Genomic DNA, 56,435 nt, shown 5'->3' with positions numbered 1-56,435 from the left:
TGTGACAGGTAAAGTCCATCTTCTGTACTCCACCTTTACAGAATTTTTTTAGCTATTTATATTCTTTTTAATTTTATTTTTTCAATTATAGTTGCCATTCAATGTTATATTTTACATATTTTTGAGTTTATGATACAATGATTAGATATTTATATAACTTATGAAATGATCCCTCTAATAAATCTAGTACCCACCCGGCACCATACATAGTTATTACAATATCATTGACTACATCCCCTAGGCTGTACTTGACATCCCTGTGAATATTTTGTAACTGCCTGTTTGTGCTTCTTAATACCTTCACCCCCTTCACCCAGCCTCCAAACTCTCTCCCATCTGGCAACCATCATTTTTCTCTCTATATCTGTGAGTCTGTTTCTATTTTGTTTGTTCATTTATTTTGTTTTGTGGATTCAACAAATATATGGTATTTGTCTTTCTCTGTCTGACTTATATCACTTGGCATAATACCCTCTAGGTCTCAAATGGTAAGATTTTATTCTTTCTATGGCTGAGTAATAGTCCACTGTACATATGTACCACATCTTCTTTATCCAGCCTATCGATAAACATTTGGGTTGCTTCAAAATCTTGGTTATTGTAAACAATGCTGCAAAAAACATAGGGATGCATGTAGCTTTTCAAATTAGTGTTTTGGATGTCTTCGGATAAATACCCAGAAGTGGAATTATTAGGTCTTAAGGTAGCTCTACTTTTAATTTTTATCCAGAATCTCCATACTGCTTTCCACAGTGGCTGCACCAATCTGCATTCCCACCAACAGTGCATGAGGGTTCCTTTTCTCCACATCCTCGTCTTGTTATTTGTTGGCTTATTGATGAGTTATTCTGACAGGTGTGACATGATATTTCCCCCTTTGCAGAATTGATTTAGATACTCACAGAGCTTTATTCTTTAATATAGATATTTCTTTATAGAGATATAATTGACATGCTATAAAGTTTACCATATTTTTAAAAGATTTTAATTCTTTTTGGGGGGGGCGGAGAAAGAGAGGGTGAGAAACATCGATGTGAGAGAAAAACATAGATTGGTTGCCTTTTACGTGCTCCCAACCAGGTACCAGGCCCTCAACCCAGGCATGTGCCCTGACCAGGAATCAAAAGGGCAGCCCGCCTGCCCTTTCGCATTGCAGAAGGACACTCAACTAACTGAGCTATGCTGGTCAGACCTAAAGCTCACCATTTTAAGGTGAACAACTCAATGGTTTCTAGTATGTTTGCTAAGTTGTGCAACCGTCCCCACTATCTGATACCAGAGCATTTTCACTACCTCAAAGAGAAATCCTGTACCCATTATTAGTTTCTCCCTCATGTCCCTGGCAACCACTAATCAGCTTTCTATTACTATGGGTTTGCCTATTCTGGACATTTCACATACAGTATGTGGCTTTTGTGTCTGGCTTCTTGCAGTTAGCATATTTTCAAGTTTCATTCATATTGCAGCATGTATCAGTACCACATTTCTTTTATGGGTGAGTAACATTCTGTTGAATGGATATACACCTCATTTTGTCTATCCATTCATCAGTTGATGCACATTTGGGTTGTTTCTACTTAATGGTTACTATGAAAAATGTTGCTTTTAACATTCGTGTACAAGTTTTTGTGTAAACTCTTTATATATGTTTAAAAAATAAGTTTTATTGATTTTCCTTAACATATTCAGCTGAGATTTAAATTGGGGTTATATTGAAATTATATATTAATTTGGATGTCATTGAAATCTTTAGAATATGAAATTGTCTCATCCAAGAGTATCAAATGTGTGTTCATTTATTCAGATCATCTTTTGTACCTTTCAATGGAGTTTTAACATTTGCTCTATAGAGGTCTAATATATCCCACTTATACTAGTTTTCTATTGTAGTGTAACAATATCACCACAAACTTCTCGGCTTAAAACAATATACAACAACATTGTCTTACAGTTTTGCAGGTCAAGAGTCAGGGTGTTGCTTGACTGGGTTCTCTGGGTCTCGCAAAGCTCAAATGAAGGTGTTATCTGGTTTCATCAGAGATCTGTATGGGGAAGGATCTGCTTCCAAGCTCAGGTTGTGGGAGGAATTTAGTTTTTGTGGTTGTTGGACTGAGGGCTTTTATTTCTTGCTGGCTGTCTCCTGGAGGCCACCCCTTGTTCCTTGCTGCATGAGGTTCCACGAAGTGGCCATTTGCTTCATCAAAGCCAGCAAAGGAGTGAAAGCCTCTTCCTTTGAAATGACAGGATGTTTGTCTCAAATTCATTTTTAACATAATTACATACATGTATTCATGTCTATCTGGTCCCCTTTAGTCATTCATACACTCAAGGATGTGAATGCCAGGAGGCAAGGACTGTGGAAGCCACCTTACGCGTGTGTCCATCACACTCTCCTTGGTTATATAATCTTCAGGTTCGTAAGTATATAAGGATTTTCATTGTAAAGTTGTTTGTAATACCGAGGAGATAGAGGCAGGTAGAATCAGTGTATTAGATATACTCACAGCAAAATAAATGGGTCTTTCTTTTCTTTATTTTAATTTATGGCATGTTACCATACTTTATTTTAACTCCAAAATTTAAAAAATCATTATTTTTATCTGATATATAATAGTAATACATACTCAGTGCAACATTTTTTCAGAGAACAAAGAAAGTGTAAAGGAGAAAGTGACAGGTCATTAGTTATCTCCTCACCCATACATAACCACTAACATTTTCTTCCCAACGTTTTTTGCCCCTATGGAGACACAAATTTTAACAAAATTTTCCCTTTGATGTGTCATTTTAAGTAGCTTGAAATCCTTTCTGGAACAATGTATGGGTAAAACCTACCTATCTATGTACCTGTCTATGTAGCTATGGAATAGCAAGTAGATACAGACTGTAAAATAAAGAGAGGGATAGTCAGGCTGTAGAGATAAAGGGAGAGAAAGAGTCAGAGGCAAGGAGAGAGGGATGGGAGAGGAAGACAGATTGAGCTCCTATTGAATGCCATTTTTATTAAGCCTCCAAAGTCACTATGCGAGGCAGGTTATTAGTTACGCAGGTGAGGAGTTGAGCCTTAGAACGGTGAACTGACCTGTCCACCTGTCCACGGTCACATCACCTGTATTGAACTCATGGACCTGTAAAGGGCCTATTCCATAGAGGTGACTGGTAAACTGTTTTATTCAGTGAACAGTCATTTATCTCTTCCTCAAAGCAAAAGAGGTGGGTACCAGATTCCCATTTCACTCAGCTGAATCAATCTGTCCTGTCTGCGAAGGCGACAGCAAGGTCTGTTGCCCGGACAACTGCCCTCCAAGTGCCATGGTAACCGCCACCACAGTCCCCAGCTCTCCACCTTGCCCCTTAGGCATCTCCAGGGCGACCGGCAGAATAGAAAGGCAGCGGGAGCTCCAAGGATGCGCCTGCGTCGAGTGGCGGAAGGGGGTGGGCAAGGGATGGCGAGGGGCCCGGGCGTGCGCAGCCGCAGAGCACCGCAGCCTGTCCCTGTAGCCCAGGCTCTGCGCATTTGCCAGCCAGTCCGCCTGCCCGGAGCCCGGCTCGCGAGGGCAGCATGGCGGGATCGCCACTGCTCGGCGTGCCGCGGGCCGGGGGCGTCGGCGTTTTGCTGCTGCTCCTGTTGGCATTACTTCAGCCGCCAGCGGCTGTCTGCGCTCGGCCGGTAAAGGTGCGACCCCGGTAGGGCAGGGGGTGTGGGGCGGGGGGGGGGCGGGGGGCGGGGAGAATGCTACCACGCTACCTCAGCGTTGCCTGCCCCGGCTCCCCGGAGGTGTGGAGACACTGGCCAGGAAAGCTCGCGGTCCAGCCGTTAGTTCGCGCCCAGGCTATGCCAGCGTCCCCGGGGCCAGGCTTGGTCTCTGAGTGTGCGGGTGGTGGTATCCTGGGTTTGGCCAGCAACTGCGCCCTGCCCATTCCTCCCGCCTGGCGCCGGTGGCGCTGTCCATGCAACTGGTGTGAATTAAGGAAAGGGGATACGCACATCGATTTGTGTGCGGGCATGATGTGATGTGATGACGGGGTGCGGGTGGGGCAGTGAGGGTGTGGTGTCCTTGTAAGTGTGTGTCCTTTGATGTGAGCGCTTCCAAGCAAAAATGTCATTATAGTTCCAGGTGTGCAGTGTGTGATGCTAGGGTTGCTTCTGTGTGTAGTTTCTCAGTAACATCGTGTGCATGTTTGTGAATCCTATAGCGATGACGTGACCTTTGGGTGTGTCTGTGTTTGTGTATGTGTGTGTGTACGCGCGCGCGTGTGATTTCATTTTTGTTTGGGAAGACGTGATCTTTGCATCCCCGTCTGCACATCCCATTTGGTTCTGTTGAACTGAGTGGCTAGGATTGTGTGTGTGTGTTCTGAGGCTATTTCTCCCTGTTTCTTTGTGGAGCTATGTCATTGTGGGAAGAGGAGCCATGATCTCTCTGTGCTGCATTGTGTCTTTAAGGAGGTGGTGCATGTCCTTGCATGTGGATAGTTTGGCGATTGTAACTGCACGAGCAGCCATGGGTGAACGTGTGCACTGTTCGGTTGCCAATGTGACATCCCCAGACCTGTCAGTCCATGTGAGTGTGTGTGAGTCTGTGATTGCTGGTGAGCATGATTCCATGGGGGCTGAGGGGTGGTGGGTGCCAAGGGCACTTTGGAGCACATCCTCCTTTAACTCTTCAGAACTGGACGATTTTAAAAATTATGGAACATTATATATGACACAATATAGTTAAGATATATATGCAATGCAGGGAATAATGATAAAATAACTCCCATGGGTATCTACCACTCCATTTAAGAAATAGAGTGTGACCAATATTTAGGAGCCCATGGTGCCCCTCCCCATATAAGCCCCTCTCCTCCATAATCATCATCATGTATTTTCTGTTCATTGATCCCTTACTTTTCTTTGGACCTTACGACATACACAGTATCTTGCTCAGTTTTTCCTCATAGAAATGTAATCATATTGGTGCCAGGCCTCTGGTCGTCACTAGGGGTCACTAGGAAGTCATCAGGTGACTGTTAGTCGCAGGCAGTCTGCAGTGCAATTTTGCAACCTGCTTTTCTTGTTTTTCTCTCTACACTGGTTGTAAGATACATCAACATTAAAGTGTGTGGCTATAATTCATTATATTGCTGTAAAATATTTTATCCTATGCGTATATCATTAGTATATGAGTATATCATGCTTTATTGATGCACTCTCAATATGTCAGTAGACATTTGGGTTGTTTCTAGGCTTTTCTTTCTTTTTTTCTTCCTTCCTCCACTTTAAAAAATATATATTTTATTTATTTCCAAACAGAGGACAAGAGAAGGAGAAAGAGAGGGAGAGAAACATCAGTGTGTGGTTGCCTCTTGCACACCCCCTTACTGGGGACCTGGCCCGCACCCCAGGCATGTGCCCTGATTGGGAATTGAACTGGCGACCATTTGGTTTGCAGGCCGGTGTTCAGTCCACTGAGCCACACCAGCCAGGGCCCTTCCTCCACTTTTATACTATTACAAACAGTGCTGTTGTAAATGCTAATGAACTTGTGTCCAGTAGCATATGCACAAATGCTACACTGGAATGTAACGCCCCAGGAGTGGATCATAGGAGATGCGCACCTTTTAGACATTGCCAAATTGTTCTTCAAATTTATTTTGGCAGTTGATTGCCAACAGGCAAGTATAAGAGTTTCCATTTTTTCCATATCCATGTCAACACTGGGTATTATTAGAGTTCTTAATTTGTTAGCAATCTTTTGGCTGTATTATGCATAGCATCTCACTGACATTTAATTTGCATTTTTCTGATTACTAATGAAGTTCACTATGTATCATATATTTAGTAACTGCTTTTGTTTCCTTTTGGTGAAATATTTGATCATGAATTTTGCCTGTTTTATTGCTTTTTAGACATTCTTTGAATATTGGATACTGATCTTTTACTGATGGCTTGTATTGTAGACATCTTCCCCTACTCTGATTTACTCTTCATTCTTTTTATGGTGTCTTCAGACAAAAAGAAATTCTTAATTGTAATGTAGTCATTAAAAAAAACAATCCTCACCTAAGGGTGTATTTTTATTGATTTGAGAGAGAGAGACACACACACAGAGAGAGAGAGAGAGAGAGAGACATCAGTGTGATAGAGAAACATTGATCAGTTGCCTCCCATTTATGGCCAGACTGGGGATTGAACCTGCAACCTAGGTATGTGCCCTGACCGGAATCAAACCTACAACCTTCTGGTGTACAGGAGCATGCTCCAACCAACTGAGCTACCTGGGCAGGGATAATGTAGTCAAATTTATTTGTTTTTTCTTTTTCATTTTCTCAAATTTGGATCGGTTGTTCCTGCATGATTTATTGGAGTTCGACCTGTCCCCTTTCCTCTGCGGTGTCACCTCTGTCATGAAGCAAGTGTCAAGTCATGTGTGGATCTGTTTCTAAGCTTTGTTCAAGCCTGTTATTTCCTGTACTGTGTCTAACCTGTACTGTGTTAAACCTTCTGTTTAACTTGCCCTTTTAATTTTTAATTTGATTTAAAATATGTCCCTAGATGTTCTAGATGTTTCTTTTTCAAATCTTCATTCATGGTCAGTTTTATGTCCTGGTTCATACTTTTGATACCCTCTTTTATTTATTTAAACTTATTGAAATTGTTTCAAAGCTGTCTGAACTGCAAATTGGTCAATTTATTCTACAGATAGACTTGCATACATGCCAAATGATATATAACATCGTTATTCATTGTACCATTGTTTATAAGATAGTGAAAGATTGGAAACACCCTAAATGCTCATCAGTTGAAGACTCTGGTTAAATAAACTCTTGTACATCCACACAAAGTGTATTCAATGCAGAAGACTAGGGAAAGAGAGAAAAAAGGGAAAATTGTTTTTAAGGAACTGGTGCAGATATAAATTTCGAAAAGCAAGGTGCAAACAGTCTGGTACCTCTTAGGTAAAACAAGTGGACAATAAGAACCTATAAAATGGAAACATATATTCCTATTGTCCAAAATATTGCCGTAGAAAAATTTATAGCTGACATATCTACCATTGCCGCTCCTGTAAAGAAACCTGGTGTTCGGAAGTCCTGAGGCAAGTTCTCAGTCACTAGGAAATTGTGTGTGTGGTGGGAGGGGCGGGGGGAAGTACTAGGGGTCTTTTGTGGTCTTAAGTGTTTCTGGAGATATTTGGGGGTCTCCTGTGGTCTTAGGGGTACCTGGGTATATTTGAGGGGGCCACGGTGCCTTTGGAGACCCCCATGTTGGAGGTCCCTGGCCTGACGGGCGCCGTCTTTCCCCCTACTTCGTCTTTCCGCAGGAGCCCCGCAATCTGGGCGCAGCCTCGCCTCCCTTGGGCGAGGCTGGCGCTCCCCGTCGTTTTCGGCGGGCAGCGGCCCGGGGCGAGGCAGTGGAGGTCGTGCAGGAGCTGGCGCGGGCGCTGGCGCACCTGCTGGAGGCTGAACGGCAGGAGCGGGCGCGGGCCGAGGCGCAGGAGGCCGAGGATCAGCAGGCACGAGTCCTGGCGCAGCTCTTGCGCGTCTGGGGCGCTTCCCGCACCACTGACCTGGCCCCGGCCCTGGAGGACGATCCCGACGCTCCCGCCGCGCAGCTGGCCCGCGCCCTGCTCCGTGCCCGCCTGGATCCTGCCGCCCTCGCAGCGCAGCTGGTCCCCGCCCCTGCACTCCGACCCAGGCCCCCAATCTATGACGACGGTCCAGTGGGCTCCGAGGCCGAGGACGCCGGTGACGACACACCAGATGTGGACCCCGAACTGCTGAGGTAGCTGGCACGGGGTGGGCTGGTGCCTGCATCCTGGAGTGGAAGTGAGAACGCCTGTGTGTTTTCAGGGAGTTGAGGCCCTGGACCTAGGGTGTGGGGATAGAGATGCCTGGCTGGTGGGTTATTGGGGAACGTGTACTTTGGGCCCAGGGATGGAGACTCCCAAGCCCAGTTTCTGGGGGCAGGATAGGGAGGCGGGGACATTTTCTCAAAGCAATGGGCTGGGAAAGGCGGGTCCCCAGACAATATGGGGTTGCGGGGCCACCTGGGTCCTAGGGCCCGGGCGTTGACACGCCCACATATCCTCACTGCATCGGTTCTGCTCCCCCGCAGGTACTTGTTGGGGCGGATCCTCACAGGAAGCTCGGATTCGGAGTCTGTGGTTGCCCAGCGCCGCCGCCTCCGCCGGGCCACCGACCAGGATCTGGGCCCTGATGTACCCCCTGAGGGTGTGCTGGGGGCTCTGCTGCGCGTGAAACGCCTGGAGACCCCTGCGCCCCCAGCACGCCGCCTCTTGCCTCCCTGAGCACCGGCGGGATCCCGAGCGCCCTTGGGTCCAGAGCCGCCCCTCCCCCCAAACCCCGACTGCTCTTTGCCGGCATGACGGGCCCTCTGTGCCCCCCGCCGGCGAGGGCCCATTGTCGCCCCTCTCCTGACACCCCTCCTGCTCTCGGTCTGCACGTCCCTACCAGCCTCAGTTGCTGCCCTCGGGACTCAAGATCCCAACCCTTGGCCCCACAATAAATGTTCTGAAACAGCTATGCACATGACTGTGAGTGGCAGTTTCTAGCGGCTGGGTTGGGTGGTGATGGCAGTCCTTAGATCTGAAGAGTGGCCCCTGACCTTGGTCCAGCTCTTTAGAGACACTCCCTTAGTCTGTGCCTCAGTGGCAGCACCCTCCCAGATCCTGAACCCCACTTCTAGGCTTTACTCACGTATGGGGAGCCCCTTTCAAGGGCCTGCAGCAGCATCTTCCAGGGTCCATCCTGAGGACCAAGAAGTGGCTGTTAGTGAAGTGTGAGTAGAGCCTGGGCCATACTAGCTGGCGATTCCACCTGCACCAGAGTGCCTTCTTATGTGGGGAGGGGTGACCGGGTGAGATAGTGGACTGCGAAGCCAGGTCTCAGCATTCCCAACCCACTCACATCCTGGCATGAAACTCTGAGTACCAGAAGTTAGAACCTGGGCCTCCAGGTCATTAAGAAAGCTTTGTCAAGGTAGGATAGAACATATATTTCTTTATATTTGTTAGCTTGATTTGCAACATTTAAATATTCATTTCTATTGTATAGAGGCCACTCTAACTGTGTTCCTACATAGTCCTGAAGATATTAGGAGTTTAAGTGTTGGTAGCTGGTTCATGATCATGGCCTTTGCACCTTTGCACTTGCTATTTATTCCCTGTGCCTAGTTATCTGCGTTTTTGCCCAAATGTCACCTACTCAATAAGGCTTCCTATCACCTGCCTTTAATATATAGCTTTACGTAGTATGTACAACTCTAGGGATTTTCTTGTGTCTTGTGTGACTCTACCTCCTTTGCACCCAAAGCAGGACCTGGCACACTGCAGGCTCCCCCACATTTCTTGAATGAAAGAGTTCTCACAATCCAAGTAATATTCTCACCAGTTTCACACCCACCCACATAATGCTAGGCATGGAAGCAGCTTTGAAACCTGAGAACATTTATTTTGTTTTGCACAAAATCTCTCAACCCGACAGAACATAACTAACAGTATGTTCCACATTAACAAAAAGCCCATCACCGAATGAAAACCTCCCTAGAAGAGGGACCCATTGATCCCAAGTACACCCAGTGTCTCACAGCTACTTGCTTGTTGGTGTTCTCAGATCAAGAAAGCATCACCCTGGCCTGGGGGATGGTCCACTTTTCTTGACCAAGACCTTCAGGCCACAGAACAGCCACAGTGGCACATGGTCTTATGGTGCCGGGACTTAGCCCCACCTGACGCTGCCTCAGCTTCCCGGACCCTTCGGATCTCATGGATGAGCAGGGTGAAGGCCTCCTCTACACCCTGCCGTGTTTTAGCCGAGGTCTCTACGAAAGGGGCCCCCCAGCTCTTTGCGAGGGCTATAGCAGCAGCATGAACATCTCCTTTGGTGGTCACGAGGTCGCACTTGTTGCCCACAAGAACAATGGGCCGGGAATAGTGAGGGCCCCAGGTGGCCCGCATCTGCTGCAGCTGGGTTAAAGATGAGGGGTCATCGAGGGCAAAGACACACAGCACACCATCCCCAGCAGCCAAGCACTGGTCACGCAGGGCCTTATGAATGGTCTGCCCAGCTGTATCCAGCACATTCAAAATGCAGCTCCCTTGGTCCAGGGTCACCTCCTTCCAGTAGGAATCCTGGATCGTCGGGTCATAGTCTTCCACAAAGCACTCATGGTTCAGCTGGATGGTCAGTGCGCTCTTGCCCACACCACTTGCACCCACAACCACCGCCTTGTACTCGGGCAGCTTGCCAACAGCCCTGGAAGGTGCCTGAGCACTGTGGTTCTCCTGTTGGGCACTTGCATTCCACGTACCCAGGCCCAGGTCAAACACATTAGACTTCTTTGGTGGCGCCATGCTCAGGGAAGAGATGTGGACAGCAGACCCTGCGAGTAGGAAGAGAAGAAAGGCAATGGTCGAGGGAAGGGAGGCCGTAGGTTTGGCTAGGCGAGGAGACCATGGGGGCCAGGGGGCAGCTGGTGTAACCGAGTCAACTTTTACTGAGTGCCGAGTGTGTGCTAATCACCTTCTAATAAGCTAGATACATGATTTATGCTGTTAGTTCTCTTACTCTCATTCCCTTGTACAACATAAACTCTGTGAAGGCAGAAATTTTAAAAACAACTTCGTTGAGATACTTTAAAAATTAACCTAGTTAAACTGTACAATTCAATGACTTAGTATACTAACGAAGTTGTGCAACCATCACCATAATCTGAGAACATTTTCTTCACCCCCAAAAAGAACCCCCTACCCGTTAGCTGTCCTGCCCCATTCTGGAGGGATGGCAGGGATTTCATCAGTAACCCTGGCCCAGTACAGCGCCTGCCATGCAGTAAGTGCTAAGCAAATTACTGGGCCCAGGGAGTACATGTTCTAAAAGGTGGGGACAAGGAACCAAATAAATAAGTGAATTATGAGGTTTGTGAGCCATTATCTAAAATGCAGTCTTTATTACTTATTCAACATACTGCTGCAGGGAACCTACTGTGTGGCAAGGTGGGGGGAAATAAAAAACCCTGGCCCTCAAAGCATTTGCAGATCTAGTCAGGAAGACAGACAACAACAAAGATATTTCAGCAACGGGTGATAAGCATGCAGAAGGTGCTTGGTTAATGTTAGCATTTTCCTTAGGATTTAGGTCCCATTCAATACTTAGAGAAGCTTCCAGTACGCCGCATTGTGACGAGTGTAGGGGGTAGGGATGTGGCAGTAAACAAAATAAAGTCCCTGTGCTTGGGAGAATTAGATTCTACAAGTGAGAAAGAGACAATAAACAAGATAAGCAAGTAAATCACCAAGCAATTAGAAGAGGATGGACACACAGCAGGCGCTCAATGAGTGTTAAGCTATTAATAACAAGTCACCATTAACTCATTCAATACACATCCTGATCTTAGTTCCATGTGTGGCCTCAGGAAATGCATCTTAATGGCTGCTACCAGTCTCCCCGGAAACCTGGGGGCAATGGCAATTTGGGAGTAGATGTGGGGGTGGGGTTTAAGTGTTTCTGGGGGTTTCTGTTGAGTTTGGGACCTGGAGGTTAGAACGGGAGAGCAAGGTCCCGTTGTGAGGTCCTTAGCCCAGAGAGATTCCTGAAAACACTTGTTGGATGTGCTGGTTCAGGAAGGGGGCCATGATGAGGAAAGAGGTAAACAGGACAGAGTTCTGGGGGTCCTCAACATTGGGGAGACAGAGAGGAGAAGATATAGCTATGGGGACAAACTGAGAAGAGGGGAGTGAGGGTGGAAGCAGTGAGGCCACTGCAGTAGTTCAGGTGGGCCACCGCGGTGGATGTGTAAAGGGGAGGTTGGAATCTGGAATATTCTGAAGGTAGACTCAACTGGCAGGATTTACGGAGAGTTTAGGAGACAGGGGAGAGGGTCAAGGATGACTCTTCAGTTTTGGGCCTGGGCAGACGGGAATCTGAGGGTACCATTATTTGAGGGTGAGAACCTAAGATGGGCTCTCCCCTTTTGGCAGATTGCTATGGCTGTGGCTATGATCCTAAAAGCACTCGGTATTATTTACTGAGAACCTAGCTCGTGCCAGGTGACCCTCCTGCAATGCTCCCGCTCAACAGTCCCCCTAACACGCTGGTGAGGTACGGACTATCCCCACTACGGCCTCTGTATCAATGAGGAACAGCTGGCGAGATTCAGCGAACTGAGGGGATGGTGACTGGCCTGAGGTCCCATGGTCCATCATAGGTCAACAGGTCTCACCCGTCGCAAGTTAATATAGAACCACTTGCTGTGCCAAGTGCTACTGGAGTGTCATTAAGAGGCCCTTGAGACCCTGAGATGGCCCTCTTTGCCCCAAGCCACCGCACCTCACCCCCATCCCTGCTGCCTGGACCACATCACATCCATTGTGTGTCTAACTACCTGAGGGGGGAGGGAGTTGGGGGGTTGAGGGTGGCACAGATTCGGGGACAGTGGGGGTCCAGCCTAATGTGAACCCTTACAACCCCCCTTTCAGGGCTAGCTCAGGACAACCTCAACTACATTTCCCATAACTAAGTCAGGTGCTATGGAAAGTTTGGTGCACAAAGTGACTCCCAAGTTTCACCCTGAAACCGTGACCCTAACAGTCAGTCTGGACCGTCTCGGCCAGTTTTTCTTTAGCAGGGATGGTGTATGGCATGGGAAAGGACTCTCCACCCCAAGGCTGGGTCCGCGGGTCTGCGAGTCCGCAGTCCCGCTTCTGATCCAGCACGGCCAGTGGTCCAGCTCAGCCTCCACAAAGCAGGAGGTGAAGGGGCCGGGATGTGGTGGCTGGCCCTATGGGAAAAAGTGGTGGAAGGAGAAGGGTACCGCAAACCCCACCTTGGTCGCATCCTCAACAGCCCTAGGTGGGGAACCCTCCCAGGCCGGGACTGGTGTGAGGGCCCATCCGTCTGGCTCACCTTGGTCCTGGGAGAGGAGGTTGCGCTGAGACCCGAACTCACCGCAGTTCTGACAGGACGGACAGGGGGAGAGGTGCCCCAGTCCCAGAGGAGGGGGCGGGGTGGGGGCGGGGCATGCATGCGCTAGTAGCCGCCCTAAAGGCCCCTCTGCTGGCACACCCCCTCTCCTCGACCCCCACCCCTTCCAGCCCCAGGGTGAGCGCGGGTCTCTTCCCAGCCTGTTGGTGGCGCCAAGGAAGTCTAATTGGGGCGCTGGCTGGGGCCGGACCTCTCCACATGCCTTCTGTATCCTGATGCACCTCGCCCTTACCTTGCCCCCACCAGGGCTGCGGTTTGGGGATTTTTTAGAGTGTGTGGGGTGTGGTACTTTTGACCGGAGTGGCCAAACTTTGGGAAATGTTTTGAAAGGGCCTCTTCGAAGCCATGCCGTCTATGCTGCGTCAAGCAGGCTTTTTGGTAGCTTGGGAGAGAGGGCTGTGTCTGTTCCTGTAGGGAAAGTGGTGCCAGGGAAGAGGATTTTGTCTCTACTGGAGGAAAAAAGGTGCCAGAAGGCGTTGTGTCAGTTCCTGGAGGGAAAGAGTAGCAGAGGAGTGGTTATTCTGTCAGGGCAAAAAACCTGGGATGAGCTGGACATGTGTCAAGCCTAAAACATTTCCCAGACTCCCTTGCAGCTATGACAATCCTGTGATAATTCTAATCAATGATATGTAAGCAGGGGTGGGGCATCCAGAATGCTCCTGAAAAGGATGGACTGAGCTGGCCACAGCTCTCTTTCCCTTCTTCTTGACTAGATGTAGCTCTAGTGGTCATCTTGGGGTCATAATGTGGTCATGAAGTCCAGGAAACCTCAGCCCTCAACTCCTTTGAGTTGGCAAATTAATTCTCATGTGGGACAAATAAATCTGCCAAATGATCCTCTCCAATTTTCCACCCCTGGTCCGTAGTAAGCACTTCTTTCCCAAAGAAGCTTCCCATGACTACCAAATTAAGTATGTTAAACCTGGACACCCGCCTTCTCCAAATCAGGACAAAAAGACGGACGAGGAGACTGAGGCCTGGTAAGGACAATTCCTGATAGTTTTCTTACCTTCTCAGCCCAGGGTACAGCTGGGACTGGCTGTGAGGTTCCTATTTCTACAGCACTTATTTTCTCACAGATTCCACCATTTAATCTACACTGCAGCCAGTCAAGCTGCTTGCTCTATTTCCAGTTGGATTTTCGGGTAATGGTTGGGCACAGGGTTGACCTGAAAAGACCCATGCCCTCATTTCTTCTATACTCATCAGTCCAGTCAACCAGGAGTGTGGGATTCTCCACCTACTTAAGATTAAAAGGCCTTCTCCAGCTTTTGTAACAGTTTGTACTTTATTACATATGCAGTATTACATATGCAACCCCACCACACCTGCCAGTTGGTTCCTCCCCCCTCCAAAGTGTCATCTTGAGTCCCCTCTTGGGGCCACTGAGCTGTCTCCTTTCTTTTTGGGGCAGAGGAGATAGATTCCCTGGAGCAAGCAGTGGGCAGGGGGAGAGCTACAATTCATCAACATTGTCCTCGGACAGGTATTTAAACTTAAATCAGCACCCTTGGGGAGTTATAAAGAGTTTTCAGGGGGGATGGACTGAAGCTGCCCCTCATCCAAGGAACAGGTGGGAATGAACTAAGGCTGGTCTATCTTGGGCCTCGGAAGGTGAAGAGGAGCATGTTCTAGGAGTTAGTGTGAGTGGGGCATGTCTTCCCCAAACTTGTTCTGGTGGGCGATGTTCTTCACATCCAGGAGAGCCTGAGGAGGAGGAAAGACAAGGTAGGTAAGAGAGCACCTGCCTTCACTTCGGCCCTACCTTTACACACGCCCTTTACTTCGGCCAGGAGACTGCCCCCACTCCAGCCTTCTACCACCCTGTCTCTTGGACTACCCCTCATGCAGTAGGGCCTTCATTCTCCCCTTACCTAGTTTAACAGAAGGTTTGTGGGGGGGGGGTCATTGTGCACACATTAGAGGGTCTGTCCAGCACCTACCTGGTGGTGAACATAGGCCTGACATTCGTAACACCAGGCAGACAGGTCAACATAGCTGAGGACCAGCGGGTGTCCTGACCTTTCATGGTGCTGGAGCATATGGGCATTGACGTAACGGCTGCAGTAGACCTGAGGTCAGGGAGGTAATGTTGGGCAGGGATCAGCACCCACCTGTGGTTTTTTCCTGGGCCAACCCCAGCCCCATCCCCTTCCTCTGTTGCATACCTCGTAGCAAGACAGACATGCCCAGTTCTCCTGGAGTGTTCCACACTCCTGACAAGGTTGGGTCACATCCAGGCCTCCTTCAGGTATGGGGCATACTGCCACCAAATGGGGACACCAGAGCAGTGGTGTCACAGCATAAAATGTAGCCTGCGTGGGTGAAACTGAGTAAGCTAGGGATTTATCTCTCCATTACATGTTCCTGAATTAGATGCTTCTACTTGGAGGCACAAATGGGCAAAAGGACACCACAATTCCAACCAGTCCCTGAGCTCACCTGGTCAGTGTCCCCAACGGCCTGCACTGAATCATCTATGTCCTGACCTCCAGCTGTCTCTCCTAGCGGCCTCTCTTCTTCTGCAGCCTGGGGCTCTGGGGCCTCCTGGACACACAGGGCAAGAGAAGTATCTGAGAGTCCTGATTCTTGTCCCTCCTTCCCTCTACCTGGGAATAGTGATGGGCCTTACCTGAGCCTTGTTGCCTAGTTCCGAGGTCCTGAGATTCCCAACCGGCGGACTGTAGGATATCTGGGGTGTGGCTCCTTGCACAGGTGAGGTTGGAGGAGTCTGGTTGTCAGCACGTGAGGCTTCAGTGGTTTGAATCAGCTCAGCTCCTCCCACAGGCTTCTGTGAGGTGGTCTGGTCCAGCGTGGCTCCCCCTGAGGCTGCCTCTGAGGTAGTCTGGTCTGGTGTGGCTGCCTCTGAGGTGGTCTGGTCTGGTGTGGCTGCCTCTGAGGTGGTCTGGTCTGGTCTGGCTGCCTCTGAGGTGGTCTGGTCTGGTGTGGCTGCCTCTGAGGTGGTCTGGTCTGGTGTGGCTGCCTCTGAGGTGGTCTGGTCTGGTGTGGCTGCCTCTGAGGTAGTCTGGTCTGGTGTGGCTGCCTCTGAGGTGGTCTGGTCCAGCGTGGCTCCCCCTGTGGCTGCCTCTGGAGACTGGTCCTTAGTGAGCTGTGCCACAACTGTCTCTGGGTTAGTCTGGGCTGGAGTGGACTCTTGCACAGAGGGTGCTGGGGTAGCCTTCCCCGTGCCTGCATCTAGATCGGACCCTTCTGGCGCAGTCAGCCTCTCCGTTGATCCAGGATTGGCTGCTTGGATTGCTTCCTCGGTGGCTGATGTAGAACTGAAGGGTCCTTCCTTGTCTTCGACCTCTGGAACCATGGGAGGGAGATCCTTGGGTATAGGTGCTACGCCCACTCCTGCTTCTATTCCCTGCCCTTCCCTGAGCCTCCCATCGTCCCCAATTCCCCATAACCACTCACTTGTGGCCCGCAAGCTGCGCCAGTATCTGCGATGGACTTGGATGGTCTCAGTGATAGAGGCCAGGGCCCCTGATAGTGGGGGCCGTGACAGGGTCAGCAGGGGTGGCGGGTCCCCAAGGAGGGTGCGAGTACAGGCAGCCATGGAGTCCGAAATGGATGTCAGGTTATAGCCACCCTTTTTAAGAAAAAAGAGAGTGAAAAGTATGATGGAGTATCCTCAGGGAATTTGGGAGGCAAGATGTCCTACTGCCCAGTCCTGCCTCAGGGCCCTACAAGTCTGGAGGGTGGCAACTGGGGACAAGTGAATGGAATCCACATCAGTCAGTCCCACTGGTTATTGAGGGGGAGAAACTGTGACGTACAGTGAAAGATAATAATAACCACAATAATGCTTCTGATAGCAACGTTACTAATAGCTGTTGCTCATTAAGTGCTTGCTGTATGCCAGGCCGTATTCTAAGGACCTTATGTATATTAAATCAAGCCTCAAGCCACATGTCCTTAATCTGCACAGGAACCTGTCTTTACAGTACGGGAACCCGTGGCTGCACCCGCAGGGAAGCCCCGGCCCCTACTAGTAGAGGAGCAAAGGTCATTCTCTCCACATGAACCCCTGTCCTGACCTGCTATGGGAACCCCTTTTTCTCACACTCTATAGAAAACCCAGTCTCTGCTCTCTTTACAAATAAATACACTGAGGCTCAGAGTGCTTAGATAATTTGTCTAGCTCAGAATGGTTGGCAAAAGGCAGCGCTGGGCTTGGAACCTGGGCTATCTGATGAGAGTCCATGTTCTTAACCACTACCCCGCCCTGCCACACGCGGTCGGTCTGGGCACGCTGTGAGACCTTCTACTAGCCCATTAACCTCTCTGCGATTTACAGTCCTATTTGTAAAGTAGCGAAAACAAGCCCATGAGACTGCCGACAGGATTAAACTAGAGTACGAACAGTGCATAATAATAAGCTACAGCACTTCCATGGTGCCAGGCACTCTTCCACGATCCAGGAAACTGAGGCCCAGCAGGCAGGGACACTGAGTAATTTATAAAAGGTCACTGAATTTACTCATCTGAGGAACTTGACAGAGGTAGTTCAAGTAGTGGTAAAAAGCATAGGCTCCAGAGTCAAGCTGCTTGGATTCAAGCCCTGGCTCTGCCCTTATTAAATGTGTGGCCTCTGGCTAGTCACTGTATCCCCCTGGGCCTCAGTTTCCCTATTTAGAGAGAGGAAAATGATGAGGTTAGCAGACCCCACCTCAGAAGGCTGTTTTCTTAATGAATTAATAGTACATATAAAGTGTCAGAAGAATGAGTGCTCAATGCAAGTTGTTGATGCTGGTGTTGCTATCAATGCCCACTACATGCCAATAATTCCACGTGGGGGCACTCAAAGGAGATTTTAGGAAGTTGCCCCCAGTGTTGTAGCCAGTCAGCAGAAAGGGCAGGACTCCCGAGTCTTCCAAACCACCCCTCGCCATGGAAAGGGGGACTGAGAAAGTTACCTCTAGGATTAGGATAATGCGGCCACCGGCAAGGCCCATCAGCAGGTGGGTGAGGTGGGCATAGCCCTCAGGTGACAGCTGGCAGCCCCCCAGCGGGTCTCTCCATGCGGCATCAAAGCCAGCCGAGACCAATACCAGTTCCGGGTTAAACTGAGGCAGGGAGAGAAGAAAGGCGTGGGCATGAGGCTGGGGGCTTGGGTAGATAGCAGGTGAGGCAGACCCAGAGACATGAGACACGAGTTGGAGAGACGGAGACACGGGACTTGGAGGCTGGGAGACACGGGACCGGAGCCCTGAAACTAGGAAGGGGAGGGTGTGGAGACACAGGACAGAGACATGGAGAAAGATAGACAGTCGTGGACACATCAGACACAGATTTAGAGACATGAAACACTAGGAAAGGACAGATGGGGACGTGAGGCAGAGTCCTGAGGTGTGGAGACTCAGCCAACAAGAAATGGTGACGTGAGACACAGAGAGCCAGATATGTTCTCACACACATGCCCAAGGGTGAGATCAAGAGGTACATGCTCCCCTCCTGGGTCCAACATGCGACATGCACAAAAGACACGAACTTTTATACACATGGTGCGAAAGAGAGGTGCAGGCATACTTCCATTACAGAAAATGACAATTCAAGTGCCACACACAGAAGGTGGTCACATACAGCCACATATACTCACATACAATCAGACAGCCTCATATAGACCGAACTACACCTCGTACTAGTCATGCACAGTTTCTCATGGAGGGGACAGTAATCCAGTCACTCCTGCACAGACACAATCATACACGTGCCATCACTATCCAGTTACAACAGTCTACAACAACCGTTGCATCCACGGGTAGCCACTTACACCCAGTCACACACATGATTTCATAGTTACACGCATGTAAGGTAGTCACGGCCACTGTGCATCATCAGACACATGTACCATCTTAACTTGCATGGCTGCATGGAGGTCAGAGATGGCACTCTGGTCTGCCTTCTGACTTAGTCACACACGTGCAACCTGCCACAGACACACGCAGTTTACACAGGGAGAAGGTGGTTACCTATACCCTTCATTCAGAGTCACACAAATATATACAGGCCGCCTCCAGTCAGAGACACACCAGACAGCCCCAACAGAGAGACAGAAAGATGACTGTCACACACAGCCTGCCACATGCAGAAAGACACACTGTCTGTCACAGAAAGCACGCCCATCACAGACAAATAGCAGTAGAAAGAGCCACCCATGCAGAGTCTCACACACATACTCAAACCCCTCCCCGCCTTGCACGTAGCTCCACTGAGATGGCAGTCACATGGGGCCACCACCACATACAGACAGACACTGGTGATAGTGTACGCACAGGACACACACAGCCAGGAATACAAACACTACCCTCGCACACCCAGAAGTCTCTCACAGTTGCTCACAGAGACGGCAGTCACCTACGCAAAGATCATCACAGAGTCACTCCCCCACCCACTGCCACCAGTCTCACAGGATCAGTCACCCAGAAGTCAGACACATGTGTCTTCACGGCTATCCACACAGCTGTGTCACATACAGCCTGGAGCATACCTCATAGGCAATGGGGAGCACCAGACGATGCCAAGCAGCCAGGTACTCGGAGTCACCCACGCGAGGCCCATTCCATGCCACATTGACGGTAAAGCCCGTGCCCGCAGACCGGCCCACCTGGCTGCTGGCGCCCTTATCCCCCATGGGAAAGAAGGTGCCATGATCATAGCGGTGCAGGGAAATGTAGAGCACGCTGCCAGAGACAGGGTGGGGAGGGGCGCCATGCCCGGTTAGTAGCCTGGCACCCCTGAAGCATGGCCCACCCACCTCCCTGGCGGCGCTCCACCCCTGCCCCAGCCCCTCACCTGGGGTCCTCCTCAAATATGTGCTGAGTTCCGTTACCGTGATGCACATCCCAGTCCACAATCAGGACCCTGGGGAGGGACAGCCTCTCAGTTTCCCAGGACACTGGCCCTGGGGAGAAGGCGGGGCCAGACCCCTTGGGCCTGTCTGCAGGGGCATGTATTGTGGGTGGCCCCATCCTGGGTCCCTGGGGGTAGGGTTGGGTGGCAAACTTTTGGGTCCTATGAAAGTAAGGGTGACAACCGACCCTGGATCCTGAACAAGCACTCTGTCAGGGCTAGCCCAGGGCCCTGTGAGGGTAAGCACTGGGGGCCTGGACCCAGGGTTCTATCAGGATAGTCATCAGGGGCCAAAATGCTGGGGGAGGGAGGACCCTGGATCCTCTTTCATAAACACCTGGGAACCACAGTCTTGGGGGTCCTCTCCAAGTAAGCACTGAGAGGCTAGACCCTCAGTCCTTTTTTGGAAAGTGCTGGGCATCTGGACACTTGAGTGTTTTTGGGTGAGTCCTGGGGGGGCTGTACCATGAGGCCTGCTGAGTAAGCACTGAGCTGGGGAGGCACAGGGAGCCCTCACCGCAGTGCGTGCCCACTGATGGCCTGGGCATGGCGAGCAGCCACAGCCACAGAGTTGAAAAAGCAGAAACCACAAGCAGCATCCTGCTCTGCGTGGTGGCCGGGAGGACGCACCACAGCAACACCATTCAAAACCTGGGGGAGGAATAAGGGGCCGAGATCAAACCACTGTGCCCACTGCTTTCCTTCTCCTTGTCCCCTTGCCTTTCCTGTCCTCTCTTGCCCACCCTTCCACTACCAGCTGCTAGGGGAGCCCAGCCCTGCAGCCCCATCCCCATGGCTGCACTTTCCAGTGAGCAAGGCCTCTGGTGAGCAGGGATCTCCTCCCCATCCCCGTTTCCTCGGGCCCTGCCCAATTTTCTCAGAGCAGCCTCTCTGTATCCCCCAGGACTGCCTATCTGAGCCAGAACCCCACCCGAAATAGCCATACCTCTCCCGCCAGCACAGCCTCCACAAGACAGCATGCGGCACCAGTGGCCAGCTGTGCGCAGGCAAAGGTGCTGGGACAGATGTAGATGGACTCAAAGTTGGAGCTCTCGCGGTGCAGCTCACGGGTTTTCATTTTCTCTGTGGCCCGTACACGGCCCACATACTCAGCACTGGAGGCAGAGAGGGGGCACCAAGGAGAGTCAGGTGGTTCTGTCCCATCCACGGTCCCTCCCATGACCCCCTGCAGCTCAGTGTACCCAGACTCCAGCCTCCAGGTGGCATGTATGCACCGAGGCCCCATGCCACCCCCAGGCACAAGGGTCTGACCTGTGGCAGGTGAGCAGCTCAGCGTCTGTGGCAGGGCGTGCAGGCAGGATGAGACAGCGCCCGGCAAGGCCCAGCTCCTCCAGACGACACATGATCCGGGAGACACGCTGGGGCATCTCGGGGTGGTGGCTGGGAGGTGGGGGACAGAGGCAGGGCTTAGTGCTTGAGGACAGGGAGGAACCCCTGCCCACTTAGCCCAGCTCTCCAAACACATACTTGTCCCACAAGTTATAGTGATCCATCATTCGCTGGTCATAGACCAGCCCTGTGCGAGCCTGCAACACCGGCCACATCAGAATTGGGAGAGCTTGGGGTGGCCATGGTCCTTCCTCTTCCTCCTCCACGCTGGACCCCTCCGCATGGTCCCCCTCCAGGGTGCCATCTGTAAGGGGAAACCACATTCACCCTACTCTCCCCCTCTGGAGCACTGTAATACTCTAGAAACTTTGTTTACCCAAACAAAAAGAGGTAGGAGGTCTGAAACCAGGGCACAGTGAGAGAGGGTCTGACCATCCCCCAGAAAGGCAGCCCAGGAAAATCAGAGCGGGTTCTAGAAGAGTCTCCCCACATGGTTCATGCCATGCCTCACCTCCCACTAAGTCTACTCCTTGCCTCCTACCTGATCTCATAAGCGTCTCCCAGAAGGGCTCCAGGGCTTCCAGAGTACAGGACAATGATGACAGGGCACTGGATGGCAGGGGAGGCGGAAACGTGACCAAACGGCCCCCAGGTGGGCAGTGAGGGTCCCACCTTTCCCCTACACCACCTGGGCTCACCTTGCACAGGGGGCACCAGGGGACTCCAGCATGGGGCAAGGGTCACCCAGAAGAGTGTGGAGTGAGGCGCTGACGCCCTCAGCCAGGGAGCGAAGGTTGTAGCCACCCTGAGAGAATAGGGATAGGGGGGTTAGGAAAGAACCAGATGTTACCGGGGAAGAGTAGAGTAATATTAGCACTGGGGTTCTGACTGCATGTCAGGCAACAAGGAATTTAGAGGGTGACTTCATTTCGCTCACTAAACAGTGCTGTGACATGATTACTACTAGTATTGTGCCTGATTTACATAAAAAAGCAGAGGTCCAAGGAAGTTCATTGATTTAGGTGAGGCTGTCCAGTTAGGAAGCGGAAACGCTGGGACGGGAACTCCTGCTGGACTTGGAAGCCTTGTTCTTATGCTCTCTAGGATTCATGGGCTCAGAGATGAAGGGAGTTACTCACCTCCAGAGACAGGATCAGCCTGCCTCCTGCCAGACCCATGAGCAGGTGGGTTAGCTGGGCAAACCCTGCTGGAGTGGCAGCCATCTCACCCTGGGGGGGACATGGAGGGTCAGCCTGCCTCCACTTACCCCCTTCTGCCTACCTGCCATCCCAGGGAGCCTGCCTTACCTTGGGGTCTCCTTGGAGGGCATCAAATCCAGCGGCCACCAGGACCAGCTGGGGCTGGAACTGAGGGAAGAAAGGACTACATGAGGCCACTTGTCCTCATGGCCCACTCCTCACTGTCACCCCTGCCCCAACATATCCCAGACCCCCAGGACCTCAAGGGCGACGGGCAGCAGGACTCGCAGGAAAGCAGCAATATAGTCGGCATCTCGCATCCCCACCTGCGAACAGACCTCAATGGTGAGATGGGGGCATTCTGCCCTCTGCCTCAAGGCACGGGCACTGAAGGGCATGGGTGAGCTTCACTCTTGGGGCAAATGGTGGGCAGACACTGACCTGGTTCCAAGGCACATTGATGGTATATCCCTGGCCTTGGCCAAAACCTATGGTGGACCAATTAGAGGCCTTCAGGTGGGGCCAGAACCGACCCTGCTCATAGCGATGGATGGAAAAATAGAGTACACTGAGGGCAGAGAAAACAAGAGATCGGGGAGCTGGGGGGCTGTTAAGGAGTCAATCCCACAGATACCCCCAACCCGCAGTTACCAGTTTTCCTCAGCCATTCATTCATTCTCATTATTTTCCTCATGAAATCTTGAATTCATACATTTATTCATTCTTGCAGTTTACGTACCCATTACTTCATCCACCCATTTGTTTCATCTCTTACTGGGAACTCCTCCCTCAGCAAATGTTGCTGCCCACTCAGACTAGCTCGGAGACCCTGAGAGCTAGTGGGTGTCTCTCAGCCCCCAAGGACCCCTGCGTCCGTGGGGACTCTAGATCATGCCCACCCACCCACCCCACCTGCCCCTGTGACCAAGGTGGTAACAGCAGGCCAAACCCTGTGACTCCGGGAGGCCCATAGCGCACATGGAGCTTTAAGTTGGTGGGAGCCAGCTGAGGCGTCCAAGAGCAGTGGGCTGGGCTAGGGAGCTCAGTGCGTCTTCTGAAGGAAGTGGGAGACTCAGAAATTAGGTTAGGAGTTGGTTCTGCGTGCAGAACTGGAATAGGGGTGATAGCTGGGGCTGCAGGAAGCCAATGAGGGGTAATTCCTTCTTTCCAATACCTCGTAGGCCACCTCTACTACTTCTTTTACTGCATAGGCTACGTGGTGAGAAACAGAACACTCGGAGCAGTGAGGGGACTGACAGACACATGTTGAAAAGACACAGTGGTCCAGAAAGCCTAGCAGTTGGGTTATGGGAGGGCTTAATGCTGATTGAGGCAATCCAAATGCATGATCTCTCATTTATCCATCCATCCGTTTGGTGTTCCCTGCCCTATTCCAGTAAGGATTTAAGGCAGATTTTCTTTTCTTTTTTTTTTGGGGGGGGGGGGCGGGGATGCAAGAAATAGTGGTAAGCAATGAATCTAGACAAACTCGGCAATCCTGTTTTGTTTTTTTTAATATTTTTTTAACATTTTATTTATCTTTAGAGGGGGGAGGGAAGGAGTGAGGAAGAGAAATATCAATGTGTGGTTGCCTCTTGTGCATTCCCTGCTGGGAACTAGCCTGCAACCCAGGCATGTGCCCCGACTGGGAATCAAACCATGGTTGTTTGGTTGGCAGGCCTGCGCTCAATCCACTGAGCTATACCAGCCAGGGTGACAATCCTGTCTTAATAAATGTTAATAACGTGGTTATGAAATTTAATAAAATTGGTATAAAGTGTTGAAACTGAAGAAAAATACCTTGTAATTGGGGAATGAAACTCATATGAAAGCTCTAGTATTGAGTAGGTGGGGGATGATTTTTTTAACTCTGATATATAAAAACCAGTTCTAAACTTAAGGAAAACTATACCATAGAATATAAAGATTATTATCAGCAAGAAGAAAGAACTAAAGAAAAGATTTGAAGAAAGCCAACCCCACAAGAGACCCACCAGAATCAACAGAACTAACACCCAGGAAACTAAACTTATAAAGCAAACAAAAGATTTTAAAATTAAGGTCAACTGATTTCCAGTGAAGGAACGGTAGACTGATAGCATAGGTTTACCTCCTCCCTTTCCTATAATCCTAGTCAAAAGACATTAAAACACAGGTGGCAAACACAAGGCCCATGGGCCAAATCTGGCCCTCCACCTCATTTTATCCAGCCCGGAACCTTATTTCTACTCGGCGGCAGTGCCAAGCTCCTTGCCCCTTGCCCCTAGTTAAGGAGTAGTTACATTTATATAGTCTTAAAATTACATTTGGCCCTTTGAAGGCAACTGCGAGGCTGATATGGCCCCTGGTGAAAATGCATTTGACATCACTGCATTAAAGGAATGTTAAACAAGTTATCCACCTGGAAAAACAGAACAGGGGTGGGGGAAGGATTCAGACAAGAAAGTTTAGCAAGTCCCTGAAAAGTACTTGGAGGCTCCAAGGGCCGAAGGGGATGACCTGGGGTTGCCCTTCTGGAGAAATCAAGCACAGTTCCAGGTCATTGTATACAGAATCAGTCCTGAATAACCAACTCACCTAATGAGCAATTCACTGAACTTACTTGCTTCTTTTAACTACTGAGCTTTAATTGTGCTGTTTTCCTTGCCTTCACAATAGTCTTTTAAGGAGTGTCCAACTTGTCTCCACCCCAGCACTTTGCTGCTGGAGTTAAGACACTGAGATGCAGGGAGACTCAAGGGCATGGATAAATGATCATTTTATACCAAATAGATTACGCGGAAGGGAATGAAAATCAGGCTGACACCGGACATCTGTCGGCATCACTGAATGCTAGAAAATAATAAAACAATGTCTAGAGAACAGCCAACCTAGATTAGACGGTGGGCTGTGGGAGCTCAGGATCTACACAAAGAAGTGGATCCTCCGCAGTCTGTTTGACAGAAGGCTGGATCCACAACTACTTAGCAGTGTCCCTTCCTGAGAAGGATTAGCTCAATTATTTTCTGCTGGAAGGGTAAGCTGGTGTCCTTTCTGGAGGAAAATTTGGCAGTAGGTCCCAGGCTTTGAAGCATGCTAACCCCCTGACCCAGTAACCCATGACTGGAAATTCATCCTATAGATACACTACAAGTGTAAAATTATATATTTACCAGACGATTCAGTGTAGAACTGTCTGTAAAAGCAAAAACTGGGAAGCACCGTAAATGTCCCGGAGTTAAATGACCAGAGGTACACCCACACAAGGGAACACTGTATACCCTTGTAAAGAAGGAGGTATTTATTATTGATTTTTATTATTTTTCCCCATTATCAGTTATCCCTCCTATACCCTCTTCCACTTCCACTCACCTCCTGCCCTGAAGAAGTTACTTTTTATTTTTTTAAAAGATTTTATTTATTTATCTTTAGAGGGGAAGGGAAGGAGAGAGGGAGAGAAATATCAATGTATGGTTGCCTCTCGTGCGTCCTCTGCTGGGAACTGGCCTGCAATCCAGGCATGTGCCCTGACTGGGAATCGAACTTTGGTTGTTTGGTTAGCAGGCCCGCGCTCAACCCACTGAGCTACACCAGCCAGGGCAAGAAGGTACTTTTTAGAGGCACTAACATGAAGCAGTGCCTACCACATGATGTTAAATGCAAAAAAGTTGCCAAAGATCATGTAGAGGATTATCCCCTTAGGCAGTGTATTAATAATGATAATGAATATTTACACATCTATAGGAAAAATTCTGTAAGGATATAACCTAAACTATCAAAAGTTATTTTACTTTTTTAATCCTCCCCCGAGGATATATTCATCGATTTTAGAGAGGAAGGGGGGCAGAGAGGGGGAGGGGTGAGGGAGGGAGGGAGGAAGGGAGGGGGAAGAGAGAGAGAGAAAGAGAAACATCTACTGGTTGCTTCTTGTAGGTGCCCCAACCAGGGATTGAACCCATGACCTAGGCATTTGCTCTGACCGAGAAATAAACCCTCAACCTTTTAGTGTATGGGAACAATGCTCCAACCACTGAGCCATACTAGCCAGGGCTCAACAGGTTTTTTTTTTAGATTTTTATTTGTTTATTTTAATTTTTAAAAAGATTTTATTTATTTGTTTGTTTGTTTGTTTGTTTTTAGGCAGAGGGGAAGGGAGGGAGAAAAAGAAGGAGAGAGACATTGATGTGTGGCTGCCTCTCGCACTTCCCCTACCAGGGACCTGGCTCACAACCCAGGCATATGCCCTGACTGGGAATCAAGCCTGTGACCCTTTGGTTCACAGGCCAGCACTCAAATCCACTGAGCCACCCAGCCAGGCCTATTTATTTATTTTTAGACAGAGGGAAAGGGAGGGACAGAGAGAGGAAGAGAAACATTGATTGGTTGCCTCTGAAATGCCCCCAACCACCACCAACCGCCCCCAACCAGGGACCCAGCCCACAATCCAAGCATGTGCCCTGACCCAGAATCAAACCTGAGACTTTTAGGTTTGCATGATGATGTCCAACCCACTGAACCATACCAGTCAGGGCTCAACAGTTATTTTTGAGGTAATGGGAATTACAGGAGATTCACGGCTACTGATATTTTTGTATTATTTCATTTTTAAATAAATAATTTATAGTAATCATAATTAGAAAAAATAAAGTAGTAATTTGAGGTTCACTCCAGCTCCAGGGTAAATTGGTGAACAAGATCTCCAAATATTTGTGGGCACAAATCTCATCTCTTCCCATTCTTCTCTGTGTGACTTTATAACCTGTAAGCATTGGTTCCTCCATCTGTAAAATGGGGAACTCAACAGTTCCTGCCTCAGAGTGAAATTAAGAAAGCAGACTCAGAGACAGCAGCACAGAACCCAGCCCCAGGGATGCCCAATGAATGCAAATGCCTTCCTTTCCCTCCTGGGCCCCTTCTAACTGGGCCTCTAGCATCCGGAGTGATACTTGGGGCATACCTGGGGTCCTGGTCAAAAGTGAACTGTGTTCCTTGACCATGGTGCACATCCCAATCCACAATAAGGACTCTGTGAGGGGAAGAAAAGGGGGCACTGTACAAGAGGATCCAGGTACATCTGGGGAAGTGCCCAGACCAGGCTGCACCAGCCTGTGCCACCCCCATCACACCTGCCCTGCTGCTTGCTGCTGACCTCTGAATGCGGTGCTTCACTTGAGCGTAGCGAGCAGCCACGGCCACATGGTTGAACATGCAATATCCATCCATAAGACTGTGCTGGGCATGGTGTCCAGGAGGTCTGGGTAGGACAGGGAAAGCCACAGATTGGGGATTCTTCCTCTGCAGATACGGACTCCCTTGCTCTCTAATCCTGGACCACCAATTCCACCAGTGCTGATGCCTGCCAGTCTGTCAGGAGGTGAGTAACTGGGGCCCTTGGACTCTCACCCCCAGTCTACTGCTCTCTCTTTGAAGGAAACTTGATGATGTTCCTTAAAGTTATCAATGCGTACACCCTCACACCCAGTCACTATGCACCTGGGGACTTAACCCACAGCCTATGTGCCAAAAAGGGTAAAATAACATGTTTATAAATGGACAACAATATTTGCCTTTTTTGGAAACATTAAATGACTGGGGAGAGCCGAAATGCCCAACAGTAGGGTTGGTTAACTCACTGTACACGTGCACAGCGGTGTTCTACATGGGTCTAAGCTCTACACTGTTAGAGAACAGCTTTCCAAGATGTTTAAGTGGAAAATGCGTGTTATGGAAGGGAGCTTCCTGAATGCTGGAGTGCTCCCCTAAAATAGGGGAGGGAGGAGAAAGGCTGTATTTTCTGCACTTCATCAGTTGTGGAATGCCAACAATGATGAGATGTACTGTGACTTTACATGCCAACAACAAAGCAGAAAATGCCGCCAACTGAATTCTGAGATGTCACTGTTTATAAGATGTATCTGAATTTCAAGATGTTACCAATGTGAAAAATATGCATTTTAGAATCAACGAAATATGGTTATGTACTCCATGAATAGGCACAGACTATTTCTGGAGGACATAGGAGTTACTGGTTACAGGGACTACCTCCAGGAGAGGAAGCAGGGGTCTGGGGGATGGGCGCGGTAGGGAGACTTTTCCTTGTATCCCCTTTTATACCTTAAGCATGTACATACACTACCCATTACCAATACATTTTACATTTGAGGGAAGAAATTTTTTAAAATATAGAAAACCAAACGCTAGCAGGTCCTACCTGATGATGGCCATGCCATTCCGGATCTCGGCCCCCAGGACCGCATCCACCAGCCTGAGGACAGAGCCTGAAGCCAGGCAGGCACAGGTGTATGAGTTCTGGAGAGACAGTGGGGAGCCAGAGAGGGAGTGAGGGAGAGAGCAGCCCTGTCCACTCAGCTATTTCCCCCAGGGTGGGGTAGCTATGGGGTGGGCATCCCCAGGAATGCTATCACCCTCTGCCCTCACAGTTCTTATCCATACCGGATGCAAATAAACTGAGTCATAGGTGTCCGCTAGGACGCGGAGTTCTCCCTCACTCATGTCCTGGGTCGTCTCCATCAGATCAATGTATTCTAGGCTGGGGACACAGACAGAGGATGAAATTCAGGGGACTGCCTCCCTCCTTGGCCCTGACTCCTCCACAGCTAAGCCTTCCAAGTACCACACTCCTGGACAAGTCAACCTCCTCAATTGTCATTCTGGGAGAACACTGAGATATAGGCCACATTTCCTGCTTCTTCACTAGCCCACCTCATTTCCACTAATATCCCTTGCCTTCTCCTCTAGCCACACCAAATCCTATTGCCAGGCCTTTGGCCAGAAAGTTCCAGCTATCTGTACCCACCCTCCCTGAGCCCTCCTCTTCATCTGACTCACTTTTCTCCCTTAAAGTTCAGCTTAGATCCCCCCTCTGCCAAGCTACTTTACTTGGGCCACACCACACCAGGCCCCTCATTCTGGGTTCCTATAGCACCCTGGGGAACACCCTGATCACTCTGTCCATACATCCTCCCGTTGCTAACATACCACATTATAACAACAATAGCTCAGCGAGCTGATGCTATGTCAGGCATCACTCTAAGTACTCAACATATATCAAACCCTCCTGAAGAACATTTATTTACTAGTCCCCATTACAAGCGATGACACTGAGATTCAATGAGGCTCGGCAATTTGCCAATGGTCACAGAGCCCACGGCATTCTACCGCAAAGCATCCGGTCTGCCCTGGTGGGCCCAGGGTAGCCTCCTCCCCATCCCTATAAGGTTACCAAGCCTTTACCTGTGAACCAACATCAGCTCCTCCTTTTCAGCAAATCGGGCCTGGGGAGACACAAGGAACAAAGGGCTAAGGTGCTGGCCACACCCAAGTTCTGTCAGCTTCTGTTCTCTACCCAAGATGCCAGCTGGGGAACTCACCTGAAAGGACACACAGCGGTCCAGGAGGCCCTCCCGGATTAGCTGCTCCTTGATGGCATGGAGCCGTTCTGGGCCTTCAGGGAAGCTGGGTTGATAAAGAGATATAGTCACATGCACACGTAGATACATACAGGGATACAGGTGAGCAGCAAATCTGGTCCTGCACATCTCCAGTCACCCTTGTACAGCTGCTTGTACCAGAAGCTTCAAAGTCATCCCTGATGCCGATTAGTTCTGTTCTCACAATATATCCAAAGCCTGACCCTCTCCTTATCACCTCCACTACTGCTACCATAAATCTACCACCCGGGCTACTGCAGTCACCTCCTCCCTGGCCTTCCAACTTCTACCCTCATTCCTCCAAAAGTCCTTTAGTCACACAGTAGCCAGACATTGGTTAAAATCCAAATCAGGCCCTGATTGGTATGGCTCAGTTGGTTGGGCATCATTCTACAAAGCAAAAGGTTGCTGGTTCGATTCTCAGTTCAGGGCACATACCCAGATTGTGGGTTTGGTCCCAGTTGGGGCACATGTGAGAGGCAACCAATTGATGTTTTTTCTCACTGTTTCTCCCTCCCTCCCCCATCTCTACAAATAAATAAAAAAAATCTTTTTAAAAAATCCAAATCGGATCACGTCCCACCTAAAACTCAAAACCTTCACATGGCTCTCATCTCATCAAACCAAGTACTTTTCAGCTAGCTCTCCTTCCTGCCTAGGACACTCTGTTCCCTGTATCTTCACGGCTCACTCCCTCACCTCCTTCAGATGCCTGCTCAAATATCAGCAAGGCCATCCCCGACCATCCTACTCAAAACTGAAGAGTCCCTTCCAGTGTTCTTTCTGCTATTCTCCATCCCTCCTCCGCTTCAGTGTTGCTCTGCAGCACTTGTTTGTAACACACTGTATCACTTACATTTTGTTTACTGTCTATTTTCCCCCTTGAAAATGTAATCTCCACAAAGACAAGGGTTTGTTTGTTCTGTCTGCTGCCATGTCCCTAGCTCCTCAAGGGATGGTAGATCTGTATTCAGTAATAAAATATTTTGCCATCCCGAGTCTTCCATTGGGATAGAGAAGATTGATTCTGAATTGGTAAAAACATAAGTATAATAACGAGCAAACAATAACCAGACTAGGAAGACCTCAAGTATCAGGTGGGGGAGGGAGGGGAGTGGCCAGGCATGGCCCTCTCTGAAAAAGTGTCCTTGAGGCATGAATGTTAACTGAGAGAAGGTGGAAACAAATCTATAGAAGAGGAATCAGCCAGGGCAAAGGCCGGACATAAGGGAGTATCAGGAATGTTGAAAGAACAGCAAAAGGACCAGTGTGGGTGAAGTGAAATGAAGTGAATGAGGGGGAAGATTGGCTGATGAGGTCACCAAGGTGATGTGGGGCAAGATCACGTGGAACTAAGACTCTAAGATGAAGAATTTGAACTTTACCTTGAGGGCAGTGGTCTGCCCTTGAAAGATTTTAAGAAAGAGAACAGTCTTGAACATGGTTTTAGGCTGCTATGTAGACCACAGACAGCAGGGTAAGAGTGAACACACAGGAGACAAGGAAAGGAACCTCTGCAAGTATAAGTGAGTAATGGATAGTGGTGGCAGTGAAGGCCAGAATAGGTCAGATACTGAATACATTTAAAATAGAGCCAAAAGAATTTGCTGATTGATTACAACATGTGTGAGCAAATGGGAGGTATAATTCTGTTTCAGCACAAATGTCCCTTCTTCAAGGACACCTTCTGGGAACACTGGATGCTGGTCCAGGGTCCTCTATTAAACACTCTTAAAGCCACTGGTCTTAAGTCCTCTTACACTAACCACTTCACACTGCTGTTGGCTGTTTAATGATCTGCTCTCCTACTCACCTATCAGCTCCTTGAGAAGGGACCCTGTCTTGTCCAACACATTTGTATCACCAACTCCCATCGCACAGTAGGCACTCAATAAATGTTTTCCGGCTAAATGATAAGAACCCTTTCAAGCCTGAGCCCCATCTTCCTAAGTTTTCTGCTTCCAGTGTCTAGGCTAGTACAAGAAAGGATCTGTTCTTCCTAATGGCTCTAAGTGTGCATATTTGTGTGGTTCAGAGACAGCTTGGTGGAGTCAGGCTCACCTGTCATCCCAGAGGCAGTGGAAATCATTTAGCTGCTCATCGAACACCAAGCCAGTACCAGGCAGTGTCTTGGCCTCAAGATTCAGATCCTGCAGGGAAAAAAATGGGAGACACTGATCCATTTAGGGCCTGAGTCAGAGGTAACAACCCATGCTGTCCAGGATGGAGAACCTCAGGATTTTCATTGTCGCAGGAGGCTAAATTGTGGCCAGGCCTCTCTCACCAGCCCTTGAAGCCCCACAATTAGGTCTTGCTCTGGTGCTTGGCTGAGTTTCTTCATTCTGCCTTTCTTCTTTACCTCCGCTAGTTTGGGGCTGGAGCGGAGTCCGGCACCCTTAACACCTGGCTTCTGCCAAATAGGGAGAAAGGTCAGAGTCCACTGCATGGCCCATTGCTCCCCCTCCCCCTCATCATAACAGGTCTGGGGTCTCACCGAGATGATGTTGGAGTCAAGCGGGGGCGATTGGGGGTTCTGCCTACTTCTTCGCTGCTTGGTTGTGGTGGAGTCCTGGCCGGTGGAGGTCATGGTCGGGGAGACTTCACCCCTGACGCGGTTCTGGGGGGTGCGGTGGAGGTGACTGAAGGGGCTAGGGTGCCCTAAGGATCCCACATCCCAGCCTCTTTTCAGGCCCCGCCCCTTATGCCGTCCAATGATCCACCGCCTTCTAAAGCCCGTCTCTCTCCAGGCCCTCTCCCTCCACTGGAATGTCCATTCCACCTGGCCCCTCCCACTCCACTAGACTCCTTTCAAAGAGCAATTAACCCCCAGACATTTTAAGGCCCGATCTTTCCAGCAAATCACCGCCCCTTCCCTTCTACCAGGACTCATTCCTAGATCCTTTCATTCCTCTCAGCCTCCACCAGACCCCATCTCTTCACAGACTTGCCCTTTCCACCCAATCTCCCGGATATTTACCCACCCTTTCACTCAGCCAGCCCCAGCCCCCGGCCCAGGCCTGACTCCACCCTTAACGATCCACTTAACTCCACCCCTTATCCGCCGGACCGGCACCTTCCACTAGGCCAGATTCCACCCCTAACGTTTCAACAAGCACCGCTCCTCAGGGGACGGCCCCTTTCCTTCCACCAAACCCCACCCCCTGCCCAAACCCTACCCCTGACGCATCCCCTAGCCCCTTCAGTTTCTAACCACCTCCCGCCAGCCCCCGCCCCCTCAGTCGACGCCAACCAATCCCTTCAGCATCACTCACTGGGCGCAGTGCAGACATTTCCTCAAACTCCGCCCAGAACTAGTACCGCTCAATTTCCAGCGATCTGTGGGGCTGCCTGTGACGAGACCCACTTTTCCATTGGGCCAGTTCTCTCAACGAACCGCCCAGATCCCGCCCACACCGAGAATGTCGTTGCACCGCCGCGCGCCTCTGGTGAGCAACGTTCGGTGTGTACGTCATTACGTGATGCGGAACGTGCTGCGCCTGCGCGAAGTTCGAGCCCGTTGTTCGACGTCAGGCTAAGCTCGGCTCCGGTTTGCCCCTCCCCCAACTGCCGACGCTTTCTTTCTAGTTTCCCTCGCTTCCATCCCTCCGTCCTTGTCCAGTCACTTAGGAGCCCTCCAGATCCACGGCAACACTGCCGTGCAGTGACTCAAGACAGCAAGCAAGCAAGCAAATGACGGTATTAGGAAAGAATATCTTCTCTCCTTCCCTTGGCTTCCCGCGCGGCGTGCGGTGATGACGTAGCGCGGGTGGGTTGGTGCTCAGTTAAACTGGAAAATGGCTGGTGGTGGCCAAATGGTAGTGCTAATGATGCTAAACGTGGTAATGATTTCTCTGAGTTAATGTTCACGAAGGTGTGTCATGAGAAAGGGAGTGTCCTCTAAAGTAATCACATATCACCTCCCCAATAAATAAGCTAATAGGTTTGCATGCAGGAAGGAGGAACTTAGGCAATAGAGCAATAGAACGAGCTGAGCAAGCATACGACAAGCCGCAATCACTTACGGCCTCCGCGGATGGAGAGGGGCGCGTTGGTCTTAAGCCAGGCAGCTACAGTGATAGCATGGGTCTGGGGGAGCGGAAGTCCTACTGGGCTCAGAGTGTGATCTGTCGTGATACAGCCAAGCTAGAGCATGTGATGGTGGAAGCTTTGAGTCCTTAGAGCCCGCAATGGGCGGCGGTCCTACTGATACCGGTGTCCAGATGGAGTTTTTATCAGAATTGCAGTTTTGCAGTCCCATCCCAAGGGCATTCCATTACACCTCATTACCTCGGTCTTGGGCATATTGCCACTTGACAGTAACTGTCATGGCTGACAGTGACTCCATATTGGATTGTGAAAGGTTATTCAAAAAGTCCACTCTGCTCTTGCTGTATACATGGCGGTACACAGGGAGCACTCACCAAGCGTTATCTATTAATATCCTGTCGCGAAAATGGACGTTGGGGCCAAAGGAATCTTATTAGGGGCAAATGATTGTAAGGATAGCAAGTATTACGATGTGTCAGACATTGTTGTAAGCCACAATTCTGTGAGGTAGTTCCCATTAGTAAGGCTACTTTGCAGATAAGGAACTGAGGTTACATGCCTTAGTCGTGTGACCTTGGACAAGTTACTGAACATCTATATGCTCCAGTTTCCTCATCTGAAAAATTGTGATAAAATAGTGCCTAGGGCCAGAACGGACTTGGGGAGAGGAGTGTTTCTTGAGCAGCAGCTCTCCCTGACAGCCTCCACTGAGTAACCTCTGTTTCCAAGTGTGTGCATAGGGGGAAGGGGGAGTTTCCCCTGTAGTGGGGACTCCTTCCCACCCCTCGTCTAAATAGCCCCACAGGAGGCGGGTTTGTCCTATCTCCCTCTCTCATTCTTCACCATTTCCTACAGGGCTGTAGGCTGGGACCGGAAAGATAAGCGGTCTGGGGTTCAGCATCGCTGACTAACAAACAGATTGACAGCCCCACCACCCACTAGCTGGGCCCTCTGACCCGCTTGAAAACCCTAGTATCAGCTTTCTCTTCCCTTCCACTCTTTCCCTGCAACAAGTCGTTTTTCCCAGTGGAAGAGCATCGCAGCCCTAAGACCTTTACACCTCCACATACGCCAAAGAAAACATAATGATGCACACTGAGGAACATTCTGGGGTTGTGGTACCTGAAAAGTAATAGAGTGGGGAGTCTTGTAAGAGTCAAGGCCCATTTTTCTGTATAGTCAAAAGAAAGCAGAGGTCAGCAAACATTTTCTATGAAGGACCAGAGAATAAATGTTTCAGGCTTCATAGGCCACATACAGCTTCTGGTATGTTCTTTCCCTTCAAAAATGTGAAAACAGGATGCAGTCTGGCTTTGGCCTGAAGGCCAGAGTTTGCAGATCCCTGCAATGGAGTGTCAGCCTTCGGTTTTCATTATCTGGCTGGGATCCTTTTACAGCATAAATGCAGAAGTTCCATACTTCCTGAGGAGAGGTATTCCTTTTGTGTGAGGTGTGAGGACCAATTCATGGACAGGGTCTGGTCACTGCTGGTGTTGTTCTCTTAGGTCAAGCAAATGTCCCTGTACAGAATGAGAATAGGGATTTCTATAGTTTCTATAGCGTTGTTCTTCCACTGAATCAAGCAGGGGTTTCTATGCAGGACAAGACAGTTGTTTTTAGAGAGCTCCAGAGTCGGGGTTCCCATACAAGTTTGGAATGGGGCTTCTTAGACTACATTATGACAGGTTCCTACAAAGAGATCAGGTGGTCCAGTTCAGGGTCAACACAAGTGTTTCTGTACAGGTTTAGATCTGTGTTCGTATAGATAGTAGAATCAGGTATTCCTATTCAGATTCAGTCAAAAGATTATTATTAATTGGGCCAAATCAGTCTAGCTGTTTTAACAAACAAACCCAGAATTTCAGGGGTTTAACAAAGAAATGTTTATGTCTTGCTCATACAAAACCCAATGTAAGCCCTGGTTGGTGTGGCTCAGTGGACTGAGCACTGGACTGGGCACCAAAGGGTTGCCCGTTTAATTCCCAGTCAGGGCACATGCCTGGGTTGTGGGCCAGGTTCCCAGTTGGGGGCGCACAAGCGCCAACCACACATTGATGTTTCTCTCCCTCTCTTCCTCCCTTCCCCTCTATCTAAAAATAAATAAAATCTTTTTTTAAAAACCCCACCAAATCCAATGCGAATATTTACTACTGATTTTTCATGGACCCAGGCAACTTCCATTTTGTGACTCTGCTCTCCTCTGAGTTCTTGGGGCTCTCACTACTCAGCTGGCAGATGGGGAAAGAGAGAGAAGGAGGATTCCATGAGAGGCCTTTATGGGCCAAGTCTGGGAGTCATGTATGTCACTCTGCACACACTTCATTGATCAGAAGTCTGTCCCATGTCCATATCCAATTGTAAGGAAGGCTGGAAAAGTGAGTGAGCTCAGGAAGAAAGGGAACAGGTTTGAAAAGCCTATAGCAATGCCTGCTACAGGATTCTTCAGACGCCACAGCGCTATGCTGTTTAATGTGACAGTTACTAGCCACAGTCAGGATGGTGATTCCTGTAAAGGTGAGGGTAGGCCTTCTGGAACAAGGCTTGGGCAAGGGCTGCCCAAGACAGTCACATCAGGGCTTCCTATACAGTGTCAGGAGAGGGTTTCCAAGAGGGCAAGGTTAGGAGTTCCTGTAAACTAGTCAAATTAAGGATTTCTTTTGAAAGTCAGGGAAAGTTTTTCTGCAGCCTGGTTATACGTTTCAGTACTGTTATAGGCAAGGCTTCCTGTAGAGGGTCCGGGCCATGGAGCCAACACTGGGTGAGGACAGGAAACCCCGTATAGTGTCTAGGCAGGGGGTCCTGTGCCAGGTGAGGTTATCGGTTCCTGTATACAAAAAGGTCTGGGCTTAAAGTAGAGGGCTAGGACAGGCACTGTGCCACAGGTTCAGGAGAGGATTTTCCATGTAAGTTCAAGACCAAGGTTCATGTTGAAAGTTGGGTCACAGGTTCCTGTGGACTCTATGGTGTAGGGTGTGAGATAGGGATTGTTGTGCAGTGATGTCATGGGTCCTTGTCAACAATGAAAGCAAGGCTCCTGAACTCAATCAGTGTTCCTAAAGAGGTTGCAAATAGAGATTTCTGTAGACAGAGTCAGGTCAGTGGTTCAAAACTAGCTTTTATCGTGAGTGAAGTATTTCTAAAATGCTACTTGGAAGGCAGGGCTCCAGTACAGTGTGAGGACAGAGGTGTCCTGTCCAAGGTCAAGGCAGGATTCCTACAGAGAGATCAAGGCCCATGAAGAGGTTTAGGACAGCTGTTTTTACAAGGCGCGGTAGAGGTGCTTCCTTACAGTGTGGGTTCAGAGATTCCTAAGCAGGGTAAGGCCGAGGTTCCTGTGCTACTGCTGGATAGGGGTGCCTCCTACACAAGGTAAGCACTGGTGTTCCTGTCCAGGGTCAGGCTAGGTTTTCCGTTGATAATTAGAGACAGGGTTTCCTTAGAGTTCCAGAGCTAGGTTCCTGTTCTACTAAGCTCGGGCTACCATTTTTATAGGGTTTGGGGACCAGGATTCCTGAACAAGGTGGGTCCAAGCACGTTTCCAGCAATGGTTCTAAAAGGGGTTTCTGTTCAGTACAAGGACAGGGGCTCCTACAGGGTGAGAGGGCTGGAATTCTTTGGAGCATCCAGGGCAGTTCTGGACAGTCCCTGTGATGAGCATGGACTACTGCGATTCTGCAGTGGGTTAGTGTGGTGACTAGCTGAAGGGATGCTGTTCCATTGAGGACGGCTGCTCACCCACACTATGCTGAGGACACGTGGTCCTACAGTCTCCGTCTCTGGGGCTCGAGTGGAGAAGCCGTACAGAGCAGCAGCCCCAAAACAAATCCAGATCTGAGCAAATCAGGAAGTGAATGATTTTAAAAAGAGAGAAAAGCAGCCCAAATGAATATAAGCAAGAATCACTCTGGGGGGGGTGCCCCTATCCTAAATCCACTCCTGAATCTCAATGTGGTCAGAGCAAGGTACTCACAGTTCGGAGCCTCACCTTTTTATTAATGAGTATGCGTATACTTTCTTTGGAGTATTTTTTTTCAGGTGTGCATGAACTAAAGCAACTGAGGCCTTCCAGCCATTGTCAACCACAGTGAGCACTCGGTAAATGGTACTGCTTGCTGTTAGGAGCGTCTTGGTAGTGTGGAGGCTAGGCCATGAAACCTGGCTCACTCCTGTGCCACCAACTGTGTGGCCTTGGGAGAGCCACTTAACCTGTCTGGATTAGGATGTAACTTGACTCAGTGTAAGCACCTGTGTGAGGGTTTGTTCAGTGGAAGAACAGGTTCCACTTTAGAGGGAGCAGTTCACCCAGGTGAGCAGGTATATCGGGGAGGGAGTTGGCACAGTGGGGATCTCCCCAACCTATGGGGTCTAAAAATTTCCCCTCGGAAGCTATTTTGTCCTTCTAATCTCCACGTCTGCTTCTCTACCATTTCCCATGGGTCTGTAGGCCGAGCAGGGCTCACAGAGATAAGAGATGAGTGACAGGAAGACCCATGAACAACCCCAAGGTCCTGGACTAGCCTTCTGACCCTGTTGCTGGCTACCATTCCAGCCTCACTCTTTCCTCCCACTCCTGTCTTAAACATGTCTACTGTCCCTTGGAAGGGGGTCCCTAACTTACACTGACTAAAACTCTCTATATATTGATACCTGCACAAATAAGTGTACATAGAGCTGCTCACATTGTCAGCCACTCAGAGACACTGTGACATGGCACATGATATGTGATACGCTCAAAGACACAGACTTCCACAGAAGTACTGCCGTTACCAGACCCTCCAAGATGTCCTCACACGTAGTACTTCATGGTCACACAGTTATGTCCCCGCACACTGTCATACACAGTACTTGTCCAGCATTCCACACATGTTTATTGATCATATTCTGTGCCCAGTACACATGCTGTCACACCATCTCAAAACCACCCTGCATGGTGCACAATCACACAAGCACAACCTCACACGTTTTTTCAACACACCCTGTCACGCACGTACTTCCATATCCTCTCATACAGTCGCCTGTGCCGTGTTTTTGAAGTTACCTGGTGTCATGCACACCGTCTCTCACAACCTCACCACATGATCAGCACCCCACAGAGCAGTCAGCCAGCCAGCCACACATCGTCTCTCCCCATCATGTGTGGATACACATGCCACACAACCTGGATGCTGTCACACACATTTTCACATACACTGTTATAATTGCACCTCATAACCCACTATCTCGAAGGGTCACAAGTGCCAGGTCGCACATTCCGTCTCAGCCTCACACCATCATCAAAGAATTGCAGACACTGTTACACACCCCACCTACCACAGCTCTTTATTTGGTCCCACACAGACTCACACTTCCAATTTCAGGACATTAGTGGTTTTATTTTACAAAAGCTTTGAGGGTCCAGACTAAGGAGTGTCTGGGGCCCAGAGGGTTGGGTTGTATAGACTGCTGGCTACAAGAGGAGAAAGACCCTACCCTTGCTCTGAGGTCATGCTCTGTGTCCTCATGAGCTGAGTGGCGCCACCACGGTGGTGGCAGTGGTGGGAGGCATGGGGCCTGTGGGGAAGGAGCCTGTAGGTGAGCCCAACAGGGGCCCCGGGAAAGGCATGAGGTGACTAACAGGCCCTGACAGCACCACAGGGCCCAGGCCTTGGTAGAGATGGGCAGTACCAGGCGGGCCCAATGTCAAGCCTGAGGCAACTTCCCCACAATTCCCGCTACCACCTCCCCCAGCCACCACCATGAAGCCACCGGTTGATCCTTCTGCTGCTCCCGTACCTCCCAGATTCGACCCCCGTTTCTTTTTCCCTTTTCCAGATGCCTTGCGGTTTCTAGTCTGAATACCGTCCTTCCGCATGGTCAGTGGTCGGTTCACCTGCCAAAAGGGAGGCCGTGAGTGTTTCCCAACTTTATACTTTTCCCGCTGTGTCTCCACCATGGATACTCTTTCCACCCCTCTCCTTAAGATTAGGGAACTGGGTCAAGGACTAAGCGAGCAGACCCCTGCTGTGGCACAGATGTCGTCCTAAGGAATCATGAGCTTGCGAGGCCCTAAGCTGGGGGAAAGGCTGGGAGAAGCCTCTAGCCATAGGACTAGCTGATGGCTGAAGGGGAGGAGGAACGAGATGAGAAATGGGGGAGAGAGAAGGGAGCAGGAAGGAATGGAAGGGAGGAAGATGAAGGTGAAGAGAGGCATGAGAGGGGAAGGAAGAGGGAGAATAACAGGGATAGGAGGGGAAGGGAGTGAAGAAGAGAGAGAAGGGGAGGTAGGAAGACTATAGGAAGGGGAAAGAAGAAGGAAGGGAAGGTCAGCAGGATGGGGAGGAGAGCGGGGAGGCTCCAAGAGGCAGGGCACACCTGGTGTAGCTTGTAGTAGAGGCCACAGGCATTGCACACCGGGTCCCCACTGGCGTTTCTCCGCCACAGCGTTGTGGTGGTTGTCTGGCAGTTGGTGCACTGGGTACCTGCCCGTTTGCTGACAATCTGGGGGAAGCAAGAATGTGAGGATCAGGGCACTGGGCATGGAGGACACAAGAGGTGGGGGTTGGGGTGAAGGCAGGGCTTCCTGTACAGGGTGTTAGACTGTGGGTTCTCTGTGGGACCAGGATATGGACTCCTGTCCCAAGGCTTTGCATATTGTGTTGGAGACTACATCAGTAATTCTTGACTTTGGCGGACATCGGAATCACTTGGGGAATCAAAAACAATCCTGATATCCAGGCAGGAACCCAGTCCAATCAAACCAACACATCTAGGGGGGGGCCCCAAGGTGATCCCAGTGTGTAGCCAAATGTAAAACCTGCTGTGGAGGGAGGGGACGAGATTCCTGCCTGCAGCCCAAGGGCAGGTTGAGGATAGGAACCTCTGAACAAAGCTGGGTTCCTATATGGATGGGGAAGGGATGGCGGGGTGTGGGTTCTTGTAGTGTGTGAGGACAGGGGTTTCCTGCACAGGGTGAGAACAGCAGTGCCTGAATAAGGGGATAAGGGGAGGCAGGCCTGGGGTCTTACCAGACGCTTCTTGGGCCGAATGAGGGGCCTGTTTTGCCCATTCATCTTGTGATAGAGGCCACAGGCGTTGCACAGGTAGTGACCTGTCCTGTCCCGCCGCCACAGTGGAGTGGCTGTTGCTCCGCAGTTCACACATTCCCTGGCCTCTGGTGAGGTGGACAGAGGGGAAGAGGGAGCCAGGCTCAGCCCAGCTTTGCCTTGGATGTGCCCCCCCACTTCAACCTCCCTGTCCCTCTTTGGGAACCTCACCACAGGTGGCCAGGGGCAGGGTTCCACGAAGCTTGGGGGAGGAATAGGCCGCTGGATTGAGGGGGCTTCCAGTGGGAGAAAAGAAGTTACTAGGAAAGTCAGGACCCCCATAGGCACTGCCGGGGACAGGGATCGAAGAAGGCAGTGCAGGCCCCAGTGTCAAGAGGTCTGGACTCAGTCGTTCTGTCTTTAAGGTCTCCAGGAAACTGCTGCTGCCTTTCCCATCAGGATCTTCCGGGGCCTGGGGAGGGGAGTCCTCTCGGGTGGGGCACACGGTTGAGGGAGAGTAGAGGCCAGTCTTGCCATAGGCCCAGCTGGTGTACGGTGAGCTCCCCGGGATCCCCTCCATACAGTTGAGCAGTGGGTACACCTGGAAGACTGTAGCAGGAGCGGGTATGGGAAGGAAGAAAGAGGACATAATAGTCTAAAACCATCCTGCTTTCAGGGTGCAGTGGTGCCCAATAGCTGCAACATGGTGGCCACTTTTCTAACATTTCCATAGGTTGCCAGAACAGCTGCTGGCCATTGAGTGACTCGTGGATCCTGAGCCCCACTGGTCACTCTGGCCACTACAGTAACCTCTAGCCATTTCCAAATGGGTTTTAAGGACAACTGCTGTGGTTTGAAGCCCCATGGACCACTCAACAACTAGGGCCACCACTACCTACTTCGAACACTGCTTCCCAATGTGGCGTGTTGAGCATGGACATCCTCAGGTCTGGACTTAACCAGGAAAGTGGTAAGTCCAGCCATGTGAAGTCTTCTGGCCATTTTCAAGATGTCTTCCTTGTGGGATTCTCCCCTAGCTAAGGGTCTCCATGGCAACCCCGACAGCATAGAACCAGTTCCAGGAAAGCCACACAATGGAGTTACCTGGGGAGTGTCTGTAGGCCTCAGCATCCCTGTAGTAAGCCAGTGCAGCAGCTGTAGCTGAAGCGGTGCTTGGAGCAGTGGAGGAGGCTGCTGCATCCAACCCCTCAGGCCCAGAGGGGAAGAAGACCCCCGACTCTGGTAGTGAGGACACCAAGGCAGGGTCCACAAACTGGGGCAGGGGCTCAGAGGTCCCCAGGGCCCCCAGGCCTGGGAACTCCATGGGGCCTCTGAGGTTTGACCTGTGAGGACAGGAGGGGTCATCAGACGTAGAAATTCTCCCCCTCTCCTCCATAGCCCCTCTTCCCTTTCTTCTCTCTCTTCATACTCCATCCCTTCAATCTGTATATCCCTCCTTTCCCGCTCCTTAGGTCCCTTCTCCCCTCTACCCTTCTCTCTTTCCTCCCTTCCCACTCCTTTATCTTTCTGTAGTCTTCTGCTCTATCCTCTCACTCCCCATCCTCTTCTCCTTCCCAGTCTTGCCCCATTTGCTTTTCATCTCCTCCCTCTCTTTTCCTCTCCCTCCTGTACCCTGTTCCCTTCTTTCCCCTCCTCTTCCTCCCTCGCTTTAATTCTCTTTTTCCTCCTCCTCCCTCTCTTCTCTTTCCTCTCCCTCCCTCCCATCTCTTCTTTTCTCTTCTCTCGCTCAACTTCCCTGCTTTCTCCTCTCCTCTTTCCCCTCTCCTTCTCTTTCCACTCCTTCTTCCTCCTCTCCTTCCCCCTCTTATTCCACTCTTCCTTTCCCTTGCCCCCTCGTCCTCTCTCCCTGTCCCCTTCTCTTCTGGTGTCCCCTTTCTTCTCTCCCCTCTCTCCCTCTTTCCACTTCTACATCTCCTCCACTCCTCTTTCCTCCCCTCTTCTTTTCTCTTCCCCTCCTGTCCCTTTCCCTATCCTCCTTCCTCCTCCCCTCCTTTGGCTTCATTCTTCTCCTCTCCATCTCTGCTCATCTCTTTCCCCCTCTCCTCATTTTCTCCTCCCCTCCTCCTCCACTTCCTCTTCTCCCCCTGCCCCCATGTTCCCTCCCCTCCCCATCTACAGGAGTTTGCGTGGGGTGGGGTGGGCTGGGGTAGGCTGGGGTGCAGAATCAGAGTCCCGTGAACCCCTTGGTCACCCCCTGGGACCTGGGGGCTCGCCCTCTTGTGATCCCCAATTTCATCCCTATCTACTGCATCTTGCCTTCTGACTTTCTCAGAAACCCCAAGGTTTCCGGCTTGACTCCTCCTCCCCCACCTCAGTTGGGTCTGCAGATAGAGTTCCTCCCTGTTCTATGGGGGGGTCAGCATCCCCCACGGCTTATCTCTGCCATCCCCGCCCAACTTTTGAAATCACCCAAAGGCCTCTGGCTTCCTCTGAGAAGGGGCAGGTGGGAGGTGTTCCCCTTACCATTACCCCTCCCCTGGGGAGGCCGGCCGTAGTTCTGCTTTCTGTCTCCTTCAGTCCCAACCATCCCTAGGCCTCAGTTTCCCCATTGGCCAGATAGAAGTTAGGGACAGGGCCAAGCTAAGACCTGTGAGACGGCGGCTCGGTCTATGCCCCTTTGCCACCGTGCTTCCCTGTATGTATCTCTGTCTCCTTGGGTCTCGTTTTCCCTGACACTCTGTCTTCTCAAGTCCGGCTCTCTGCGTTTCTTTCCATGTCTCTGTGCTACCATAATATATATTGCTCTCTACTTCTGTGCTTTTCCAAATGTCCAGTGTTTTTCCTCTTCCTTTCTCTGTCTTTCCATGTCTCTATCTCTGTGATTGTTTCTCTCCATCGGTCTTTATCTCTTTTTGTTTCTCTTAGCTCTCTTTATATCTTTTTTTTTTGGTTTCTCCCTCTGTACTCATATCTACACCTCTCCCACTCTATCTTTCTGCTCGTTTGTCCCTCCCTGCTTTCTCTCTCTCTCTCTCTGGGACCTATGACCTTATTTCCATATTTGTTTTACTATCCCCATAGCCCTGACCACACCCCGCTGCACGCAGTCCAAGATGAGAATCTAGGAAACCTACCCCTGACCCTGGCCTGCCCTGTGAGCCTGAAGGCCTCAGTTTCACTCCCTGTAGGATGGAGCGATGGACATAGAATTGAAGGGCATCTTCAGATGCCCTGCCTATGTAACCCGTCGTATAGACCGTCTAAGGGTCAGGATCAAGGTCGGGGGTTATGCTGGGAAAAGATGGCCTGTGAATGTGCTCATAACCAACCTAGGCCTCAGGGTCCCTCCCCAGGGAGGGTGTCTTGGCTCCTCATCTCAGCCTCCTTCTCATTCTTGTCTGTCTCTCCACAATTCTATTTGAGTCTCTCTCCCTCTCTCTCGATTTCTCTTTCTCTCTGTTCTTGTCTCACTCTTTGTTTCTGTTCCTGGGCCTGCTCTCCTGTGCGCTCGCTCGTGCTCTCTCTCTCTCTCTCTTATTGTTTCTGAGCCTCTGTTTCTCCTTTCTCTTTCTGAACGTCTCTTGTTCTTTTTTTCTCTATTTCTTTTCGTCCCTGTCTCTCTCTTTGTTTCTCCCTCCCTTCTCTATGTGTCTCCTGCGTTTTGTCTCTGTCACCACTGTTCCTTTATCCCCTCATCCTCATCTCACTTCCCATAATCTCTCTCCAGCAGCCCCCTGCACCTGACAACTTGGTGGGTCCAGGTCTGCCCACCCCTCTCATGGCAGGGGCCCAACCCCACCACCACCACCACCACCCAGTTATCAGTCTCCAGACAGAGATAAAGTTTATCTCGAGGCTGGGGAATATGAAAGCTCCTTATCAGCTGCCCCACTAGAGTAAGTTCTGCCCCAACTGGCAGCAGGCAGCAGGCCGGCACCCTCAACTCTCCCTCGGCCCAGCCCCTCGCCCAGCCCCTCACCCCAGGTAATGAATGTTCCTATTCCAGCCCTCAAGGGAGGGTCCCTCAGGACTAAAGGGAGCAGAGATGGGGTCTGAGGGCAGATGTGTCTTGGGAGGGTTTGAGGGTTAGATAGGGATTAAAGAGTCAGAGAGGTTTGGGGTATAACTATGAGGTTTTGGAAAGCAGATACGGGGAGGGGGGGCTTGAGGGCAAGACAACCTTGAAAGGTCACATTTTAGGATCAGAAATAGATTGTGAAAGCAGTGAGACAAGGGTGAGGATCAGGGGTAAAGTTTGAGAGTGAGAGACAAAGTTGAGAAGTTGGAAGTATAGCTGGGGGGTGAGAGATGGATTCTGAGGGTCATGGAAAAGTGTGGGGGTCCAAGGGTTTTACTGAAGCAGAGATAAAGTTTAGGGGTCAGAGATGGGTTTGGAGTGGCAGAAATGTGTCTGATGAGTAGAGATGGGTTATAGGAGCACAAGAGGAGTTTTAGAATCGATAGAATTGGAGTAGAAAAAGATTTGGGGCCACAGAGGAGATCTGGTGGACAGAGGCATTTTGGAGCTAAGATGGGGTTTAGGGAAGACAGACAAAAGGATTCATGTGACAGAACAGATTTGGAGGAATAGACTTGGTGTTTGGGGTGACAAAGATATTTTGATGCATAGGCAAGGGGTTGGGGGAAAGAAATGGTTTTGGGGAATCAGAGAGAAGTCACAGGGAACAAATATAAGGTTTGAGGCAGAGGTGGGAGTACAAGGATGGAGCTAGGGTTTGGCAACCTCGGGATAGATCGATGGGTCAAAGGGAGAAATTAGGCCAGAGGCAAGGATGTTGAGCAGACAGGGCTTGGGGAACAGAAGTAATTGGGGAGGGAGAATGAGTTTTGGGGGAGAATTTGGAGACAGAGACAAGTTCAGGTGAGTGAAAATCAGATTCGGGGCAGAAATAGGATTTGGAGGATAAAGGCGTGTTTTAGGGGGCAGAGATGAGGTACAGGGACAGTTAAGGGATCAGGGGAACATAGATATTTTGGAAGGTATAGATGAGAGTCAGGGCAGAGAGAAGGGGTAGGGAGACAGGTTCAGGGTAGGAGTGGAGGTTGGAAAGACAAAGGTAGTCTGGAGAAGCTCCAGGGATTGGATTGTCAAGGGATTCAGGGGTGGTAGACACTTTGGGGGCCAATGGTAGGTTGGGGAAACTGAAGCAGGCTGGAGGAGTAGCCTTGAGGTAAGGGGCAGCAGGCCCAGAGTTTGCCTTGCTGGGAATTTTGGGGTGGGGGGTGCTGAGACTGACCTGGGCTGGTTGGTGCAGAGGTTTCGGCTGCTTTGGGGATGTGGCGAGCTCAGTGTGATCCTAGGGGATGTCCTGGCTGGCCTTGGTGTTTGAGGCTCCCTTCCTCCTTCCCTCCCTCCCTCCCTCCCTCCCTCCCTCCCTCCCCTCTCCTTCTTCCCTCCTCCCCAGGGAGTGGCTGGTACACCAGTAGGTGGGGCAGACCAGGCAAGGGGGTGGGTCCCCTGCTGTTGGGGCACCTCCTGGGCAGTAGGGACCTACCTCTACCCCACCTGCCCACCCCATGGATTCTCAGACCCTATATTTGACTTGGACTCCCATGGACTTTAGTGTCCAACCAAACAATATGGGCTGAGCGCAAGATAAAACAAAAATACCAGATATGGACTCATGAATCTGCTGGGCTTTTCAGTGAGTGTTTGTAAAGGCCCTACTGTGTGTTGGGTCAAGTGAGCGCTGGGCACTTATGTTTGTGAGTCTTCCTACCCATAGGGAAAGGAGGAATGTGACTGTACCCATTTTGCAGACAAAAAGAGTGAGGCTCAGAGAGGTTCAGTGGGATTTGAACCAGAACCCTTGGGACATCATGACGACCCAGGCCCAGCTGCCCTGGGGCCAGACCAGGGCTGGTGGGAGTCAGGGGCACACGCACTCAGCGCCCCACTGGGGCTTACGCCAGCTCTGGCCTGCCCTGGGGCAGCAGATAAGTCTTATCAGATGGAGGCCACAGTAGCTGTTGGCTCCGCGGTAACAGGCTGTCTTGGGATGGGGGGCGGGGCTGGGGGGCACCCAGGGACAGTGGCCTCAACTTCTTGCCCGCCATGCTGTTCTGGAGGCGGGAAATAGGTTGGGACCAGGGGTTGGTTCCAGTGCGGGTCCTTGAGGAGTGGGATAGGGTAGAGGAAGGGAAGGAAAATTGAAGGGATGAAGAAGAGTGAGACAGCAAGAGAGAGAGATTGAAATCCAGGGACACAGAGAGATAAACAGAGAAAAATACAGAGCTGGAAGGAGGAAGAGGGCACAGAAAGAAAGGAGAGACCAAGAGAGGGGGATAGAGGCACAGAGAGAGCCAGAGACAAAGACACAGATAGGCAAAGAGAAGGAGAGACAGAGACAGACAGAAGGGACAGATAAAACCCGAAAATGACAGAGGCCCACAACAGAGGTGGAGACAAAGCTGATGCTGGAGAGGGGGACAGAGGCACAGATCTGAGAGAGGGTTTGAGAGGAAGTCCATGAGATCCCACGTGGCAGCCTGGGTACACCCTGGGCAGGTGATACTGGGGTTGGTGGCACGAGGGGATGTAGATTGATGTAGACCCATGTGGCCTGTGGTTCTGCCCTCAACCTGCTGAGAGGGACCCTCATAGAGTCCCTGGGCCTCTGTACCTCAGTCCCCATCTTTCTACCGTGTCCTGCCTCCCCCAACTAGTAATAACAGTGATGACAACCAGTGTTTCATGCTATCGAAGACTCATGCCTGGACTGTTTTGAGCACTTTAGCCACATGAAATCACTGGACTCATGCACACAGTGCATAAGGTAGGCGTCCAACTTGGATCCCCATGGGGAAGGGGGTAAGACTACATACACTATCATGGCCCCAGAATTCAATGGGACAGGGTGTTCTCCAGACTGTCCACTCTGCAGATGGGGAGACTGAGACTCACTGAGGGGAGAGGGCAAGGAAGGAGCCCTGAGTCAGTGGGGTCTGCTTACCTATGGCCCACACCAGAGGGAGTTCCCCATCTTCATCTTTTCTTTCTGGTCTCAGTGTCATCACATGCAAAATGGGGGTTTTGAGAAGTAGAGAGAGCAAAGCCACGACTTGGAATTTACTGAGCTATTGCTATGTGCCACGCCCATGCCGAGCCCTCATTGGTAAGAACAAGGCAAAAAGACCCCACTGACTTAAGTGAAGATGATTTCAGGACATGCACTGTGGAGCCAGCCCACTCTCATTTATAGACCACACTACCACCGAGTCGCTGTGTGACCCTGGGTGAGTTGCTCTCTTCTCTGGACCTCAGTTCCTCTTCTGTAAAGATCAGGTAATAATAGTGACTGCTTCACAGGGTGATGGGACCACTAATCGAAATTTAATCCATTAAGTGATTTTAACTCAGTTGAATCTGATATCTCAATAACTGTTAAGTATACTTATTTGTTAATTGAGTATCTAGTGTACGTGAGGGATAGTACTTGGACCTTTTCCCCTAGAACTAGTACTGATTCTAATACTGATGCTAATAATATGCTGACACCAATACCAATTGTAATTACTAATCCTAATATTAATTCTAATGTTGATACTAGCACTAATACTAATTTTGATAATAATAATAATAATAGCAATACTAATAATGCTAATTCCAATATAACAGCAATGCTATCAGTAGTACTAATACTATTTCTAAAACTAATAATTGTTCATCCTAATTCTATCAACAACAATAATGATAATAATACTGATTCTAATACTGATACTTTTCTTAGTACTAATATAATAACAACAGCCACAGTGTTTGCCAAACCACCCCAGGCGTCATGCTAAGTGCTCTTCGTGCATAATTTTATCCCATTCTCACCATGTCCTCTCGGTGTAAGTGCATATGATTGCCCCCATCTTCTAGACTGGGAGTAGGCATAGAGAAAGAAAGATATTCATCCAAGGCCCTGGGTTCTTGTCTCATCTCTGACACTGATTTGCTATATGATTCCTGGGCAAGTCATCCTCTGAGCCCAGTTCCTTCACCTGGAAAATGGGTACAATCATAGAGCCCACATCAAATGTCGAGATGCCACTCAACCCAGGGACTGCCTGGCACACCATGAACAGTGAGCTCTGTTAAGGTAACCCCCCTCATTGTTATTATTACTAGAAACAGCAGTGGCAGTGTAGGGGGAGAGGTAGGGAAATCTGTCCTCCTGGGAAAGGGCAGGCTGGAGGCATGTCTCACACAAGGGTTTGGCCACCAGACTCATGGCCTGTTTCTTCATAACTGGAGGGAGAAAGGGCTCAGGAAGGGAAGTGAAGGGTGGGGACTGGGGGCCTCAGAGCCCTGCCTCCATCAAGAGCTAGAAACCCTAAGGCTCTGAGGCCAAGCCCTATACCCTCCCCCATCCCTTGGAGGGGGCACAGGCCCAGAAGTCTGCGGCTACAGTTCAGCCAGCAGGGAGGCAGCTGGGAGTGGGCAGATAAGGGAATCAGTGGGGCCAGGCTAGGCTTTGGGGGAGACCCACGAGGGCGGGAGGTGGGGGTGAGGGTGGGGGTGGAGTGTCCCAGCCAAGCATCCTCTCTGTCGTACCTCCATTTGAGACTTGGCCCTATCATCCTCTGTTTCCTGAAGTCTTCCCTGACCGGTTGCCTCCCTCCTGGCATCTACTAGGATTCTAGAGCTTGGTGCCAGCCCATGGCATTTGGACTCTTTACGCCTCTTCCAGACTCTGGAGTCTACCAGGAGGAGGACAGAAACCTGTCTTATTTATTTCAGATCCTTTTTAAAAGGAACACTACACATACACTTAAAGTCCTTGCACCACTTCCATCTCCCTTTTTCCTTTCAGTGACTTGAGTTTGGTGTTTTATCTTCCTCGTGACTATTTCTTATAAACTCGTTTTTAGATTTTTATTTTTTTTAGAGAGAGGGGAAGAAAAAGAGAAAGGGAGGGAGTGAAACATCGACGCCCGAGAAAAACATAGATTGGTTGCCTCTCACAGGACCACCCCAACTGGGGACTGGGCCCACAACCCAGGCATATGTCCTGACTGAGAATCGAACTGGAGACCTTTTGGTTCACAGGCTGGCACTCAATCCACTGAGCCACACCAGCCAGGGCCCTCATGATTATTTTTATTCTAATTAGTACATATGTATGTGCCCCTAAACAACATAGGATACTGGGGATTTGGGGCCTGTTTTTGAACTTGATATCAATGGAATCATAGCATATGTGCTTCTTTTGCTCAGCATGATGTCTGTACATCCATCCAGATTGTTGTGTGTGTCAATAGTTCACTGTGTTTTATTAAGATGTAATTCACATACCATAAAATTCACCCTTTTAAAGTATAGATTTCAGTGATTAGGCTATTCACATGGTTGTGCAATTATCAACACTATCTAATTCTAGAATGTTTTCATCACCCCCAAAAGAAGCCCTGTTCCCATTAGTAGTTATTTACCACTGTATTTCTACTTCCCCCAAGCCCCTGGCAACCACTAATCTAATTTCTGTTTCATGGATCTGCCTGTCTTAGACATTTCATATAAATGAAATCATACAATATGAAGAATAGGATTGCAGGGCCTTATGGTAATTCCGTTTAACTTTTTGAGAAACTGCAAAACTATTCATACCACAGCAGTGGTATGAGGGTTTCAATTTATTCACATCCTTGCTAACACTTGATATTGTCCTGCTTTTTGATTGTAGCCATCTTGGTGGGCGTGATGTGGTTTTGATTTGCATTTTCCTAATGACTTATGATGTTGAGCATTTTTTCTTGTGTTTATTGACCATTTGCACATCTTTAGAGAAATATTTATTCAAATTCCTTGCCCATTTTTAATTGGGTTATTTGTCTTTTTATTGTTGAGTTGTAAGTGTTCTTCATATATTCTGGATGCTAGACTATTGTAGATAGGTGATTTGCAAATACTTTTTCCTATTTGTGGATTGTCTTTTCGTTTTCTCGACAGTGTCTTTTGAAGCACAAAAGGTTTTAGTTTTGACAAAGTCCAATTTTTTTTTGGTTCCTTATGCTTTAGGTGTCATATGCCATATCTAAGAAACCATTGCCTAATGCAAGGTCATGAAGATTTACTCCTGTGCTTTCTTTTAATAGTTTTAGCTGTTACATTCGGTTCATTTTGAGTTGATTTTTATATCTGCTCTGAGGTGGGTCTAACTTCATTTTTGCGTGTGGATGTTCAGCTGCTCCAACAGTACCTGTTCAAGAGACTCTTCTTGATCCATTGACTTGTCTTGACACACTTACGAAAAATCATTTGCCCATGTGGTACTATTTCTGGATTCTATTCCACTGATCTATACATCTGTTTTTATGCTAGTACCATACACTCTTGATTACAGTAGTTATGTAGTAAGTTTTTAAATTGGGAAGTGCAAGTCCTCCAACTATGTGTTTCTCTTTTTTTAAGATTTTATTGCCCTGGCTGGTGTAGCTCGGTGGATTGAGCATGGGTCTGTGAAGCAGGGGATCGAGGTTCGATTCCCAGTCGGAACACATGCCTGGGTTGCGGGCCAGTTCCCAGCAGGGGACATGTGAGAGGCAACCATACATTGATGTTTCTCCCTCTCTCTCCTTCCCTTCCCCTCTCTCTGAAAATAAATAAATAAAATATTTAAAATATATATATATTTTATTTATTTATCTTTAGAGGGAAAGGGAAGTAGAGAGGGAGAGAAATATCAATCTATGGTTGCCTCTCATGCGTCCCCTGTTGGGAACTGGCTTGCAACCCAGGCATGTGCCCTGACTGGGAATCGAACTGCAGCAGTTTGGTTTGCAGGCCCGCGCTCAATCCACTGAGCTACACCAGCCAGGGCTATGTTTTTCTTTTTCAAGACTGTCGTAACCATTCTGGGTCCCTAGCATTTTCACATGAATTTTAGCATCAGTTTGTCAATTTCTGCAAAGGAGCAAGGTGGGATTCTGATAAAGATGGCATAAAATCTGTAGGTCAATTTAAGTAGTATTGCCATCTTAATGCTATAAAGTCTTTTATCTGTAAACATGTGATGTCTTTCCATTTATTTAGGTCTCCTTTTATTTCTATCAACAGTGTTTTACAGTTTTCAGTGTACAAGTCTTGCCCACATTTTGTTAAATTTATTACTAAGTATTTTGCTGTTTTTGACGCTGTTGTAACTAAAATTGTTTTCTTAATTTCATTTTTGGATTGGTCACTGTTAATATATAAAAATATGATTAATTTTGTGTGATCTTATATACTGTAACCTTGCTGAGCTCGTGTGTGTGTGTTTATAATGGTTTCGCTGTGGGTTCCTTAAGATTTTTCTGAGTAAAAAATCTGCAAATACAGATAATTTAACTTCTTTTTTTTTCAATATGAATGGCTTTTATCTCTTTTCTTACCTAATTGTCTTGGCTAGAACCTCCAGTAAATGTTGAATAGAAGTGGTGAGAGGAGACATCCTTGATTTGTTCCTGATCTTCAGGAGAAAGTTTTATGTATTTCACCATTAAGTATGATGTTAGCTGTAGGTTTTTGTAAATGCCCTTTATCAGGTTGAGGAAGTTCTCTTCTATTCCTTGTTTGTTGAGTGTTTTTATTATGAAAGGGTGTTGAAGTTTGTCAAAGGCTTTTTTCTTCATCTATGAAATTATGTACTTTTTATACTTTATTCTATTAATCTGGTGTATTTGCATTGATTGATTTCATACATTGAACCAATCTTGTATTCCTGAGATAAATCCCACTTGGTTGTATTATATTATATATATTATATGTATAATGTTATATAACCCTCTTGTATATTGCTGAATTCTATTTACTAGTATTTTATAGATTTTTTACATTTATATTCATGAGATATTGGTCTGTAGTTTTCTTGTCTTCTTATGTCTTTGTTTGGTTTTGATATAAGGTTAGTGCTAGGCTCATAAACGTACTCACTTTTATTACTGAGTTAGTATTTCATGGAATGGAGATACCATGGTTTATTTAACCATCCATCTTCTGATGAACATTTGCGTTGTTTCTAGTTTTTTCCCCCTATTAGAGCAAATTCGTAATTTATAAATTCATATTCTTCTTTCTGAAAACAAACCCGTGAAAGAGTTTCTCCAGGGGCAAGGGATATTAGTCTGTCTACCCATCCATCTCTCCATCCACCCACCCACCCATCTAACCATTCATTCATCCACAATTCCACTGCCCTCCTTCCCTCTCTCCCCTCCCTCCCTCCCTCCCTCTCTCCCTCCGTCTCTACGCCCTCCCTCTTTCCCTCCCTCCCTTCCTTCTTTCCTTCAATAAATCACCTATCTCTAGGCATATAATATCTGGATCCAAAGCAAGGTATCTTTTAAAAATAGGCAGGAAACCTGCTGCAGCTTTTGGCAAAGCCTTTCATGTACTAAAACACATCCATACATAGTCTCTCTTCCCAGTATTTTGGGGGCTCCCTGGGAGCTCACTCACAGGACCTGGCTGAATTACCATCTGGGTAAGGACTGTTTAGAGATCAGAGTACACAAGACTAGGGACTCCCTTGCCTCAAGAGACTCTCATACATGCTCCTTTATCCATCATGCATTCATTCAGGAAGCTATATTTTTCCCTTCCCTCTTTACCTACCTCATTTGCCGGTTCCTCCCCTTTTTTCAGAACTGTAAGTATGTTTAGGTCTCTTCTCTAGTTGACATTTTCTCTCTTGGTGAACTCATCCAGTCTCTGTCACTCACTGCTCCCTCTTTCTCCCCACTGGTCTCCTGCTGTTCCTCACACACACTAGGCACACTCATGCTTTAGGGCCTTTCCACTGGCTCTTCTCTCTGCCTGGTATGCTCTTCTTTCAGTGATCCATGCAACTTCCACCTGATCTCTGCAGGCCTGTGCTCCAATATCTCCTCAGGTTTCCCTGACCATACTAATACACACTGGAAACTGTCCTAGTGGTTTTTATGTGTTCCCTCTTTTCCGTGTTTTCTTTTTCTCCAAAGCACTTATCCTCTAACATATTTAGTATTTTCCTTACTTAATTTTATTTATTTTATATCTTTCCCAATAGAATGGTAGCTCCAGAAACATAGATATACTTACTCCTTCTGTTCAATGCTATCTCTCCAAAGCCTGGAACAGGGCCAAACACACGGTAGATGCTCAATATATGTTTATTAATTGAGTGAGTGAATGGTGTGGTGGGGGGGGTACAGAAAGAGAGGAAGTTTGCCCTTTACTGTCTACTCTGTCAGGATCTGAGCATCAATTGAGATGAGTCCGGACTTACCAGATCCAAAGGTAGAAAGTGCCACACCCCCTGGGGGTGGGACCAGATAAAGGCACACCAACAGGAGGTAGTATCATCTGGGCTAGTCCTTGAAGATCTCATGGGCATTGTAGATATCTTGAGGTCCAGTGAGGCCTCTGAGGTAGAAGAAACAGCAGGCAGCACCTGGAAGGAGTGAGATGAATCTAAAAGGATAAAAAAGGATGGGTTCATGGACAAGGAGAAATCTGTTCGAGGCCTTGAATCTCAAGAGCCTGACCCTGGATTTGGTCCTCAGAGATGTCATGCCCTAGTTCCTGACCCCCAAAGGGTTCAGAGATCTCAAGCACTAGACAAACACCCATATATAACACCAAGACGATAATAATGAGGAACACATATTAATTGAGAGTTTATTAATTTATTGGAGCAGCTTGGAATGATAACATTCAGTCTTGTATATTTGGCCCCAAATCCATCTCAGGTTCCCCTAGCAGGATGTGGGAAGAGCCTAAGTTGTCAGTCCTTGGAGATCTCTGGGTCCAGGTGAGAGTCTGGAGGGAGGAAGGAAGATGGCAACATTGCAGAGAACAAAATGGAGGAGCTCCAGCTTGAATCACAGGAAATATAGCTGGACACCTCAATCAGGTTTCTGTTAGGGTCTCAGAAGTAGATGGACACAATGGGCCTTTTGCCCCAGTTCTGGGGACTGGACCTTCCTCAATGGGAACATCACAAGCCCGAAGTAGAAGACAAAAGACATTCATCACATTCCATGCGTCAGACCAAAATTTAATTCCTTGTATAGTGTGACCCAAAGAGCCTGTACCTCTCTGACCTCATCTACCATTCTTCTTCCCTCCCTCTGCTTCAGCCACATAGCAGCTATATGGTCTTGGGAAGATAACTGCCCTGTGCCTCAGTTTCCTCATCTGTAGAATGGGGATCATGATAATAGTGTCTAGTACTATTTAGTAAGTGGCAGAGTCAGAATTCAAACCCAGGCAGGCTAGGCCAAAGTCTATATTCTTAACCCTTATGCTTTCCCCACTTTACTTCCAAACAAGACTTTTTCCCTGATACTTTCAAAAAGAATCTAGAGTATATTCAAGACCTTGATCTGTATTCCCCAACAGAAGAACAAATGCCCCCTTTACATGAAATAATTTTAAGTGTTACAGGGACACCAATATTAAATAATAGCAAATTAGAAATTATTCCCTCTTCTATTTTTTTTTTCAGTCCTTCTGATTATACCAAGAAGAAGGTCTCTGGTGGATGCTAACAAGTCCTTAGCACCACCTTAACCACCTGCCAAATTCCCATTTGGAACATCAGGCTCAAAGAGTTCACAGAATGGAAATAGCTAGAATCGAATGACATTGTGGTGCTTTTGTAGCTGTTTGTTTTTATAGTTACCTTCCCTTTGTACCAAGATATAATGAATTTTTCATTTACTTGGTTGAATATTTTCTTTTTACACAAATGTATTTATGTAAAGAGAATTTACTGGTAAGTGATTGTTTAGAAGGGTAATGTAAAGTTTCTTTTAATTTTTTTTTTTTTTAGAGAGAGGGGAAGGGAGGGAGACAGAGAGAGAAACATCGATGCAAGAGAGAAACATTGATTGGCTGCCTTCTGCAAGCATCCGGGGATGGCGCAAAGACAGCAGCCCAGGCCTGCACCACGACTGGGAATCAAACGGGCCGCCCCACTGTTTGTGGGATGAGATCCAACCAACAGAGCCCATGCTGGCCAGAGCTAAAGTTTCCTTTTAAAATACATCTGTTTATATATTTTTTTAAAAGATGTCAATAAAGATAATGAGTAAACAATTATAGATGTGAGGAAACTTCTTATGCCTGAAGTTTGAGAAAAACTCCCTGGGTCATGCTTCTGTTTTCACCGCATCTGCAGCAGCTTTCTCAAAAAGAATGGAAGTCTGACTCACCTTGAGGTGTTGGACCATTTCCTTCAAGGTGCCTCTGTGATCAGACATATGTCCAGGGAGCCAGGAACTGGGTGAGCAGCTTTAGGTTCAAATTCCTTTCCCACTTCATGAAGGTTAAATTTCTGGTCTCCAAAACACAATGCCTTCCTATCTCCCTATTTTGGAGAGAGAAAACAACCTAGAGCTAAACTTTCAAGATGAGTGTGAGGCAAAATTCTCCCTACCTACCCCAACAAGGTTCTAAAAAAAGTCTAACAGGGCTTTTAACAACAACAACAACAAAAAACAACAATCCTGTGCCCCACCAAGTCTCATTTCTTAAGGGAAATTGCCTTTTTTTTAAAATCCTCACATAAAGACATTTTTTTTCATTGCTTTTTAGAGAGAGAGAAAGA

General features: G+C 48.9%; 5 protein-coding genes across 10 annotated transcripts in view; 1 reads left to right on the top strand and 4 right to left on the bottom strand.

Annotated features, from left to right (window-relative positions):
- Positions 1 to 3,497: 3,497 nt before the first annotated feature.
- Positions 3,498 to 8,530, top strand: PCSK1N (proprotein convertase subtilisin/kexin type 1 inhibitor). The gene is made up of 3 exons (XM_037158893.2): positions 3,498 to 3,676; positions 7,311 to 7,771; positions 8,105 to 8,530. Exons 1-3 carry the CDS (start codon positions 3,563 to 3,565, stop codon positions 8,295 to 8,297), a joined length of 768 nt encoding a protein of 255 aa, XP_037014788.2. The 5' UTR covers positions 3,498 to 3,562; the 3' UTR covers positions 8,298 to 8,530.
- A 1,147-nt stretch (positions 8,531 to 9,677) lies between these two features.
- On the bottom strand, positions 9,678 to 10,361 carry ERAS (ES cell expressed Ras). Its single transcript, XM_037158983.2, has one exon. It carries the CDS (start codon positions 10,359 to 10,361, stop codon positions 9,678 to 9,680), a length of 684 nt encoding a protein of 227 aa, XP_037014878.2.
- Positions 10,362 to 14,265: 3,904 nt separating this feature from the next.
- On the bottom strand, positions 14,266 to 33,183 carry HDAC6 (histone deacetylase 6). Of its 6 annotated transcripts, none has more exons than XM_053670628.1 (29): positions 33,100 to 33,183; positions 32,322 to 32,444; positions 32,112 to 32,234; positions 31,889 to 31,977; positions 29,768 to 29,852; positions 29,631 to 29,671; positions 28,830 to 28,926; positions 28,588 to 28,685; positions 27,526 to 27,630; positions 27,334 to 27,402; positions 22,839 to 22,965; positions 22,658 to 22,723; positions 22,506 to 22,565; positions 22,338 to 22,427; positions 21,897 to 22,003; positions 21,740 to 21,807; positions 21,337 to 21,502; positions 21,121 to 21,249; positions 20,795 to 20,963; positions 20,366 to 20,499; positions 19,792 to 19,860; positions 19,487 to 19,679; positions 17,913 to 18,062; positions 16,411 to 16,585; positions 15,623 to 16,299; positions 15,433 to 15,537; positions 15,159 to 15,305; positions 14,934 to 15,062; positions 14,266 to 14,697 (listed from the first exon to the last, which is right to left on the bottom strand). In XM_053670628.1, the coding sequence occupies exons 1-29, from the start codon at positions 33,115 to 33,117 to the stop codon at positions 14,629 to 14,631; spliced, it is 3,678 nt and encodes a 1,225-aa protein (XP_053526603.1). In that variant the 5' UTR covers positions 33,118 to 33,183; the 3' UTR covers positions 14,266 to 14,628. The 6 variants fall into 6 exon arrangements, with proteins under 6 accessions (XP_053526603.1, XP_053526602.1, XP_053526604.1 ...); XM_053670627.1 differs by having other exon boundaries at positions 32,112 to 32,237; positions 33,100 to 33,182; XM_053670629.1 differs by lacking the exon at positions 33,100 to 33,183 and adding an exon at positions 32,901 to 32,986 and having other exon boundaries at positions 32,112 to 32,237.
- A 6,049-nt stretch (positions 33,184 to 39,232) lies between these two features.
- Positions 39,233 to 46,229, bottom strand: GATA1 (GATA binding protein 1). The gene is made up of 6 exons (XM_037159620.2): positions 46,116 to 46,229; positions 42,001 to 42,239; positions 41,128 to 41,505; positions 40,879 to 41,024; positions 40,226 to 40,351; positions 39,233 to 39,743 (listed from the first exon to the last, which is right to left on the bottom strand). Exons 2-6 carry the CDS (start codon positions 42,218 to 42,220, stop codon positions 39,372 to 39,374), a joined length of 1,242 nt encoding a protein of 413 aa, XP_037015515.2. The 5' UTR covers positions 42,221 to 42,239; positions 46,116 to 46,229; the 3' UTR covers positions 39,233 to 39,371.
- A 7,963-nt stretch (positions 46,230 to 54,192) lies between these two features.
- The window catches only part of GLOD5 (glyoxalase domain containing 5), a 9,766-nt gene continuing 7,523 nt past the window's right edge, over positions 54,193 to 56,435 (bottom strand). Inside the window, 5 exon segments of the mRNA XM_053670585.1 lie at positions 54,193 to 54,275; positions 54,710 to 54,769; positions 54,772 to 54,830; positions 56,042 to 56,066; positions 56,069 to 56,195. Of these exon segments, the coding sequence (XP_053526560.1) occupies positions 54,193 to 54,275; positions 54,710 to 54,769; positions 54,772 to 54,830; positions 56,042 to 56,066; positions 56,069 to 56,195 (354 nt within the window).

The sequence above is a fragment of the Artibeus jamaicensis genome, unplaced genomic scaffold (genome assembly GCF_021234435.1).
Source record: "Artibeus jamaicensis isolate MK-2021 breed Jamaican fruit bat unplaced genomic scaffold, CSHL_Jam_final contig_60, whole genome shotgun sequence".
In the NCBI taxonomy this organism is placed as follows: Eukaryota; Metazoa; Chordata; class Mammalia; order Chiroptera; family Phyllostomidae; genus Artibeus; species Artibeus jamaicensis.
This window is presented reverse-complemented; position numbering and strand designations above follow the sequence as displayed.

Coding starts and splice junctions, on each gene's coding strand:
- PCSK1N (XM_037158893.2), top strand. CDS start 3,563: ATGGCGGGATCGCCACTGCTCGGCGTGCCGCGGGCCGGGGGCGTCGGC. Junction 3,677..7,310: donor TCTGCGCTCGGCCGGTAAAG/GTGCGACCCCGG, acceptor GTCTTTCCGCAG/GAGCCCCGCAATCTGGGCGC. Junction 7,772..8,104: donor GTGGACCCCGAACTGCTGAG/GTAGCTGGCACG, acceptor GCTCCCCCGCAG/GTACTTGTTGGGGCGGATCC.
- ERAS (XM_037158983.2), bottom strand. CDS start 10,361: ATGGCGCCACCAAAGAAGTCTAATGTGTTTGACCTGGGCCTGGGTACG.
- GATA1 (XM_037159620.2), bottom strand. CDS start 42,220: ATGGAGTTCCCAGGCCTGGGGGCCCTGGGGACCTCTGAGCCCCTGCCC. Junction 41,506..42,000: donor GGCCTACAGACACTCCCCAG/GTAACTCCATTG, acceptor CTCCTGCTACAG/TCTTCCAGGTGTACCCACTG. Junction 39,744..40,225: donor TCTACTACAAGCTACACCAG/GTGTGCCCTGCC, acceptor CCCTTTTGGCAG/GTGAACCGACCACTGACCAT.
- HDAC6 (XM_053670627.1), bottom strand. Junction 22,428..22,505: donor CCCTCCAAGGAGACCCCAAG/GTAAGGCAGGCT, acceptor TGTCCCCCCCAG/GGTGAGATGGCTGCCACTCC. Junction 19,861..20,365: donor ATCAGTGGGCACGCACTGCG/GTGAGGGCTCCC, acceptor GTCCCTCCCCAG/GGTCCTGATTGTGGACTGGG.